Genomic DNA, 72089 nt, shown 5'->3' on the forward strand with positions numbered 1-72089 from the left:
AACACAAAATGTCATGACATTTTGCACACTGTTGCAGGTCCGCTGTAGTCAAGGAGATTGTCTTCTGAGAAGTGTTTACATCCTCAAAATGACTTTCCAGTGTAGAGGACCATTGGTGCACCTGCTTATCTGGCAATATGCATAAGGATTACTACCTATCTCACTAATATTTTATCTTCGTAAATAGTTTGTTCACAGTACATTGTAAATTGTTTTCACATCATGGGAGCTCTAAAAATTGAATTCTGTTCATCGCTTCTAAATGAGGCGCTTTTTGGCATTCTTCGACAATGCTTTCAAACTAATTTCTGCTACTGCGGTAGATGGATGGCACTCCGGAGAATATTGTGTTGATCGGTATAGCTCTATAAGCCGTGCGCGCCCCTGGTGACCCTCCCGCCCGACCCCAGGTCTGCCCAGTAGAACGGCGCTCACTTCATCCCTCTGTGAGGCAGAAGGTGAGTGTGAGTGCAGAGTGCGCAGAGTGTGAAGTAGTGAATGCAGAGTGAGTGTGCAGAGTGAGTGTGCAGTGTGCAGAGTAGTGAGTGCAGAGTAGTGAGTGCAGAGTAGTGAGTGCAGAGTAGTGAGTGCAGAGTAGTGAGTGTGCAGAGTAGTGAGTGTGCAGAGTAGTGAGTGTGCAGAGTAGTGAGTGCAGAGTAGTGAGTGTGCAGAGTAGTGAGTGTGCAGAGTAGTGAGTGTGCAGAGTAGTGAGTGTGCAGAGTAGTGAGTGTGCAGAGTACTGAGTGTGCACACTAGTGAGTGCAGAGTTGTGAGTGTGTAGAGTAGTGAGTGCAGAGAGTAGTGAGTGCAGAGAGTAGTGAGTGCAGAGAGTAGTGAGTGCGGAGTAGTGAGTGCGGAGTAGTGAGTGCGGAGTAGTGAGTGCGGAGTAGTGAGTGCGGAGTAGTGAGTGCAGAGTAGTGAGTGCAGAGTAGTGAGTGCAGAGAGTGCAGAGTAGTGAGTGCAGAGTAGTGAGTAGTGAGTAGTGAGTAGTGAGTAGTGAGTAGTGAGTAGTGAGTAGTGAGTGCAGAGTAGTGAGTAGTGAGTAGTGAGTAGTGAGTAGTGAGTGCAGAGTAGTGAGTAGTGAGTAGTGAGTAGTGAGTAGTGAGTAGTGAGTGCAGAGTTGTGAGTAGTGAGTGCAGAGTTGTGAGTAGTGAGTAGTGAGTGCAGAGTTGTGAGTAGTGAGTAGTGAGTGCAGAGTTGTGAGTAGTGAGTAGTGAGTGCAGAGTTGTGAGTAGTGAGTGCAGAGTTGTGAGTGCAGAGTGCAGAGTTGTGAGTGCAGAATGCAGAGTTGTGAGTGCAGAATGCAGAGTTGTGAGTGCAGAATGCAGAGTTGTGAGTGCAGAATGCAGAGTTGTGAGTGCAGAATGCAGAGTTGTGAGTGCAGAGTGCAGAGTTGTGAGTGCAGAGTGCAGAGTTGTGAGTGCAGAGTGCAGAGTTGTGAGTGCAGAGTGCAGAGTTGTGAGTGCAGAATGCAGAGTTGTGAGTGCAGAATGCAGAGTTGTGAGTGCAGAATGCAGAGTTGTGAGTGCAGAATGCAGAGTTGTGAGTGCAGAGTTGTGAGTGCAGAGTTGAGTGCAGAGTTGTGAGTGCAGAGTTGTGAGTGCAGAGTTGTGAGTGCAGAATGCAGAGTTGTGAGTGCAGAATGCAGAGTTGTGAGTGCAGAATGCAGAGTTGTGAGTGCAGAATGGAGAGTTGTGAGTGCAGAATGCAGAGTTGTGAGTGCAGAATGCAGAGTTGTGAGTGCAGAATGCAGAGTTGTGAGTGCAGAATGCAGAGTTGTGAGTGCAGAATGCAGAGTTGTGAGTGCAGAATGCAGAGCTGTGAGTGCAGAATGCAGAGCTGTGAGTGCAGAATGCAGAGTTGTGAGTGCAGAATGCAGAGCTGTGAGTGCAGAATGCAGAGCTGTAAGTGCAGAATGCAGAGCTGTAAGTGCAGAGTTGTGAGTGCAGAATGCAGAGCTGTAAGTGCAGAGTTGTGAGTGCAGAATGCAGAGCTGTAAGTGCAGAGTTGTGAGTGCAGAATGCCGAGCTGTAAGTGCAGAGTTGTGAGTGCAGAATGCAGAGCTGTAAGTGCAGAGTTGTGAGTGCAGAATGCAGAGCTGTAAGTGCAGAGTTGTGAGTGCAGAATGCAGAGCTGTAAGTGCAGAGTTGTGAGTGCAGAATGCAGAGCTGTAAGTGCAGAGTTGTGAGTGCAGAATGCAGAGCAGTAAGTGCAGGTGCAGAGTTGTGAGTGCAGAATGCAGAGCAGTAAGTGCAGGTGCAGAGTTGTGAGTGCAGAATGCAGAGCAGTAAGTGCAGGTGCAGAGTTGTGAGTGCAGAATGCAGAGCAGTAAGTGCAGGTGCAGAGTTGTGAGTGCAGAATACAGAGCAGTAAGTGCAGGTGCAGAGCGGTGTGTGCTGTTGAGTGCAGAGTGCTGTGTATTGGCAATGTAAATGACAATGTCATTTGTTTATGATTTAAAGAAAAAAAAAGAAATGTCATGAGCAATGCCAATAGCTCTTCCTTTAATGATGCCGAGACCATTGCATTGTAAATGCTTGTTATCCACATATCACCGACCCATTCTGTGGTATGCCCAGGCACCATGCCTGAGGTGGCGCTAACGGTAAATCGGATCCAATGAGCTTTGCCCTGGTCTGGTGTCATGTTGTCTGTTGTACAGGATGGAAATATATATCAGACATAGCTGACGCTGAACAGATTTCATTCAGCAATATCCTTTAGTAAACAAAAACCACACCTGGCATGTTCAGACCATACAATAACAGTTAGCTTTGTAAAAATGACAATTAGTCTTCTGAAATACATACTCATCCAAAAGTAATGAGGCAAAGTTACCCATGTTATAAGATGGCATGAATACCAAATGGCAGCCTATGCACAAATATACCTGTACACTTAATAGTACTGAGACAGAGTAGCATATGTGATGGCATGGCCCTACTCAATAAAGGCATGGCACATATTGTCACATAAGGTACTCCCTGTTGTGGTTCAAGGAGCATGTGAAAGGGTTGAAACATACATGGAGAGGGGCTAGCCATTCACCCTTCACATTGGCCTGTTGGACACTTCAACAAGCCTGACACATGGAAATACATGAAACCATACAACAGGCTCCAAGTACTGTAATTCCACCAAAACCATGTGGCCCTATACATCCTCTTGTGTCTGCTGCCACAAATCAGTGTGGATTGTGGGAGTGATGCGCATCACCTGAGCCCACTGCCATGTGATGAGTGGGTGCATGAATGCTCTACTTCTTATAGGTATCAGTGTCATGTGCTGTACCGTTCATGTATTTTCCTACAGATGTTCAAGGCAGACAATTGTCATGATGACACGGTATGGGTAACGGCACCAGTATTTTGACTGTGTATTGCTCTGTATGCTGACAACACAGCATGCCCATGTATGTGTTGGGACGCATTGTCCTCTCACTTACAACATCCTCTAAATAGTATGATCGCGTGTTGCTCAGCGGTCTTTGGGCAGAGAAGGACATGCGTCATGCCAGTCCTAGTATTACCCTTAGTGGACTGGTGACATGTGCTGTATCTAGTCATACTCAACCATTCTGCATTGAGGTATGAATCCTCACTTCCTGTGTGTCCCTGGCTCATATTATGACCATGAATGTCCATTTGTACGACCACAGAAGCAACATGCAACATACAAACAGATTGCATTTGAGCTGGCCAAACCCAGGGTCACATAGTCGTTCTATCACACATAACCAAACACACCAAGTAATGTTGGACACTCATCCTCTCCTTCTCATATTTCACTGAGAGGCAGATCACTGAGGACTACTCTGGTACCCATGATGCAGAATGACAGGTCACACAGATACGGATACTTGTGGTCTAGTGAGTGTTTCCAAAAACATGTATTCTAGGAGGAATCACACAAATCCTCACATAGTACAGAAAACATTCAGATGGCACTCACCGGAATGCTGCCACCTCTCCATCTGTCTGCGGCTCAGGTACACTTACAACACAAAAACATGGAACAATGTTCTGTGAAATTTGTTATGGTACACTGTGTACAAAAGAAGCTCAATACATGTATGTAACAATTGTCTCATCAAATCTGCACATAGGACATGAAGCATAAGGCAAAGTTCAAATAATTTAATGAGGTAATAAAGGTATAGCATTTTGTTAAGTCAATAGGCAAAACAGGGATATGATGTCTCAGCTGCACAGACTGCATACCAAGTACAAAAACATCACTCATTGTGTCATTTTGCAAGTTGGCCTGCCTTTTATGGCTTTGTAAACCAAATAAATTGACAGACCAGACTCAGCAGACAAACTATGTTGCTGACACTTTCTCAAAACAATACATGTCCTTTGCTATGCTACACATATCAGACAGCAGCCATTCGTGTTCTTGGCTCCAATTTGCTCATTACATCACTACTGCACAGTGAATGAGCACTGTACATCACGACCCTGTACAGGCACACTATGGATTATTACACATCAACAATTTTACTTGCATGTAAGATTGTTTGTGGTGCAAACCAGAACCTCTCCAACATGGATGATATGACATGTGAATGTGATCCCCTGCAACATACATGGAGGGTGGCGCACCCAGTTTGAAATCAGTCATGGCTTGCTAGGCCAGATGACTGTCCATGCACATTGCCGGACTGCAGTTTGGGCTACTGCTAGGCAACTGTGAGCAATGCTCTGTTGCATGTTTGACACTGACCAGTAGCCTGGCTTACTATGATCAAAGCATATCTGCCACTCGAGTCATGACATCAATGACATGTATCTGTCAAAGAGACATGTCTAATAGCTCTTGGTATATCTGGACTGTATTTTGCTGCGGTCCACCCCGAAAACACAGTGAAGATGAAACTTCATTTTGAACCACCACTCCTTACATTTGTGGGTAGGGTACCCCTGGATGACCCTACCACCTGAGGCTAATATGTTTGGCAGGTAGTGTTTTATGAGCCACAGTAGGCACACAAACTCATCTTATGACAGGTTATGTGGTCTGCCCCTCCCTGACATGACCCTCAACAAAATTAACAGCCTAAACTATCTAACACTACAAATACCCCCTACCCCTACAAGTATGAACCACTATTAGGACAAACACCTAACAATACACTACACAACACATACAAAATACAATCACAGTACAATAATGACATTTTGGGGATACAACAAAGACAGCACAAACACCACAAAGACCAAGAAACGCCTCCAAAATAACAAACCACCTAAAATCACCTCCAGCATTCAGCACAGACAAACACTATGAAAGACTGCAAGAGGAAAAGTGAAAGTAACTTCACACTTCCTGGTTTGCAGCATGGCAGAGCCATTGCATCACTTCCGTTGTGGATGCATCACGCTTTCAAAAAATGAGTAGTTTTTTCTTACACATCCTGACAGAATTCGCCCATGCGTGATTTACGCCCCACGCATGCCAATGCACAATGCTAAATTTTTGATGCATTGGCATGACTGCGGGTCTTCCATATGACATGACAGGTGCAATCTGTAACGCATTAGGCCAATGCACCAGTTTAGATTGACTCATTGGGCCAAATTAGTGTTTTAAAGTGTAGTGTAATGTGCAATTCCAGGGATCAGTGTTTTGCCTGTGAATATTTCTGGTGACATGCTTGAGGTCTTTCAATGTGTTGCATGTGCATGTTGAAAGTGTACATATGTGTGACATCTAGCATAACTGGGGGCCTCGAACACCTAGGGCACACTTACATTTATTTTCGCAACGGCACACTGTACAAGAGGTATACCATGCACAAACTGAGAAAGTGCACCCTATTGCACTTAATGTGCTTCCCCAAGACTGAGGCAACTTGTGCAGCCATGGGGGCAGCACATTCAAGTGTCAAACAAAGCAGCTTTTTTACAGCCAAGCCATCTTTTACTATTTAGTTAGCAAACTGTCTGCACTTTTATGGGGATTGCAGATCCACTTGCAGGTGGGTGCAGTGAGTAACTGCACCCAACTGCAAGGAGATGTCTTGGGTGGGGACATATGTCTCCATTTCACCCCTCCGGAGGGCTACCATCAGGGGGCACACTGACTTCTTCATTATCTCTATGGCTGTGTCTGTAACAGTGCAGAAGCAAAGGGATGCCCTCATTTGCATAAGGCCCTGACCCCCTGCAAATGAGGGAACAACCTCGCTGGTGCTATCAGTGCCCCTGTGCTATCAGTATTACATAAGGGTCTGCCAAAGTGTATGAAGCTCCTTCTGTGATTCAACTGTGTCCCAGGGGTGCACAAAGTGGATGCAAATGCCAATTGCACCCCTGCAGTACTTCCATATTATGGCCCCAGGCTTGAATATTGTGGCACTCAAAGTTGCAATTTAGTATTCCTTGCCATGTTACAGGTCCTCTAAACTACTCTTTGATGCAGCGCATGGCAGCAAGACAAGTTGATATGCTGCGTTGCGTGAAAGGCAGAGGGTAGAAGAGCCCCATATTCATGAAGATATGTGGCATTTTTGCTCTCTCCTTGCGCTGATGCACTTCAGGCTTCTTAACGTTAACACAGGCTCCCTTGCACCATGGTGCCAAGGTAATGGAATTGGGAGGAGAAATGTTTGTGTGCAGGATGGGATGCCTTCATTTAACAATAGCAGTCTGTCTCTCAAAAGCCTTTTTCCTCATTCTATGCCTGCTGTAGAATGCAGCACAAGTAGTTAGAGGAAATTACAAGGTCCTAAAGAAATTTCTCTTCTCGTTATGCCATACTCCGTCAGGCGTGCATAAATCACGCAGTCCCAGGTGTACATTGCGTTGCATATGTAGGATTGCATGAAATAAATGGGTGGATGCACAGGAACACCCATGTTCTCCCCATGGAAGGCCTTCTAGAAAGAAACTAACGCAATGCAGCACAAGCCACTGACTTGCATTCAAAATGGTTTCTCGCCCACACAAGGTGAGTGCAAATTGCCCCCTGCCTGGCTTTTTACTTCTCTACTAGTATTTTTGGTCATGGCTGTCCAAGAACAGTGATGCAAACATGATGCAAAATGGTTTAATATATGACCATGAGTGATCTGAAGTCGTTTACATTAGGAGATCATATACAGGGGTCCTGCTCCGATGGCAAGTCACTTTTTGAAAAATTCATGGGGCCCAGGACTTTCACTCATATTGAAGTTGAAATGCTAAGCCATCATGCATGGCTAGGTAAGACCTCATATTTGTTGAGGAGGGCAAGGCAGTGGCAAGCACTGTGTTGCTGTACTCTGAATCAAGAATATGTTGCATGGGCCTTGCAGTGGGTGTTCACATGCCACACCCAAGCATTTTGACACTGACTGAGATTATCACGTTCAGCAGGAGCAGCCCCAAAACATTTACACATCCCCAGTGGAGACGTAACTAGAAAACAATTGGCTGTTTCCTTGGGTCTTCCGTTTACATGTGTGCTGCATTCTTCAGCACAAAAAGAACACGCAAAAAAACACTCCATAGGTGGTATTTGTGCAGGAAGGTGCAGGGAGAACTATAATGCAACTTGATCTCAGATTGGATGAAGGCATAAGCCTTTTCCCCAGCACCAGGTTTGCAGCCATGAGTTAACGTGAATCATCCTGAATATCCATGGGTGGTACCTTGCAAAACCCTACAAGCACCCTGCAAAGCACACATGGCACAAAGTAATCCAAGGCAGCCAATTGAGGTGCCTTGATTTACTATAAAGCTATGAGGTCCAGATGAACATCAAAGGGTGACTTTGCGTGGCCTGATGGATATGTTTGAGAGCCTTGTGCCATATGAGGTCCATAAGTAATGAGACACCAGCAGCACCAGCCTGTGGTACAAAGGCCCATATCTGTCTACAGTGCTATCCTAGGATGTCTTGTGGATGCATTGCCCACTAAGGGCGTGACATGCACTGTTTGGTTCAGCCAATCTACGGTGTATGTTGCATCTGGGGGACACATTGACTGTCTAGATGTATAATGGATGTGACTAGGCATATATGGCACATGTTGATATGTGCAAACCAAAAGTTACCATAAAGTGATAAACAACAACCACCATATCATGTCATGGGACCATGCATCTACTGTATGAGCTTGGTTCCGAAAGAATATGTGTGGCACATGCACAGTGCCAATCAACATTAGTGTTTGCATCAAATCTTTGCCTATATTTTTGTGATCATGAGGCCAGCTTGGGTCGGCAAAATAAGTCTGAGTTATTCCATGGAGGTATATGTTTGCTATTGGCATGCATCACAATATGTTGTTATATTGAGGTGTTACTTGCTCTTATTATAGGACAATTACTATCATGTGTAATGTGAGGGTTTTGATGTTTACACTGATTATGAAGTAAGATTGCTTAGGCAATGGCAGTGTTCATACATTTTTTAGATTTTTAGGACACTGTTTTTGTGAAGTCCATATATTTGTGTGCATTGACGTGACTCATGCATATGGAAAACAATTCTGTATTATTTGGTCTCTCCGCTGTAACCCAGCAATTGTCTGTACATTGTGGAGTTGGTGCTCGTCTTCTTCATCATCATTCTACAGACCTGCATGGTCCTCATTTCCCTCATAGCCTGGGACATTGGTCTGCAAACATATGTTCTGCAAATGCAGCACACAAGTATGATTTTACATACCATGGGGGGGAGGGTGTAGAGCAATCTCCCCCAGACATGTTGAGGCAGCGAAAGTGTAACTTAAGGACTCCAAAAGTCGGCTTTACTGTGGACCAGGACCTGCAAAGTGCATGACTGACACTCCGCTGGTCTTTCGTCAGGGGCTGTGCATATTGGCTCATGACCCATGCCTGCAGACCATATCCTTGATCAGTTGGAAAGAAAGGAGGGTAACTATCAGTCAGTAGTCATGTCTGTTGATGGGCCCAAATCCAGGTACATCCTGTTATATGTCCTGAATAACTCATGCACTTTTCAGCCGGTATGGGCAGTGCACTGGCATTGTTTGGCATACACACTTGCTCATTTTTGGTATGACTGACATTGTACTACATGCACAAACAACCGTTGATGGACAGAATGCAGAACAATGTCATACATTCACCCCAGTACAGAGATCTGGGTTTAATCCATCGTTATTTTGCTCACCAAGCCACCCCAGTCCTGACATGGCCATATGCAAATCAGTCTTGATCCTGTGCCTCATGGGAACAGTCCAGCCCGAACTGCCAAGCCATGTCTTTCCTGGACCGGAATCAAGCATCGTAGGACCGGTTTCTGGCTATCAGCCGTCATCAGCCAGGATAGTTTGACTCCAGTGGTGTGGAGAGCATGGGACTCACGTCTGAGCATACTCATCCCACTCGTGGTGACAAATGCAAAAACAACAGTTGATGGACAGAATGCAGAGCAATGTCATACATCTGACTGGGGGTGAATGTTTTGCCATTGTGCAACATTCCGTCCATCATCTTGTGTGTTTTGCTGTTCACCCTATGTGGGAAGGGTATGCCCAGACGTGGGTCGCTTGATTATGTTCCAATAACAATGCATCCTTTTTACATCTGAGTTACCAATGCGCTAGGATTTTGTCAGTTCCAAGGCGAGTTGCAAAACTTCCTCTTGTGCCCTTCAGGGCAGTTGGGTTATGCCACGGGATGAGGAATTGGCAGCCTGCATTACATTCTCTGTTGTGTCAGTCTCCAAATGGTGGACAGGATGACATATAGTCATCTTGACTTATAATCTGGACTCTCTAATGCGTGTGGCCAACCATGAATAGAAAGGAGAGTTTCCCTCTGCAATTGTACAGTGACTTGAATTGGTCAGCAGAGCAAAGCTTTACCTGGGATCAAACATTTTGGTTGCAACCTAACTCCACCTTCCTGAATTTATCATTGTGTGATTCTTCACAACTTCTTATCAGTGCTAATATTTATTGTTTATGAAACCTATACAATAAAGTCCATCACTGGTGGTGCTCACTAATGCAAACAATGTAAGAGTTGTGTAGAAATGTAACTTACCAAAGTACGGATATTCAGCCACACAATAATTTACAGCAGTAACTTGATTACTTTTACAACCCTCTAAAAGGAATTCATAGAATCTAAAATATTTCAGCTTAATGAGTGTTCTGTTTTTATTATCTTGATCTATTAACATCATGTGCAATCAATGTGGGACCTTTGTCCTCTAGCAAAAATCAAGAGATCTTCCAATTAAAAATCAGTTCCTTGAACAAATATAATTTTTTCCAGTGCCAGCACTCTTCTCTTAATTCTAAGACAGCCTTGGAAAGATGTCAAATGAAAAAGAAAGTTGTCTACGTTGATATTTTAAATGGAGAGTGTAAGGTAGGTGGTTTATTATATGGTGCAGATGTGCAAAATCACCGTCTAATAAAGGCACTTATCCGTATTGGGCCCGGTCAGTATTTGGTCAAACCTGGGTAGCTTTGCCTCTGTGGAGTCAGACTTTGTCAAAAGACCAAGTTTAAAGCATTAATAAATACTGTCAGTTGAATAAGAAGAAACACAATACAATAAAAAACTGTCAGCAATTTATAAAAATAGGTTGTATTTTTATCTTTAAATAGACACCTCAATGACAAAGATCCACCGGAGGGTTCAGGAGATATGAATTAAAAAAAAAACAGCAAATCACAACTTGTCACTGAGTGCAATAAATCATTGTAATGGACTGCGATAGTGGTAAACTTTTCAAACTTTTATTAAGTTGTAAACAACTACTTTGGCACTCTTGCGATAACCAACTCTGGCAGGGAGCTAGTTACACGGACCAACAAAGTCCAGTTGAATTTTTCTCACAGTCAAGGCAGTATCTAGTCCAGTTCCAGAGTCTATGGCTAAACCATAACAAGACAAAAAGATGATGGATGAATTGCTAAACATTGTCAAGCATTCACCCACCCGCAGTCACAGATCTGGGTTAAATCCAGCTTTCTTTTGATCAGCACTCCACCACTGTTTGGACCCTGCAATATGCAAATCAGTCTTGACCCTGCTCCCCATGGGAACAGCCTTGCCTGAACTGCCATGCCAGGTTCTCCCTGGATCATAAAACAAGCATCCTGGGACTGGTTTCAGTGTATCACCCCTCATCAGCCAGGCTAGCTTGAATCCAGTGGCATAGCGAGCACGGGACCCATGTCGGGGCATACCCTTGGCACTAAGGGCGAGTTATAGCAGCACAAAAAGATGATGGATGGAATGCTGAACATTGTCAAGCATTCACTCCCAATCCCAGATCTGGTTTAAATCCATCGTTCTTTTGCGCTCCACGCCACCCCAGACTTTAATGGAATGGTCCTGATGCAAGAGATATAGGATGCTGAAGGTGTCCAGGATGCTGAGCCGGTGATGGGGGTTGTCTTGGGGCTCTAGGTCCACAAACATGGTGGGGCAGCTTTGGTCACAGGGGTCTATGTCCCTCGAAGTCTGGATTAAAAAAAAAACAGTTGCCACTGGTCTACGGTGAAAACAACGGTTCCATTTAACTGATAGTAACTTGCTTGCTGGGTGACCAACTGCACTCCGATAACTCTCCTGGGTCCAACAGACTTGTGCGGGTCAGGACTCAGTCTTGCAGGAGACACTTTGGCTTACATTCCTGGCAAATGAATAATTGTGTTTTCACAAAACTGATTTGCTGTTAATAAGAACAAAACCATTAGGAAACATCCTCAATTCTGTATTATTCTTGATGTAGTGGGGACATTATAGCAAAATCTGCCTGAATATGGCTTTGTGTTACAGTAACAAAGGCATTACTCTCATCTCAAGCAAATATATTTTGTTCAATCTTCGACCAGGTAAAAAAAAAAAAAGCAATTTGCAGTTGCGGCCATTTGAAACAGACTTCTGGAATCTAAACGCCTCATCAACTCTCCATCTCGCTACAAATCTCATTTTTAAAGCATGCCTTCCTCTCTCCCCTGTGCATCAATTGCTCTTCCGCGGCTGGCCTGAGCACTGTAATGTATGCAGCATACACCTCAGTCCCTCCTTTATTCCACATGAATGACTACGTTATTTAATTGTGTATAGAGTTTTGTGACGCTGCTCAACTAAAAAAAACACTGTATAAAACAATTAGGCTGCATAAAGCGCTGAAAGCCTTCGGAATATAAATGATGGTGTTATTGGCGGACTCGCGTAGCACGGGAGGATGACGTTCTGGCTTAGAAGAGAGCAACAATGGAGGGTCGGCCTTGGGTGTGTACCACAGCTGGAGGATGTGACTATGTCACACTCTTTTAACTCTCTAGTGGCTCAGTCTCCCATTCTAGAGTGATGAATCTGCTGACATACTTGTATGACAGAGGCACGCAGGGCTAAATCATGATTGCCTCTACAACGCAGCCCTACTAACCAATGCGTCCACGGGCTGCTCTAGGCTCATGGCGGCCCTGGGCAGGGAGCAAAGGTAGGGGGCCCCGGAAGAGAGGGGGACTGGGCAGGGCGGAGGCCCCCCCCCCCCCCCCCCGAAGCTCATGAACCAGGAGGAACGCAGGCGCGGAGGCTAGTGAAGAGGGGGGGACCGGGGTCAGGGTGTTTGGAAGTGGAACAGAGCCGGAGGCCGCCAAATCCCTGCCAGGGGCCGCCACACAAATATGTATCCATCCTCAGAGGATTATTATATTAAGGATATATATTGGCGTGGGGACCCCTGGGGTTTGGTGGCCCTGTGCAGGTGCAAAGCTTGCACATGCCTAAGGCCGCCCCTGATGCGTCTGAACAAAGCATTCCTTTACCACTCATCTTTTTACCACTCAATTTGTGGTAAAAGCATGATTAGTAAGCTGATGTGTGGTAAATATCATACCCCAGCCCCTCCACCCTGAGCACTAAAACACTGGCCCCTGCCCTATAAACAACCCAAACCCCCTGAGCCCTGAAAACTACCTCCACCCCTAAAACCTAAAACTACCCTGCCCCCCTGCCCTGAGTCCTAAAATCCAGCCCCTGCCCTATAAACAACCGTTAGCCCTAACAACTACCCATCCCTGAAACTAGCCCCCACCCTCCCGAAATCCAGCCCCAGACCCTCTTACCTGTAAACGTCGAGCTTTCTGTCCCAATTCTTCCTGTTCCTGTTCGGACATCTAGACTTTGCACTGACTTAACAACGCATATGCGTGGTTAAGGCATATAAATGGTTAAGGCAAGCATGGTTGCGCTTGCGGGGAAACGGCATGTGTGGCCCTGCCCATGTTGTAAAGGCTGTTTCTTCATTGACATATATGGCAGAGTTAACTCTATTCAATCAATCAATCAATCAATCAGTCAGGGAGTTGTGAAGCACGCTACTCACCGTGAGGGTTTCAAGGCACGGGGGTGTAGCTCCAGGTCAGCCAAAGAGCCAGGTCTTGAGGCTCTTCCTGAAGGTGTGCAGTTTGGGGCGCATCTGATGTTGATAGGGAGCTCGTTCCAGGTCTTTACCACAATGTAGGTGAAGGTTCTTTCACCCGTTCTGGTTCTGCGGATGTGCAGGGTTTCGGCTAGGGTGAGGTCGGCAGATCGGAGGTTTCTCTTGGGTACGTGGAAGGAGATTCTTTCATTGAGATATTGGAGTCCAGTGTTGTGGAGGCATTTGTAGGTGTGGGTGAATATCTTGAAGGTTACTCTCTTGGGGGCGCTAGGTGGCGCTCGAGCAGAATGATCGCCGTGAGGTGAGGCTCCCACTGACCAGCTACATAATCCTTCACTTATCCTGCTCTTCACCTGCATGTTGAGCAATAACTTGCAGGGTGTGAATTCTGCCGACTTCGGGATCCCAGCGATGCAGTTATCAGAGCTGCGGGAGGACATGGTGCGAGCTGGTGAGCAGGCGTAGTGGCTGGTGAGCTATCCTCTCGCTGCTCCTGGAGCTGCTGGACAGTGTACTCAGCCACTGGAGGTCCCGGCTCGCCACGAGGTGACTAGGCCGGGATGCGGGAAAGCGACAGATCTGCAGTGGAGGCTGGCACTAAGACTAATGACTGTAGCTGCGCATTGTGCGGAGACTCACTGGTGGGTATCTCAGAGTTATGGATAATAAGTGGCTGTCCCCGGGTATCTGAGGGTGATGAATCGGCCTTCTCCAGTAAGTGCGACACAGCCATTTCAGTGGTGTTCACTGCGGTCCATGATTACGCTGATGCCTAGTCTCCGTAATGCTTGTAATGCCTCCCGCTACTGCCTGTGATATCTGACTGCAGCGAGGGCTAATTCTGGGTGACGGCCGCGGCTCTTGGGAGATTGCTTGGTGGCTGCTGAAGTGGACTAGGTGGCGGAGGTGGATGAGTTACGGAGGCGCCGCCATTTCCCCCTACCCATGGTGAAGTCTGTAGGTGTGAAACGCTGCACTACTCCCAAGGTGCATCAGCTGCGGTGAGGAGTGCGAAGGGGACACGGTACCTGGCGGTGCAACAGAAGCTGGGACCTGACACCAGGTGTACCCTACCTGAGACTAAAGGATGGGAGGTGAGCAGCATTGAAGGCGTACTGCCCCAGTGGAGAGTGACACGGAGGCCTCGTGCACTGTGCATCACCCAGGGTGCGTAGGGTTAAGTGCTGCAGGACATGTTGGAGGGTGCAGGTGGCTGGGGGACTGTCTGCACTGCCGGTTGCCTGTAGACCCTTTAAATATGGACACTGAGGTAGGTGAAGCTACCAAGCGTGACTTATAGTTAGCAGTGGTAACAGAAGGAAGAATCATCTACTAGTGGGGGCGCGATTGAGCACTAGGGCGAGAGGTGCCACGAAGTGTTGACCCTGGGTCCCTGGGTCGACACAACAGATTGCAGCTGCGAGTGACCAATGCCGGAGGGTTGTGCGGGGTTGCAACCCTGACCATCTTTGTTATAGGTGCTGCTGGATACCGGTGAGTGGCTTCCTGGACCCGCGTGTCCGTTGGGGGATTGGTGTTGTGACAGTGACGTGCGCCTTGCTGCAGACAGAGCGGGATCCAGATAATTTGGGTTTGCGGCTGGGCCAGGAGTTAAGATGGGGCAGCTAGATGCTCGTCAGCTGAAGCTTACATTTGAGACTAAAAGGGCTAATAAACACCAGACTGCAGAAGAGGGTGCTGGAGCAGAAGCTTCTCAGCAGGATTCCCTACAAACATCGAGTGAAGATCTAAATTTGCTTCTCACAGAAGTCAGGCAAGGGTTTGCGACCATAGCGGACAAAATCGATACGGTCTCTACCAGAATGGATGCCATAGTGCGCACAATAGAGGTGCATGAGACGCGTATTAAGGAGGCGGAACAAGGAGTCTCAGATGTAGAGGACACCACTGCCCAGCTCAAAAAGGCGACGACGCAGATGGACAGGCTGCTCAAGATAATAGCGTCAAAAAATGAGGACATAGAGGCCCGTAGTCGTAGAAGCAACATTTGTGTCCTTGGAATTCCAGAGGGTACAGGCAACGGGTGAATGGAGGAGTATATTGAAAAATTGCTCAAGGCTGTGGGGGTACAGATCTGTTGTCTCCTCAATTTGTGGTGGAAAGGGCGCATCGGTCGCTGGGGTCTAAACCCCCCCTGGTACCCCTCCTAGGCCTATCATTGCTCGCCTATTAAATTATCGGGACAGAGACGTTGCTTTAAGAATTGCTAGGGAGAAAAAACAGTTAACGTATGATGATATATCTTTCACAATGTACCCGGATTTTACAATTCATGTGCAAGAGGAACGCCGCAAATGTTTGGGAGTAACACTAAAAGCTCAGGCAAGCTCAGATAGACTATGCTTTACTATACCCTGCTCGCCTTCGTGTTACTCATAAGGGGACACAACATTTTTTCACTAATACACAACAAGTAGAGGATTACTTGAAACAACTAAAGAAGCAGAAACGATCACAGCGGGAACTTGAGGACTATCCTAGATCGCAGTACCCGGACGAGGAATAAGGCTCTTGAAGCATGGCTTTGTTGCACTGTATAGAGACATTTCATGCCTTGCTGATATGGTTAGTAGCCTGAACGATAATAGAATCGTGGGTTGAGATAACTTGCACATCCGCTATGTAGAAATTGAGTTGTAGAGATTGCAGAGGGTGTGAGAGACAATTGAATTACCGGTCACCCCCGGGTTGGACCTTGAAAGTCGCGATTCATCGACGTGGCTTCTGGGCTAACATGAGGTGTCAGTGGGCTACCTAGGTGCGTTTCCCACCAGGGAGTACCCTACTTTTGTTGCTACCTTAATGATGTATCTCAGTGTTCCCTTAAGTTTCTGGGGGATGACCTGGGCCCAGTTGGCCTACCTGAGAAGAAGTTGGGTAACTGGGAGGGTGGCGGGCTGTGTACTACTGGCATGATTGGGATGCTTCAGTGGAAGGGGGTGGGGGGGTTGGATGGGGGAGCAGTTTGTTGTTACGATGATACTAATATGCTAGCCACTGGAGCCATCTATTGTTTGCTATATGTACGACTAATGAGGAGTTCACATGAGCTGCAGGTCGACCAGGTATTGAATTCCTTGTTTGATGACTCAGGTGGGGGACGGCACTCTTAGAGTGATCTCATGGAATGTACGGGGCCTCAGGGATCGGAGAATGCGGAGACAGGTGCTGGCCTATCTTGACAGGCAACAGATTCATATAGCACTTCTGTAGGAAACCCACATTGAAGCTCAGGAACCAGGAGGAACGCAGGCGCGGAGGCCAGTGAAGAGGGGGGGGGGGGGGACCGGGGTCAGGGTGTTTGGAAGTGGAACAGAGCCGGAGGCCGCCAAATCCCTGCCAGGGGCCGCCACACAAATATGTATCCATCCTCAGAGGATTATTATATTAAGGATATATATTGGCGTGGGGACCCCTGGGGTTTGGTGGCCCTGTGCAGGTGCAAAGCTTGCACATGCCTAAGGCCGCCCCTGATGCGTCTGAACAAAGCATTCCTTTACCACTCATGCCTTTACCACTCAATTTGTGGTAAAAGCATGATTAGTAAGCTGATGTGTGGTAAATATCATACCCCAGCCCCTCCACCCTGAGCACTAAAACTCTTGCCCTTGCCCTATAAACAACCCAAACCCCCTGAGCCCTGAAAACTACCTCCACCCCTAAAACCTAAAACTACCCTGCCCCCCTGCCCTGAGCCCTAAAATCCAGCTCCTGCCCTATAAACAACCCTTAGCCCTAAAAACGACCCATCCCTGAAACTAGCCCCCACCCTCCCGAAATCCAGCCCCAGCCCCTCTTACCTGTAAACGTCGAGCTTTCTGTCCCAATTCTTCCTGTTCCTGTTCGGACATCTAGACTTTGCACTGACTTAACTACGCATATGCGTGGTTAAGGCATACAAATGGTTAAGGCAAGCATGGTTGCGCTTGCCGGGAAACGGCATGTGTGGCCCTGCCCATGTTGTAAAGGCTGTTTCTTCATTGACATATATGGCAGAGTTAACTCTATTCAATCAATCAATCAATCAGTCAGGGAGTTGTGAAGCACGCTACTCACCGTGAGGGTTTCAAGGCACGGGGGTGTAGCTCTGGGTCAGCCAAAGAGCCAGGTCTTGAGGCTCTTCCTGAAGGTGTGCAGTTTGGGGGCGCGTCTGATGTTGATAGGGAGCTCGTTCCAGGTCTTTACCACAATGTAGGTGAAGGTTCTTTCACCCGTTCTGGTTCTGCGGATGTGCAGGGTTTCAGCTAGGGCGAGGTCGGCAGATCGGAGGTTTCTCTTGCGTACGTGGAAGGAGATTCTTTCATTGAGATATTGGAGTCCGGTGTTGTGAAGGCATTTGTAGGTGTGGGTGAATATCTTGAAGGTTACTCTCTTGTGGGCGCTAGGTGGCGCACGAGCAGAATGATCGCCGTGAGGTGAGGCTCCCGCTGACCAGCTACATAATCCTTCACTTATCCTGCTCTTCACCTGCATGTTGAGCAATAACTTGCCGGGTGTGAATTCTGCCGACTTCAGGATCCCAGCGATGCAGTTATCAGAGCTGCTGGAGGACATGGTGCGAGCAGGTGAGCAGGCGTAGTGGCTGGTGAGCTATCCTCTCGCTGCTCCTGGAGCTGCTGGACAGTGTACTCAGCCACGGGAGGTACCGGCTCGCCACGAGGTGACTAGGCCGGGGTGCGGGAGAGCGACAGATCTGCAGTGGAGGCCGGCACTAAGACTGATGACAGTCGCTGCGCATTGTGCGGAGACTCACTGGTGGGTATCTCAGAGTTATGGATAATAAGTGGCTGTCCCCGGGTATCTGAGGGTGATGAATCGGCCTTCTCCAGCAAGTGCGACACAGCCATTTCAGTGGTGTTCACTGCGGTCCATGATTACGCTGATGCCTAGTCTCCGTAATGCTTGTAATGCCTCCCGCTACTGCCTGTGATATCTGACTGCAGCGAGGGCTAATTCTGGGTGACGGCCGCGGCTCTTGGGAGATTGCTTGGTGGCTGCTGAAGTGGACTAGGTGGCGGAGGTGGATGAGTTACGGAGGCGCCACCATTTCCCCCTACCCATGGTGAAGTCTGTAGGTGTGAAATGCTACACTACTCCCAAGGTGCATCAGCTGCGGTGAGGAGTGCGAAGGGGACACGGTACCTGGCGGTGCAACAGAAGCTGGGACCTGACACCAGGTGTACCCTCCCTGGGACTAAAGGACGGAAGGTGAGCAGCATTGAAGGCGTACTGCCCCAGTGGAGAGTGACACGGAGGCCTCTTGCACTGTGCATCACCCAGGGTGCATAGGGTTAAGTGCTGCAGGACATGTTGGAGGGTGCAGGTGGCTGGGGGACTGTCTGCACTGCCGGTTGCCTGTAGACCCTTTAAACATGGACACTGGGGTAGGTGAAGCTACCAGGCGTGACTTATAGTTAGCAGTGGTAACAGAAGGAAGAATCATCTACTACTGGGGGCGCGATAGAGCACTAGGGCAAGAGGTGCCACGAAGTGTTGACCCTGGGTCGACACAACGGATTGCAGCTGCGAGTGACCATTGCCGGATGGGTGTGCGGGGTTGCAACCCTGACCATCTTTGTTATAGGTGCTGCTGGATACCGGTGAGAAGCTTCCTGGACCCGCGTGTCCGTTGGGGGATTGGTGTTGTGACAGTGACGTGCGCCTTGCTGCAGACAGAGCGGGATCCAGATAATTTGGGTTTGAGGCTGGGCCCGGAGTTAAGATGGGGCAGCTAGATGCTCGTCAGCTGAAGTTTACATTTGAGACTAAAAGGGCTAATAAACACCAGACTGCAGAAGAGGGTGCTGGAGCAGAAGCTTCTCAGCATGATTCCCTACAAACATCGAGTGAAGATCTAAAGTCGCTTCTCACAGAAGTCAGGCAAGGGTTTGCGACCATAGCGGACAAAATCGATACGGTCTCTACCAGAATGGATGCCATAGTGCGCACAATAGAGGTGCATGAGACGCGTATTAAGGAGGCGGACCAAGGAGTCTCAGATGTAGAGGACACCACTGCCCAGCTCAAAAAGGAGACGACGCAGATGGACAGGCTGCTCAAGATAATAGCGTCAAAAAATGAGGACATAGAGGCCCGTAGTCGTAGAAGCAACATTTGTGTCCTTGGAATTCCAGAGGGTACAGGCACAGGGTGAATGGAGGAGTATATTGAAAAATTGCTCAAGGCTGTGGGGGGTACCGATCTGTTGTCTCCTCAATTTGTGGTGGAAAGGGCGCATCGGTCGCTGGGGTCGAGACCCCCCTGGTACCCCTCCTAGGCCTATCATTGCTCGCCTATTAAATTATTGGGACAGAGACGTTGCTTTAAGAATTGCTAGGGAGAAAAATAGTTAACGTATGATGGTATATCTTTCACAATGTACCCGGATTTTACAATTCATGTGCAAGAGGAACGCCGCAAATGTTTGGGAGTAAAACAAAAGCTCAGGCAAGCTCAGATAGACTATGCTTTACTATACCCTGCTCGCCTTCGTGTTACTCATAAGGGGACACAACATTTTTTCACTAATCCACAACAAGTAGAGGATTACTTGAAACAACTAAAGAAGCAGAAACGATCGCAGCGGGAACTGGAGGACTATCCTAGATCGCAGTCCCTGGACGAGGAATGAGGCTCTTGAAGCATGGCTTTGTTGCACTGTATAGGGACATGTCATGCCTTGCTGATATGGTTAGTAGCCTGAATGATAATAGAATGGTGGGTTGAGATAACTTGCACATCCGCTATGTAGAAATAGATTTGTAGAGATTGCAGAGGGTGTGAGAGACAATTGAATTACCGGTCACCCCCGGGTTGGACCTTGAAAGTCGCGATTCATCGATGTGGCTTCTGGGCTAACAAGAGGTGTCAGTGGGCTACCTAGGTGCGTTTCCCACCAGGGAGTCCCCACTTTTGTTGCTACCTTAATGATGTATCTCAGTGTTCCCTTAAGTTTCTGGGGGGATGACCTGGGGCCCAGTTGGCCTACCTGAGAAGAAGTTGGGTAACTGGGAGGGGGCGGGCTGTGTACTACTGGCATGATTGGGATGCTTCAGTGGAAGGGGGTGGGGGGGGGTTGGATGGGGGAGCAGTTTGTTGTTACGATGATACTAATATGCTAGCCACTGGATCCATCTATTGTTTGCTATATGTATGACTAATGAGGAGTTCACATGAGCTGCAGGTCGACCAGATGTTGAATCCCTTGTTTGATGACTCAGGTGGGGGACGACACTCTTAGAGTGATCTCATGGAATGTACGGGGCCTCAGGGATCCGAGAAAGCGGAGACAGGTGCTGGCCTATCTTGACAGGCAACAGATTCATATAGCACTCCTGTAGGAAACCCACATTGTACCACGTGTGGTGAATTCATTTGCTAGCCGATGGGCGGGCTGTCGGGTGTTTTCCTCCTATTCCTCCTATGCCCGGGGCACAGCAATACTTTGCAGTAAACTTATACACTTTGAAAGGATTGGGGAGGTGGCGAATTCACAGGGCAGATATGTCATCCTTTGGGGGTGACTGGGTAGAGATACTGTAACAATAGCTAACTGTTATGGCCCTACTTCAGACTGCCGAGAATTTTTTACTGATTTATATTCTAGCAATTGGGTCAACTCATGTTATTTGGGGGGTGATTTTATTGTGGCACTAAACCCACAACTAGATAGGTCCAATGCGGGTTTGCAGTATTATACTAGGGCACAGGAGGTTCTGCAGGGCATAATACTGGAAGGGGGGTTGATCGACATCTGGAGATATCTGCTTGCCACACATCGTGAGGGTACACACTTTACGCCCTATAGGGGAACCTGGGTGCGCATAGACTATTGTTTGGTTACAAGGGGTGTTGGGTCGGCCATTGGGAATGTGACACATTTGGCCCGAACGTTCTCTGATCATTGATCGGTTAAGATCTCGTCTCTCCCGGGGTATGATAGACCCCAACCGAGCTGGTAGCTCCAGCCAACGACACTGCTAGATTCAGCTTTTAGGGCAGAACTGGGTGAGGAGATCAAAGACTTTTTTGTCCGGAACAAAGGCTCTGTAGAAAGCGTAGAGATGATATGGGAGGCGTTTAACGTGACGATCTGAGGGCACTGCATGTCTAAGAATTTTGGAGTGTTGAGGGATATTCAGAATACAATACGTAAACTGGAGCCAGATCTAAAGGGGTTGGAGAGACGGATGGGGCGGGGTGATGTGGGGCAGGTACAAAATGATTATTGCACACTTTTAACTGAATACGAGGATGCTGTGCACAGAGAGGTGAAGTTCAAGGGGAAGTATTGGACAGCGCGCAAATATGGGGAGGGTGACAGGCCAGGGAACGTGCTAGCTGCACTAGCGAGGGGCCCTCGTTTTAACACCATTGTGCTGGAAATACAGGAACCGGGACGGCGACACATAGGGATTCGCTATAAATACTGGAGGCATTTATCAAGCATTACACAACACTGTATACTTCTCAGAGAAGGGATGCCATTGATCTGGAGGACTTCACGAAGGATGTTGCACTAGGTTGGCTTGGGGATACACAGCAGAAGTTCCTTAGCATCCCTTTGAGATAGACGAAATTAAGGAGGCTATTATGCAGCTTCAGAATGGGAAGGAACTGGGTTCAGAAGGTCTTCCGGCTGAATTCTACAAGGCCAATATTGACATCATGGCACCAGTATTGAAGGAAGTTTATGAAGAGTCCCTAGAGGTATGAATACTCCCGGCTTCAATGATAGAGGTGATAGTTACATCGTTATTGAAACCGGGAGAGCCACCAGAGTCCTGCGACTCCTATATGACATTGTGACTGATGAACTGTGATACTAAAATAATGGCGAAAGTGTTGGCTAATAGATTGTCCCTCCTACTAGATAAGCTGGTACTACCTGATCAATCTGGCTTCGTGCCTGGTAGGGCAACCTCCCATAACCTTAGGACTTCTTTCTCATTGCTCCAGAATGTAGCGCCAGATTTCCCACTCGCCGCAGTTTTTTTAGATGCCACTAAAGCGTTTGACTAGGTGGAGTGTGATTACTTATTTGGAGTGCTACGGAGAATGGGTTTCCCTCAGGTATACCTTTCCTGGATGGCGCTGTCATATCATCGCCCCACGGCTCGAATGCTGGTTAATGGCCATTTATCACAACCCCTTACTGTCTCTAGAGGCACTCGCAGGGGTGTCCGTTATCGTCGCTCCTTTTTGTCCTAGCGGTGGAACCCTTGGCTTGTAGGCTGCGGCAGCTGCATCAAGACAAGGCATTTCAATGCTGCCTATGACAAATTCTAGTCTCGCTGTATGCAGTTGACATTACACTTTATATTAGAGATCTGCAATAGAATATTAACCCCATTGTACGAGAGTTCATAAAATTTGGTCGGTTGTCGGCATCAGCATTAACTGGGGGAAGTCACAGGTTTTCCCTCTTACCCCGGCAGTAAAGCAATTCCCACTGGATTTTCCGATAGAGTGGTGTGACTCGGAGCTACGGTATCTCGGAATACAGGTAACCCAAGATAAGGACGAAACTATACGTGCAAATTATAGTATGACCATCGCATGGCTTAATGCCAATGTTACCTGCTGGATATCAGTGCCTCTTTCGCTCGCCGGGAGAGCTTCCCTTATTAAAATGATTGTATTACCTCAGTTTCTTTACCTATTTCTTAATATCCCTTACAACCCCGGGCGTTTTTTCTTTAAAACATTGCTCACTGAATTGCTTAGGCTCTTATGGGAGGGGGGAGGCAGGTGAGACTTAGTTGGTCGACACCAACGAGGCCATATGAGCAAGGGGGATTTGATAATCCGGATTTTGAGATTTATTTTTTAAGTGCGCGGGCGCTCTATGCTTATTACTGGATCTACCCTCCTCGTTACATGCCACAGGTAGCTGTAGAAGATTGGCTTACTGCTCCAATACCATTAACTGGCATGATATATGGGCCTGCCAGCACATCGGCAACATCACCTACGACTGTCACTGGCACGGTGGACGCCTGGCATCAGGTTGCTACGCTGCTTGACGTGCCTCTCCTCTATCCCCCCCGACTCCCATTGTCTTATCATCCTGGGTTATTGCTATTACACGAGAAAGGCTTTCAAACCTATGTGCACGTGCACATGTAACCACCTGGGGGCCTCTTTTTCACGATGGGGTGTTTCGTTCCTTGGATCATCTCTTGTCGGGGATGCAACCTACGCCCTTGGATACATTCCGATATATTTGGCTTAGACAGGGGATGCAGGCTATTTTTCCTGATTTCCCACAAGAACCAGCATGCCTTCTCCCCTTACACCACATGTTGGGCTCCTCAGATGGGAAACATCTTGTGTCAAGGTTATACAACAGCATCCGTACACATAGGGCAGGAATAGAGAGTCAGTCCCGAATACATTGGGGTGAAGAGTTACAGCGGGAGATTACTGACAAGCAATGGCGATACTGTTGTGTGCAGATGGCGCAAATTTCATCTAGCTGCAGATTGCGAGTTATACATGATAAATATCTGCATAGATTGTATTATACACTGGCAAAGAAAGTGCGGTTCAGAATGGCAGATACCGATAGGTGCCTACGGTGTAAGCAGCCAGGAGCCGGATTTCTTCATTTAGCGTCGTAGTGTCCGTCTATACGGGAATACTGGGAGAAAGTCCTAGCAGTTTTGGGTTCAATGATTGGCCAAGTCTTGGAACGGGATCCGCTGATAGCATTGCTGGGGTATACAGCACAGATACCTACACAGTATAGAAAACTTGTTGCTCTCTCACTGTTACTAGCCAAACGGAGGATGGCCTGCAGATGGGGCAGGGGTTGTGCCCCGAAATTTAAGGAGTGGATAGCGGACTTAATTTATTGTCAAGAACAAAATACCACATATGCTGAATTACTGCCACTGGCCTCCAAGCCCAAAGATATTTGGGGGCGGTTGCAGGATTATCTCCAGTTACAGGATGTTGCGGAAACAGAATGCGAATTCTGCGATGATTAATGAGTTTCATCTATATGAAGGAGTAGAATACTGGCCCTGGCCTCTGATCAAGTGTGAGTCACATATTATTTACTGCTTAGTGTTGTGTTCCTCATTGGGAGCACTATAGAGACATGACTGTACATCTCCATTACATGTTATCTGGTTGACATATTAAGCATGCAAAATTGTTTGAAGAACAGCTTTGTGGAGGCTGGGTATTGTATCGTTGTGACACTGTTCAATATAATATATTGTGAAATTAGCTTGAAAACTTGAAAATAAAGTTTAAAAAAAAGGTTACTCTCTCCTCGACGGGAAGTCAGTGGAGGTCTCGCAGGTGTTGGGTGCTGTGTTCATGTCGAGGGATGCCGAGGACAAGTCTGGCTGCAGTGTTCTGTATGGTCTCGAGCTTGCGAAGCAGTGATTTGTTGATTCCAGCGTAGAGGGCGTTTCCATAGTCCAGTCGGCTGGTTATGAGTGCGTGGGTGATGGTCTTTCTAGATTCGGGGTGATCCATTTGAGGGTCTTGAGAAGGATGCAGAGAGTGTTGAAGCAGGTGGAGGCGACGGCGTTGATCTGTCGGGTCATGGTGAGGAAGGAGTTGAGTATAATGCCGAAATTCTGGGCGTGGCCTGTGGGAGTGCTGCTGAGGGCAGTGGGCCAGCAGGTGTTGTCCCATGCAGAGGGGGAGGGTCCGAGTATGAGGACTTCTGCCTTCTCCGTGTTGAGCTTCAGGCATCTGCTGCTCATCCAGGATGCAACGTCTTACATTCCTTCCTGGAAGCTGATTCTGGTGGTGTGGGGGTCCTTGGTGAGGGAAAGGATGAGGTGGGTGTCATTGGTGTAGGACACTATGCTGAGTCCATGCTGTCTGACAATGGTGGCGAAGGAGGCCATGTAGATGGTGAAGAGCATGGGGCTGAGCGACGATCCCTGGGGCACTCCGCAGATGAACTCTGTGGGTTCGGAGAGTAAGGGCTTGAGTCTGATTCTTTGGGTTTTGCCGGTGAGGACCCAAAGAATCAGAATCAATTAGCCAGGGAAATGGTTTGGGGTTTTTGGGAAAGGGTAATGTGCTGTCCTGAGCATGCTGGGATCCACCACCCATCTTGTTAGTGAGTGCTCCTATGGATCTGGAGTTCAACTCTATATGCAGCATACTTTCAACTACCACCTTAGTAGAGGCCATAAGTCCACCAATAAGACTGAAAGAAAATCTAACAATCAAACTATGTCTTTAACGTGGAAAAAACACAGCAGTGGATTGTTTGGCGAAATCAAACATATCTATTCCACCTACCACCGGCCACTGCCTCTTCTTCATCCGTTCTCTGTCCTTTTTTCACTGGAAGCACACAGCCTCCCAGAATCCCCAGACCAATCACAACACTGCCTTAGCAGCGTTGTCATTGGTCTGAGCACCGTGGTTCGGCGCTCGGACAGGGGACGGCAGACTGTGCATGTTCTCCACGCAGGCTGTAATACAGCCTGTGTAGAGAACATGCAGAGTGTGCATGATGGTTTGGACGGCCCGAGATGTCAGGCTAAACCATCATGCGCACTTTAGGTGCTGCCACCACTCCTCCCCCTGTGATGCAGAGAGCCCAGCCCCGCCCCCTGGCTGCAGCTGCAAGCTGAATACAGAAAAAAATATATAATAACAAACGTTATTTTCATTTTATTTTTTGTAGTCAGCTTGCAGTTTAAGCAGTTTGGCGACATTCCTCCACCTTAGCGGAGGACCCGCCATTGCAAGATTATCCACCAAAACCCCACCAGGCCCTCTCTCAACACACAAAGTCAGTATACTGCATAAGCTAGAAGTGGCCTTGAGGATAAGGGAGGTTGGCGATGAGAGGTAGAGAGAAGTATTTCCAATCAACCTCGATTCTTGAGTCTTCCCTGGAGGATTCCTTCTCTTGGGTTCTATTGGGGTGTGGCCCTTTCTTGTAAAAACACTTTTGCTATAATGGGAAAGCACAAACATTAATTAAAGCCTGCCGCAGATTATGCCAACTCTTTGGGGGATATTCTCAAGAACGTGTAATAAGTATCACGAAATTAGCGTAACGCAACTTTCAACATCGCAGACCACCGTGGGAAAATAACGCTGTGTTAATGTGGAATTCTCAACATGGCGGTACAATGCGATAGTCTCATGATAATGCATCAAACAACTGCATTAAAAACAATGCGATGCCTCAAAAATGCGAAATACGAATGCAAAAATGTGGCAATGTCCCAAATCGCGATACAAAAATCAGCGATAACCAGCGAAAGGTCTGCAATTCCCACGTGTCATGCAGGAAAATGCGCCATAAAAGCAGAGAAAAAAAACGACGCAATGACAATGTATGAGTACAACCCCACATCCGTGATGTAGAACAAATGTCCATTGTCCCGCATCAAATAGGCATCTCCTTACAAACAGTCACAATGTACATTGACATGCAGTCTGCATGTAAACTGCACCAATGCAGAAACATACATGGAACACACTGTGAAACCGCATCTCCCCTTCACATTGCAGAGGGACAATCAACACCTCCTGCACACAGACGTGTCATGATCAATCAATTATGAAAGCAAGGACAAATGTAGAGGCAGTGACTCCCCCTTACGTACATGTTGCTCATGTTGTGGGACTTGAGTCACAGGGTGCATCCCTGCATCACAGTGGTACATATTTGACCCCAAAAGAAGCTCTGTTGTCACTTGTAGGTCATAAATGACAGCCTATATGTAATGATTTGGGACACATGTGAAACGGTGAAGAGGGGGATTCCGTACTATCTGTGACACACAGAACTGGCAGTTCGAATATGTGACACCCTAAACAGCCTCTCTGTACAGACGTGACACACCCACCATTTATTATCAAGATGAGTGACATGCACTCAGGGAATGTGTCTTTGAATGCATTTATTTGCACATGCTGTGCCGTGCTCATTTTGTACTGTTCCATGATTGCTAAGGACTGTCACAATGTGACGTGCTCATGTGAAGAAATTGTCAATGATGGTGGTCCTACGGCTATTCCTGCTGGGGCTGCAGTCTTCCTCATCATCGTCCAGTGCAACTGGCACTTCTATCCATGGGGCATTGGTGCTTACACATATGTTGTGCAACACACAACATGCAACTATCATCTTTCACACGATGTCTGGGCTGTACAAGAGTCTTCCACCTGTGATGTCCAGGCACCTGAAACGTGACTTCAACATGCCAAATGTGCGTTCCACGATGCCCCTGGTGCATTTGTGGGCCGCATTGTACTGCCTCTGGGCCTGTGTGTTTGGGGTTCGGAGGGGTGTCATCATCCAAGTGCAGAGTGTATATCCTTGTTCACCTGTGACAGTGCAGAGAGACATGAGTCAATAGTTCATTCTGCATAATGTGTTCGCAGGATCACTGGTACATTGGTGTGTGATATGTGTGACTTTGTGATTTCTATTTGACATGTACTGCTCGTAGCAAATGAGCAGCATCAATGTGTATTACGTAGCCTCACTGCTGCTCCTCCCTCCCCCTGAACCTATTCACTAGCGTACGCAGCGTGGTTGCATCACTTGCACTCCTACGGCACACCATTGTCATGCCTGTCTGCACATGTCCACAAGCCTGACAATGACACAGTGATGTTGTGCGCTGAAGGTGGGTGAACATGTGTGTGCAGGCCTATGGTAAGGATAGAGCAGACACAGATATAGAGTTCATGGCTGGCTGAACTCGCCATGTGGTTGAGGGTAGACCTTTGGCTTATGCTGCGGTAATAGTGTCACATACAACAGTTGGCATGTATGAACCCTGAGCCCGAGTGGGCTTGCGCTCTCTCATTTACCCCTTCGGCTGAGCCCGGACTCCAGGGGCATGCTACATAGAAACATTGTCCATTGCGGGACGGGTGGCGCAGACACTAAAACAGAGACACACGCATTAGTTACTTCCTTGGCAAGGCATAAACTTAACCACGCCCAGAGCCACGGGTTGATTAACCAAACCCCTCTGCTAGACTGTTGTATGCAAGTCCACTTCTCTGATGCTCACTGGAGGATATGACACAGCTGCATGGCCCAGGTCTACCCCACTGCCTGAGGTGACATGGTTGCATTCGCTGTTAGATAGTTTGTGGGACCTGCTACGGGCATGTGACCCGGCCACTTTTATTGCAAGGGTCACATGTTCAGTGACGCCTGTGCTGGAAGGGTGTGGAGTGAGTGTAAGCCACCCCTCAGGGGCTTGTTGTTGCTGGCAACAACTACAACAGTGATCAGACAATCAGAAGTTCAAAGTTGAAACAGCAAGGGCCCATGACTTGAGCTGCACAGAGTTAGTGGTCCCGGATGCTCTGCGGCTGACACAGGCACACCGCCACGGGACAGTGACTTGCAGTGCACTAAGGTAGGGCCACGAGAGCTGAGCGGGTCCTCATAGATGTCGAAGGAGAATGTCGCGGAGGGTTGTGGGGGTCAGTGGAAGGTGTGCTTCCAGGGCATGATGAACAGGGCAGAAGCCGGCAGAAACAGGCAAATTGAGGAGTGGAATGCTACAGCCTCATTTTTACCACCAAGTCAGTATCACCTACATGATGATGAAGACAACCCCCAGGCCATAGACTCAGATGCCACCAAAGTTCAACCAGAGAGTGTCCCTGAATGTTGGGGCACAGATTAGTGGCACCGAAGCTGAAAGGGTATGCAGTCTGCAATGAGGCCTGTACAATGATATAAACTCTGCCACAAAAAATCAAGATTCAGTTCCAAATGTGTGACCTACTCGACCACAGGGTAGGCCATAGGTAGCGGACAGCAGGAGCACACAGCCCTGTGTTGTTGGCTTGTGATGAGTTAGTAACACCAGAGCAGTTGTTGGTAGTGTTCGATCACCTCCGTAACAATGATCCTTTTTTCCTCTGGACTGAAACGCGTCTTCCTCTTACTCCTCTCCTTGCGTACAATTATTTAAACTCTGCCATAAATAAATCAAGGGTCAGTTCCAAATGTGTGACCTACTGGACCACAGTGTGAGCCGAAGGCAGTAGTCAGCAAAGGACCACAGACATGTGTGGTTGGAATGCTATGCACAGAGTTGGTGACACCACATACAAGGAAGAACAGTGATATCAAACGTCCCATGAACATATGAACTCGGCCATCAGGATATCAAGACTCAGTTCCAAATGTGTGGCCTACTTGACCGTAGTGTAGGACGGAGGCAGCAGTGGAGTAAGTCAACGAGAAAGAAGTACTGCGGGCCTGTGTTGTGAAGGCCGTGATGGTCTGAGGAGGTTGCCAAGGTCATGGGCCTCGGGTTTGGAGCTTGCACCGGCACATGGTGGGCCCTCTTTGACACACGCCGGTGTCGGCAGTGAGCAGTGAGGCCTGGGTGTGCAGGGGCGGCCAAGACCGGTCTGGAGACCAGCAACCAGGCTGTGACAGGTGCACAGGATCGCAGGCACGACCGCTCACGGCATCAGCCTCATGGCAGGGTGAGAGGCACCGCCCTGGCAGACACGTTGGCCATTCCGAAAGAGAACAACGCCCAGAGCTACGTACTTTTTATTCACACCCCTACGCTAGCCTGGCTTACGCCAGGCCAGCCCACTCTGCACACGCTTACAGGGGGGACGTAACAAGCTACATTTCCGTGATCTTCCCCACTGGCTGGGGTAACACTGTGGCGTCCACTGTCCACTACACTCCAAACACCAGCAGTGTATGTTGACATGGATATGTCTGTGGTCTGCATACTGCAGTCTGGCCAGTACATCCACACCACGCTTGGCATTGTGTACATTCTCATTCATGGATCACTTGCCTCCTTCTCACACGCCTGATTCCCACCTTTCCCCACATTCTGCTATTGTGTGGCTGAAGTGCCATGCCGTTGATAGCTCATGTACATGGCTAGCACAGGTTACCACAGTAAGTTTTGCTGTCTTGTATGGTGGGTGGGCATGTTGTTTGGCATGTTATATGTGAGTTTGTAATGTGTGCATTCCCAGAGTTGTGAGTTTCATGATTGTGGAGTTGAGGTGTGTGGTGTGTACATACCAACGAACAGAGCATTTCCGTAGGTACCATCCTGGAAGGGCCGGTTGATGATGGACTGGAAGATGTAGGAATCATACACACTGCCTGGGTAGTTTGGCGACGACATTGGTGAAGAGTCCCCAGTGGTCCACTATTGCCTGCACATTGATAGAATGCATGTGCTTTCTGTTGCAGTAATTGTGTGCAGTGTCCGCAGGGGGCACAAGTAGGACATGTGTGCAGTCAATTTGCCCCAACCCGTGCGGAAATTCAGCTATGGTATAGAAGCCTTGCTTGGTCTCCAGCTCTTCCTGTGCAGTGTGGAGGAAGTGAAGGTACTGGGGTACCAAGCTGATGATGGCATCCAAGACAGTTGTGAGGAACTTTGATAGGGCTGGCTGTGAGACTCCTCCGACTCTGGCAGTTGTTGGTTGGTAGGTACCAGAGGCCGACAGGTGCAGCACAGCCAGCAGTTTTGTCTGCAGAGGGATGTTGGTTGTCCGCTGTGTTGGTACCATCAGCCTGTGAGCTATGATGTTCAGGATGAGGATGGTGGTTGTCCTATTGAGCCTGTAGTGGGCAATGACATCCTCTGGTGTTAGGTCTGTGTGGTTGGTGTGTTTTCTGAAGTTCCACTGTCTGTGTCTGCACTGCCTCTGTAGTGGTACGGGGGGATGCAGGGTGGTCCGCGGTGACGTTGTGAGCCTGGGGGTGGTGGCGGTGGGTGTTGTGGCCCTGCAGAGGCTCCGAGCTGCATGATCAGTAGCTCCATGGCATCTGTTGTTCTTCTGTTGTGGCTCTGGGCTGGGCTCCCTTTTATGGTGCAGGTTGTAGTCCGACTTTACACCAGGTAAGAGCAGGTGTTAAATCCCTGCTGCTAACTCGCCTTATCGCCTGTTCTTATAGCTGATATGGCTGGTCGTTGAGAATGTTGCGAAGTGGTGTTTTTGCGGCTTTTTGCACGGGAACGCCTACTCTGCATCTCATTAGCGGTAGTTGCCGTAGTCATGTGTGGCTTTAAATAACAAAAACGGGTCTTGACTCAAAACTCAGCAAGGCTGAGTCAACGATAACTGAGAAAACAGTACACCTGCCTGTGCTGAGAGACTATTTCTTAGGACACAACCGTTAATAAAGCATACATGAAAAAATAGCATGAACACTTGCTTTTAGAATTGCAACTTTTACTTTAATTCTTAGCTGAAGACTGTTATTATTTTTAGTCTTTTGTTTTTTGTTTTTTAGTGCATGAGAATACAAACAACATGAATAATATTATACATTTAGATACAAACAAGAAACACAAATTGGTATGTACATAGTTCCAACAAACTCACACTCAACACATTCTTGGCCATCCAATCATACAAAAACATTCATACTGGTCCCAATGTCAAGAAAGCAATTGTGTAAAATGAAAAACAGTCCAGTTTGATGATTTTTACACATAAATCAAAATTTTTCAAATTTTTGAAAAAAGCGATATTTCAATCAATTAGTGCATTCCATGTAGAACAAATGACAAGGGACCGGGTCAGGTCGACGCGTTTCGAACCCTACAATTCTGGGGGTTCTCTTCAGGACCACAGTCTAACTTGACAAGTGGGACGAGTCTCCACAGAAAACGAGAGGAAATAAATGTATTCCCAATGAAAAGGGAGCGAGAGGTGCTTTGCGTAGCGCGTGTGTGCTCAAAAAGATGCTTCACAGTCTAAACGTTCGCGATCCGAGGGATCGGATGCAGCGTCACTTGTTTGATGCTCAGTATCAGGAAATAGATGGTACTCGCTCCTCACCCTGCAGACTGCATGGTGCAGGGTGAGGAGCGAGTACTTATAAGTCCTTGAGAATATGCCCCTCTGTTTCTCAAAAGTGCCAACTATCAGCACTTGAATACAATGCCTTTTTACCTTGCGGCAGATTTTTTAACTGTTACTACCCTCTTGGTATTTCCCTCTTTCCAGGGCAAAAACCTTTCTTTTCTAAATACACCTGAAAAGAGCAATATAACCAGTCAGACAATCAGTTCATAGTTCCTTGTTCCGGGCCTCTCAATTACATTCAAAAACCTACCTTTCATACTTTTAAATAACTCTTAAACAGAATCATCAAAGTGGTAAGAGTTTCTCTTTTCAGTTCAAAATCTAGGTCCAAGGTTTTCTAAAAATCCTTTCCCCCAAAAACAGAATCTATTCTCTTGTCTCAATCATCATTAGTGCAATACCCTTTTAACTTCAGGTCCTCTTGGTGTAGGGCATGGCACAGTCATGACTTCCTACCGGTTCTCCTTTGCTTTTTAATATTATCCTTTCGCTTTCTTTGTTGAAGATTGAGGCCTGAACAAGAGCTTGGAACAGGATGCCAGGAACACAGTGTAGATCGAACAAGCCCGGAAGAGGGACTTGACAAAGAGCGACAACAGGTAAAAACAGGTAAGTCCAACAAGAAGCTCCTCTCTCAACGGATCCTGAAAGGAAAGGCTCAGCAGTTCTGGGTGTGGTATTTATAGTTCTGTGCCCATAATGGCTGCCATTCCCAATTCTCCAACCAGCACTCTGATGTACCTTGTGCTGTCACTTGAAAGATCTCTTGTAAACAAAACACATCATTACTTACCATTGGTTGGCATTGACAGCACTCTCATTTCCTTGCTTTTCTTTGGTCAACGCTTCCTGCCTTCACTTTCTCTTCCAGTGTTTGCCTGTTCTGTAGTGCATGGACCAAGTACAGCTTCCTGCCTGCAGCCAGTCTCCTTGCACTGTTCTCATACTTCTAGAGATACTTTTTCTATTTTATTTGTTGCCCTCCATAAGAGTGAGTGTGTTTGCAGCCTATCTCCCCTGCTAAGCCTCCTTGCTTGCCCTGACACCCCCACACCTTCCTCCCTCTAAATGTGGTGTGACTTGATCACCTCCCCTTGTTGACTCTTGCCCGGTCTAGCCCCACTCTCTTCCCACAGTCAGTGCTGTAACTTGCACCCTCCCTCTTCCTACCGCCTGTGGTGTCGCTTGTTCCATGCCTCCCTCTTTCCACTCTCTGTGATTTTGCTTGCTCCTACCATCATGTTGCCTGCCTTTCCTACCCTTCTCCAGTTCTGTCCTGGGTTTCTCGCCACCTCCGTCACGCCGCTCCTCCTCTTGCTGTTGCCTATTTAGCTGGCCCTCATCCCACCGCTTTCGCCCTCCTTCCCCACATTGCCCTACCCTCCCATCCTAGCACACCACAAACAAAAAGCATTGACAAAGCCAACTAGCTCTCGCATGAGCAAATGCTGTTTGGCTTTGTTAATGTTTTTTTTGCCATGTTGTACAGCAGAGCAGCTGTGCAACATTGCAGAAAGTAAAGTAAATATGATGCGGCCAACATTGACCACATTATAGCACTTTCTTTTTCGCTTTCATCCATGTTGTAGAGAGGCTGTGTTGCTGTACAACAACGAAATGTATTTTTGTTTTTTTGGCAAAGCCGTTAGATCTTGCAAAGATGAGATCTAGTGGTTTTGCCAATGCTTGTTTTAATTAGTGGTTAAAGTACATGGGGAACTGAAGCAAAGTAAATTTCAGAGGTTATATTACCTATGCATTGCGTGACCCACCTACAGGGAATTGCCTGGGGTCGGCGGGGACACATACGCCTTCTTCCAAGGATCACCTGACAATGTCCTGATTGTGCACCACCTCTTAGATGGCTCTTGGTGTGGTGTTGTGATTGGCTAGTTTTCCCCATCTGGGGATCTCATTTGACAAGGTTCCAGCCTTTTTCCTCACATTCCCCATGCCGTACCACCCCTCAGGCATCCTTTGTTTAAGGTTTTCTGAGGTAAAGGGTGTCTTCCTTTGGTCACTCCACTATTTGGACTCGTTAGGACCTGGAATGTCCTTGAGCCAGAATCCCTATTCCTGGATGACAAGTCACACCTCTCGTTGAAAGGTCCATCATTTTGAAAACCTGCAGGAGGCAATCCGCTTTTTCGTTTTAAATGTACAACAACCTTTCAACAAAGTTCCTGCTTATGCTCCATCTATTTACATAATTTTGTTTTCTTTTTGCTCCTCCTGTCTCTCTCCAGGTCTCTTTTTTTTCTTCTCTGTGTCTCATTCTCTCTCTCTCTCTCTCTCCTTGTCTCTTCACCTTTCATTTTACTTTTCTCTGTCTTTCTCCCCATCCCTTGCTCAAACCACATGAAATCGTTCCTCCAGTGCAGTCTGGGCCTTCCCCTCTCTTGTTGCCCCGTCCTCAAATGTATTTATTATTCACTGCTCACAGCAAAGAGTGCCCCATAATCATAATGCCCTAAAGCTTTTTTCAGGCACATAATTTCTTGCTTGTGGTGCCCCAGAAGAGACAGAGTTGCCAACAAACATGTTAATGTTATGGTGGGCTGCAAGGAGAGCAGGAGTCAACCCAACAATATTTTTTGAAACACTGTAAATTTCAGGGATCATTAAATCCATGACCCCAGCAGAGCTTACCATATTTTTTATAAATACTCTGAGCTGGAGCCAGATGCTCTTCAGCTGGAATCCATGGAACCCTTGTGGTGGCTTCCAAGGCTGCACTTTGTAGCTTCAAAAATGTTAAAGAGAGACTCAAAGACATAATGATGCTTTTATTTTTTAAATAAAACTTTGTTACATTTTTTAAGGCAATCATTTTTATTAAAAATTGCTCATCACAATTATTGGTCAATTGATGAAGTCAGTAGGTCTTGTTACTTAAATGTCACCCAGGCCCTGTACCCAACCCTCCACTGTGCATGGTTTGTGCGCCAGGCTCTGTGGCCAACCCCATGGCCAATCCTGTGCCAAGTACGCTATCAGGCCCTTCAGCCAACCCCATGGTGTGCACGGCCAAAGGCTCTGTGCCGTGTAAGGTTGGTTGCCTGCAAGGGGCGTAAATGATGGCCAGACCCTGCAGCCAACCCCATTCCAAAGGCTGTGTGCAGTGTGGAATGGGCATTACATATGGTCATAAAATATCAATTTATAGTAAAAAAAACCTAAAAATTCACCAAACAAAACAACAGTTAAAGCGATGTTATAGTTAGGTATAATAATAATATCTTACTAAGAATTACAAAGAACCTTAGAAATTCACTGAAAAATCAAAGGTTTAAGGGACATTGTAATTAGGTGAAAATGTCAGTTAAAGCTTTCCGTTTTCATGGAACAAAAGCACTGAAATTCACCAGTTATAATTATCTTGAGTATCTATAACGAGTGCCCCAAAGTAACTATAAGACCTCACACATTACATCACTCATGAGATGTTCTATGACTTCATTGATAATATGACTGCAACATCTGAAATGACATCATTGATGACAAGACAATACCTTTTCTCTACTCTCACGGCCTAAGGGGGCATGGTATTACTACCCTGCCCCCACTATATGTTTTTTTAAACAATGTTTCCAGGACAAGGGAGTGAGTCTCCAAGTCCTAAAATGGCTGCCACAACATCTTTGTTGATGTGGTGTCAGACAATCAGGTCTCATCTTTAGATCAGTCAGATCTGTGGCTCCTCCATAGCCTGATATATACGGACATTTTACACTTACATTTTTTGAAACCTAATCAACATCTTTACACTAAATCACAAAAAGGATGCTTTCTGCACCAAAATTTAGTTTTCTGTCAAGTTTGACATAATTCTTTGGAGCCATTTTGGGGTATCTCTACGTAGGGAAAATTATTTTGGGACCCCCCCACCCCCTTTCTTTAGCCCCTGCATGATGGATCACCCAGAAACTTTTCCAGGAAGGAGCTGAGGTGAATGAGAGACTTTTTTGGATTGTTTTCTTGAACATTTGTCAAATGTGCCCAAGTTATTGGAAAACATTTTTTTTAATGGAAACGTGGTCCTAAATATATCTACCGAGTGGTGACCGTAACAAAGAAATATATATTTATTTGTTTATGTGTGCGTGCGTGTGGGTTTCTATTTGTATATACTTTTGAATAAAAGAACCCTTCATCAAATATCTTTAGGAATTAGTATAAATAACATTTACATTTTGTTTCCCACTGCCATAGCTCAAGGCCATGGGCTTTAACATAAGCAACAGAAATATAGTGCTACTCAATTAGCAGTTTGATATGATTGAAAATGGTTGCATTAAACATTGACTGCTAGTACCTATGTTTCCTTAGTAAACATCACAAGGGTTCTTTAATTATCAAGATATTTATTGAAAGTTGCAATATTCATCATCATATTCCACAATTATCATATTTAGTTATCCTATAGAAAACCAGCACTATTCATTAGCGTTGCAAAACTGTATATGTACATTTGTTTGATGAAACTATACTCCTCACCTTTGCATCTGACTCAAAAGGGTCATCCAGATTAATAATTAAACATGTATCTTCACTGCCTTGTATGGGGCAGGGATTTGGGGCTTTGCTGACACGTATCCAATGCAGATGGTGGAAAATACCTTTTTAAAACTTTTATTGAGTGTTCCGAATAGTACATCCTCATATGTGTGCCACGCGGAGCTGGGCCTGCCTTACATTTCTGATCTTATTAACACAGGGCCGATCCTACTGTGGCATAAAATCTGGACAAAAGTAGAGACACAGTAAAATAGGGACATCCTAATGGGCAGTTTGAAATTGGAAGGGGCTTTAAAGGTCCCATTGGTTAGATACGTCAGGGACTTTATGCGTGACCTAGGTCACATAGAGTATTTTACTGACCGGATTACAATGCAGACGATCTCGAGAAAGGAGCTAAAAAAGGAGGCTCTACTGTTGTTGGGCACATCGAAAATGTCAGCAGAGATCATTAATCCCACTGTCCAGTATAACCAGCAGATTTTAACCACTTTTAGTATTTAGCCAAATTTAACTTTTATACTGGGGGGCCATGATTGATTTTTATTGACCAGTATTAGGCTGGGGATTTTCCACAGACTTGTTAGCTTCCCAGGTATGAATGACTGGGCCCGAGAATTACAACTGTGTCCCTGTGATAATCTTGCTGAACAATCTACGATGCATGTTGTTTTATTTTGCAAATTTTATATAGAATTAAGAAAAGTATGTATCATACCAATTTTAAAATCAATGGGGACCAGACAATTTCGCGTGCGTTCATTTTATTACAATTTTTGGATAATGAACGTGGAGGATAGCAATGTTTTTAAAGAAGGTATGCAGTTTAAGGAAATGTATTGTGATCTAAGTACTTCAATCTCAAATGCAGCTTTTGACCATTATTATTGATTTTAAATACTTTTTGGGAATTTTATTGTTTTATTTTCTGTATATGGAATTGCTATTTTTATGAACTTTTATGATTGGTTTACTTGCAATCGATTAAAGATATTTTTTGATTCTGATTCTGGGTCATCTAGTACATTTTTAAAGAGATTCAGCTTTGTTAGAGTCTTCTAACTGTTGCTTCTTACTCCAGAAGGTCATCTAGTAATGTTTTTGTACTTTGGTTTTAATGTAATGGTTTTTGAGTAACCAAACAATAAATCTATTCATTCAGTCATTCATTAATGACTTGAGGTACTGTTACTATGTGAATGGCCAGACCGACTGGCTTTGCCAGTGCTTGTTTACCATTGGAAGCAAAAGCGGAGTCGTCTGCCAGAAGCCAACTGAATCATAAATAGTAATGAATGGCTCTCGCAGACAATGTAAACCAGAAGTATCTGTAGGCAGCTGAAAAATCCCCAGTGCAGGCAGGAGGGTGGTTGATGAGGGTAAAGAGACAGAACAAGCCCGGGGCCTGGCATCCACTGGCACAGCTCATTAGGCACTAGCCTGCCAGTCAGCGTTAGCTATCTGCATGCAGTCCAAGTTGCTGGTTCACTGCATGCAGAGTGCTCATTATTATTAGCACCTGATCTGACAGCGTCTGCTCAGACAGTGGGAAAGCGTGGTCTGCAATGCAGTCAGACAGGCAGCAGGAAGGAGCCTCATACATGACCAGGGACCTGTGTCAAGGTCCCCACACATGCGAGCCATGTTTCAACATGCTAAAAAGTGGTAACCCCTTCTCCAATATTTAGAGTAAAGAAGGTCGAAAATAAACTTTCTACTTGCGGGTCTTTTAGCCCTGCCTTGACATTTCACTTTAAAAAAAAAAATTGTTTTCTAAGAAGCATATTCGATCATTAAAATGAATGCAGCAATATACATTTGAATGTAATGCTGTGTTATAAGCATTTACATAGCACTTTTGTAACATTATGCGCCATATTTGTCAAAAGTTTAGGCAGTTCAATGCAGCAAGCCATCTATCTGTGCTGTGTTAAAGGTAAAGGAAGAAATGAACTGTATTTACCATTAAACAGCACATTTCTGCCCTTTCCTAGCAATGGCGCACTTTGGGCTGCCTAGCGCCAAACCAGGCACCCTTGCAAAATGATGCAAGGGTGCCTGCATTGCAGGCAGGATTGATTTTGTGCACAGCGGGACACAAAAACAATCCTCTGAGGCTTTTTCCTCTTTCTATGTGTGCTGCAGAATGCAACACTACGATCAATCTGGCCCTATGTATGTAGATGCAGGACTTTTAGAGTCTGGGTGCTCTTTTCATTTAGTTCTTGAATTCTATAGAGGGAATTCTAGAACAAAATGAAATCATATCATGAGGGCACTAGGTGGCGCACGACCAAGATGGCCGCACACCAGTGAGGCTCCAGCCCTGCCGAGCGGGGAAATATCCTTCAACCCCATCCTGAATTAAAACTGTGAACACCCGACCTCACCGCAAGAAACCCATTCACTGCTGCTGCCAGAGATACCAATTTTGTGAGCCTAGCCCGGAGCGCATAAGCGACAGCGACTGCCGGAGCTGGGCACGGGCCGTCGGGATCCGGACCTGGTACTGAAGTGCGGATAAGATAGCTGGGAAAGACCAAAGCCGTGGGCCTGGAGGTCGGAGAGTCGGAAGACGGCCTGCAACGATGTGCCTCCGATGCTTTTTTTTAATTTAAATAATTTTTATTAATAAGTTGCAAAGCAGGGCAAATATACAGACAGTTGAAATCATTACTGTCCACGATTAAGTCAAAGGCTTTAATATAACACCTTACAGGCTTACAGTGACATTCTATAACAGTATTAAGACAATTATATCCACAACATCCCATATTCGTCCCTCCCCCATCAACACCCTTCTACTACATAGAAACATCTTCTGCAGCAATGTCCGGTGGCTCACAGATGTCCCCTCTAAACCTGTTCCAGGCCCCCCACACCCTTTCCCACTTCCGAGGACACCCACAGTGAACAAAGACTGCTCTCTCCGCCACCATTGCCTCATCCATGTCTTTGCACCACTTCTGGATGTTGGTAAAGCTTCAGCCCCGCATAACATAGCAATATTATTTTTCGCCAGTACCATTCCCATTATAACTCAGTCTTGTTGCTGATGATTGAAGTCATTTGACTCCCATATATTCAGTAGACAGCGTTGCGGTTCCGGCAGTACCAAGATTTCTATTGCTTGTGAGATTGTGCGCATTATTTTAATCCAGTATACCGTGATGTGTGTACAGTCCCAAATAGTGTGGTAAAACATGCCCTCCTCCCCGCACTTACGTAAACAATATTTATGTGGGGCCGCCTGCATCTCAAAAAGCGTTGATCTGGTGTAATAAGTGCGATGGAGTATCTTGAGTTGTACCAATCGAAACCTGGAGGGTATCGCCGTCTTGCGGGGGGACGACAGAGCCTCCTGCCATTCAGATTCATCGAGGTCACCCACATCCTGCTTTAATTTGGACATTGGGTCTGGTAAATTATTGATTAGTTTTCGGTATGTCAAGGACGCTGCCCTACTCGTCATGTGTTTTGTCAGAAGTCTATCCTCCAGTGGGGTGGACTCCGGCAAGGTGGTGCCCGGAGGAATGACCGCCCGGAGCGCATGCCTAACCTGCATGTATCTAAAGTGTTCAGTCTGTGCCATACCATACTGTGTTCGCAGCTGTGTAAACTCGACCACCTCCTTCTTCCTCCAAAGATCACCCACCACAGAGAGACCTATATTATCCCAGTTTGGAGCCCTTTGCTCTTGCCAAGGCAGCCCAACCGCTGCGAGTCCCATAACGGTGTCATTTGCGTAATAGTTCCTACACACTTAATGCGGGCCTGCGCTTGGTACCAAATACGTATTGTATGCTCCGTTGGGCCAAGCAAGTCTGTGGGTCTGCGGCGACTGTATAGATTTCCCATCAGTCCCCTATCTTCTAAATTTTGCCTGTCTGCGTGATATGCCGGCTCAGTCTGCGAGGTGTGCAACCAAAAATTTATGAGTTTAAGATGTGCCGCCCAGTAATAAAGCTCCACATTTGGGAGCGCTATCCCTCCGTCATACCAGCTGCGCGTTAGTTTATGCTGGGCAATCAATGCCGGTTTGCTTCCCCACATAAGACCAGACACCTCCGCTGCTATAGCCTTGAAATAACCTGGTGGCACCGGGAATGGCATGTTCTCAAACACATACAAAAATCGCGGGAGTGCCATAATTTTGTATAAGGCTACCTTTCCCAGCATCGTGAGGAGGAGGTTCTGCCACACCCGCACATCACGCTTAAAACGGTCTAGTTGAGGTTTCAAATCTCCCGTATAGAAATCACCTGGTTCTGGTGTAACGTAGATGCCCAAATATTTAAAAGCTTCATCAGTGATCCGCAGTGGACAATCCGCTGGCAGCAGCTGGGGGGCAGTCAGCACATATAGAATTAATTTAGCCCAATTTATCCGATATCCAGACACTCTACCAAACTTATCAAAGATATTCAATAATTCCATAATCGATTTCTTAGGTGAGGTTAGATACAACAATACATCATCAGCATACAATGATATCCGGTCCTCCCAGATATCCGTCCACCGGAGTCCTCGAATGGAGGTCTCCCACCTGATCCATGCCGCGAGAGGCTCTAAAATTAATGTGAATAACAGAGGGGACAGCGGGCATCCCTGCCGCGTTCCCCGAGCAAGTGGGAAGTCCCTGGAGATGTGCCCATTTGTCGCCACGTGCGCTAGCGGCTTATTGTAGAGCAGCTGGATCCAGGCACAGAATTTGGGGCCGAAGCCCAAATGCTGCAGTACCGCGAACAGGTATGGCCATTTCACTGTATCAAACGCCATACTGGTGTCCAAGGAGAGGATGACTGCGGGCTCCTGTACATAGGATTTCCGGGCCAACACTGCATGCAAACGTCGCAGATTAAGTGCAGTGCTACGCTGGGGCATAAACCCGGACTGGTCCTGGCCTATCAGGGATGATAGGCGCGGAGTCAGCCGCAGTGCCAATAATTTGGCGAGTATCTTTGGTTGCGCGTTAATTAAGGATATGGGGCGGTAAGAACTACAGTCCTCTGGGGGCTTGCCTGGTTTGTGTATTGCTATGATTGTGGCCAGCCACTGATCGCGCGGCAACTCACCAGTCTGAAGACTGTCTTGGAAATGTCTAAGAGGTAAGGGGCCAGCGTCTGCGCAGACCTCTTATACAATTCAATTGGGAGTCTGTTAGGTCCCACCGCCTTACCTGACGCAAGGGAGCAAATGGCCGTCTGAATTTCGTCGACCGTTATATCAGCCTCCAGAAGGAGGGCCTCCTCAGATGTGCGGCACGGCATGGCTATGTCCTTTATATACGCGTGTGCCTCCTCAACCGAGAACGCGGTGCGAGGGGCATATACCTGTTCAAAATGATCTGCCAGGGTGTGCACTATATCGGCGGGGAATGTTACCATGGACCCCGCAGTCGTACGTAGTTGTGCAATCACTCTATTCGCTTTTTCTTTCCTGTCTAGCCAGGCTAAAATTTTTCCGGCCTTGTCCCCAAGCTCATATACCCTGTGACGCATGGCTTGGAGGCTGTTTATGGCCATCTCCCTCTCGTAAGCTACAAATGCACTTTGTTTAAGATGTACGTTTTGTGCAAGGTGGGGCGTCGGGTGAGCTGCGTGTTGCGCCGTTACTTCATCCAGTTCAGGCTCAAGTCTGTCCATTTCAGCCCTTTTTTCCCGCTTATGTCCTGTGATCGACACTATTGCTTGCGCTCGTATAATTGCTTTGTATGCCTCCCACAGTATCCTGCCTGAGTCAGTCGAACCTGTATTTTCGTGAAAGAAGTGTTTCGTAGTGTCCATAAGACCCTTTATTACTGCAGGGATGTGTAAATAGTTAGGATGCTCAGGGAATATTCGACGTCTAAGGGCCCGGTGTCGCGTGTACTGCAGTAGGACCGGTGAATGTTCGGAGATCCCCCTAGGGCGTATATCTACCTCGGCTATCCCCTCCAAAGCTCCCGCCGAGACCAGGAAGTAGTCAATGCGAGTGAGACAGTTATGTACCCCGGAATGGAAAGTGTATTGCCTGGTACTGGGATGTTTGTATCTCCAGGCGTCTGTGAGTCCTAGGGCCTCTATAAGACCAGGCAGTCGGTGCCCACGAGGAGGTATAGGTTTTGTCGGGTGCCTGTCTAACATACCATCTACTATGTCGTTGAAGTCGCCCCCAATCAACAGTGCCACATTCGGCAATGCAAGCAAGAATGTAGTGAGGGCGGGGTGTGCCTGCGCATGTAGGGATGGTGGAATGTACACCGAAACTAAATTAAATAGTTGTCCCTCCCATTGGCATGTGACTGCTGCAAAGCGACCCTGGTCGTCCACCCGCGTGTGCTGCACTATGAGCGGGAAGTTCTTTCTAATCAGCACCCCCAGCCCTCCCACATTCCAGGCCATGACAGTCAGTGGTGCCCCCGGGGCCAGGCAGGTCAGTTGTGTATTAGTGCTCTGCTGGTTGTATGAATACATATGTGCGAAAGTTACGTGGTAACGTGGCAAAGCCATATCCAGTCATACAACCTCTGTGAATCATAGCCATGTTCTGCAATAATCGTGCCCTTAAAAACTGCGAACATGTAACAAAATGGAACTGTACGAAAACCCCGTTCCCCAAACCCCGTACCCCCCTCCCTTCCTCCCTGCCCAGCAGATCTAGAACTACCTGCCACCCCAACTGAGCAGAGTGCTTAAAGTCCCAAACAGTCCACATCACTCATGGAGAAAGTGGGGGGGGGGGGTGAGTCTTCTGTTACCAGTACATGGTCCCCCTACCTGATAGTCTATGCTCTGTGCCGCTGCTAAAAGAGCAGTAGTTTGCTACTTGTGCGGGACATTTTCCCAAAATCAGACAGTTTTACCTCAAAGGTCTGGGGCCCAGACTTTATGGACGTAATGTTCCAGTTCTTCGGTGCTGCTGTGCAGAAGCGTACATCAGGGTTATCAACACAGGAGCAACATCACGAGTGCATGGTCGCTGACACCTTATTCTCCCATTTCGGTCCCCGGGAGAGTCTAACAATTCGTGGTTTCTGAAGTTTCATCATTTTGTGCATCCTTAGCGCTCATCAATGACCTTTCTGTGTAGCAGCTCGGTTCCTAGGTCCTCTGGCCGGCTTCCATCCTTCCATCCAGTCTCGCGCCTCACCCGGTGTGTCAAAGAACCATGTTTTTCCTTCTGATTCAATTCGAAGTCGCGCTGGAAAAAGCATAGAATATTTCACTTCTCTAGCACGCAGTTCCTTCTTAACTTACAGAAAGGTACGCCTCTGTTGTTGAACTGCTGTCGTATAATCAGGGTAGAAGGCAATTTCAGCCTTGTCGACCTTAAGCGGCGGGGCGACACGAGCTGCCTGCAAAATGGCGTTGCGATCTCTGAAGTTGAAAATGTGTGCCAGGATTGGCCGCGGTGGCGCTCCCGGCCGCGGCTTACCACCAGGCACCCGATGGGTCCTCTCCAATGAAAAGTAATTGGAGAGTCCCAGCGGCTGCAGTTGGTTCTGAATGAGGTCCTCCACGAAAAGATCTAGTGCTCGCTCACTTGTATTTTCCGGTACACCAACCAGGCGCACATTGCTGCGCCGGGAGCGCCCTTCCTGGTCATCTAACTTGGCCTTCATCAACTTATTATCCTCCTCCAACTTCTTCATCTGTTGCTGCAGTGCTGCAGTGTCTGCGGACAGTCCCTCAGTCGTTTTTTCAAACTCCACCAGGCGATCGCCCATTTTAGAAAAGTCCGCTTGCAGAAGCGAGATATCCGTGGAGATGGTGCCCATGGATGACTGTAGTGTGCGGAGGGCCGCCATCACATCTAGGAGGGTCACTTCCTCCGCACCTTCAGGCGTGGTGTTCGGCTGAGCCAATGTTTGCGCTCCTTTTCCCTTGGGGGCATTTGGGGGGTCTTTACTAAAGGCAAACTTGTCCAGTCTGGGGGGCTGCTGTACCCTGCCTCCCTTGCAACTCATTGTGCACCACAGGAAGCGTTCAATGCCAGGCACTGTTTGTTATGGTCAGCAGTACAATTGGCTTTCTCCATGAGCACCCCCAAGCAGTCCCTTTCTTTCTCCTTGGACACCAGCGTTCCAGGACCGGCAGCCCCTGCTATCATGATCCCAAATGTCCCAGTAGGGTCTACCATTCGTAATTGGAAATGGGACCACTGTTCTGAGACCGCCGGATAGACGGGCGGTTAGTGCGCCAGAATTAGCGTGTGTCCCTTGTGTCTGGAGCCGTTCCCCCGCTGCCTCCCCAGTGCAGCATATATGGGGCGGTATGTGCATGCGTTCCGTTCCCCCATCAGCGCCAGGGTGGTCTTAAATTATGGATCAGCCCACCTCTATCAGGTACTCCTGCCAGGATCAGCACCTCCGCTCGCTTCTCCTCCAATGCGCCCGATAACTCTGTGTGGGCCGTGATGTTTCTCCCCAGTGCGGGCCGACGTTTATCTCCTCCCTCCGTAGGGCAGGGCCCTTGGAGTCCGCGGCAGGGTAGCAGTACTCTCGCTGAGGCCTCAGCGGTCAGCCTTCGTCGGCACCTCCTGCGGCGGCGGCCGCCGCAGCGCGACGTCGATCTGCCCACCACAGGGTTCAGGATCTACTGGAGTCCCGGCTACCGGAAGCTCATTAGGCCGCAGCTTCGCCCGCGGCAGAACTCGGCGATATCTGCGCCGTCAGCAAACTGGAATGGGTCAAAGGTCGTCGGAACTTCCTCTGCTTCGGTAAGCAAGGAGCAGCACCTTCTGCAGACAGGAGAAATGACCGGTTTAATGACTGAAAGCCTCGCCTGGCACGGAGCTCACTTAAGCTGCGGCCATCTTACCACGTCGCTATCCACGCCCCCCGCCTCCAATGCTTTTTGACAAATAGCTGCACGAGGTAAGCGCCTGCACCTGTGGGCGAGTGGCCGCTAGCGCTGCAGCAGACCGATTAGTACCACATTAGTGCCTTCTAGAAATAACGCCGTGACATAGAGGCACGCCACACTCCGGAGCAGGCAGCTAACAGGACAACTCAGTCACGGGAGGCGGTTGGGAGTTGGTGATAAGGAGAGCCCAGACTCGCTATACATCGCGTAAGCCCCAGCCCGCCAATTCTACTTGTACTCTGCAGACAAGGTTTATGAACCGGTACCTCTACCTGGCCATAACTGCCAAGTGGAGCTGTCACCATTTTAGTTCGCTGTGGAGGTTTCATCTGCGGTAGGAGCGAATAAACTTCAGCGCTAATCGCAGCTACACACTGCCCGAAGAGCCTGCCACTCAGCCGCTCCCTGCTTACATGGACCTACAAAATGCAACGCATAGCTGTCGCACTTTGCCATTAGCGCGCTACGAACATTGCCACAGGCGGCCATTTTAGGTTGGTTGGACAGAAACCGTAGGTACTGGCTGGTCTGGGGGAGACTTTACTCCTATGATGTGACATTTGCCAACTATTATGGCCCCAACACCGATGAACCTCATGCTCTACTCCAGTTACGGAGTAAAATTCAGGCGATAGGCACTACCTACGTTTTTCAGGGTGGGGACTTCAACGCAACGATACAACCCCAAATGGATAGGCCTGAGTTTCCCCAATACACTATATGGCCATGCAAAGAACACTGAAAGACATTATAGATGACAATTACTTACTTGACTCTTGGAGGCACAAACACCCTACGCTGCTAGAGGGTACACATTACTCTGCAGTCCACTCATCTTGGGCTATGCTAGACTACCTGATTATATCTGTAGGAATGACGCACTGGCTGAGGCACGTAACCCATCTAGCCTGCACGTATTCATACCATTCCCCGGTTGTCGTAGAAATGCATACCCCCTTAAAACACTCCCCATACAATAACTGGTGCCTAAACCCCTTACACCTTCAGGACACTGTATTCAAGGCTGAAATAGAACAAGATATTTTGGACTTTTTTGAGCACAATGTGAAATCTGTTTCGAGCATCACAACTGTATGGGAGGCATTCAAAGTCACAGCCCGGGGCTGGTGTATATCCAAAGGTGGGGGTATCCTCAAAACGCTGCGTAATGACCTATCCAAATTGGAAAGGGAACTCAAAGAATTAGAAGGTGACTTCAACACCAGTCCCGACGGGAATGCACTCAGGGCCACCATGCGCTGCAAGCTAACAGAATATGAAGTTCTCTCTGACTTGGAATGCAAATTTCAGGGGAAACCACAAATGGCAAGGATTTATGGTGAAGGCGATCGCCCGGGGAAAGCTCTGGCAACTGCAACCAGGCCCCCCAAGTTCTCCAACTATATAACGGAGATAAAAGACGCACAGGGTAACACACATTAACACACATTAACTTTCTGATCAACTGAACACCTTCAGAGACTACTATAGCAATCTGTACTCTTCCCAAAGAGGCACCCCGCTTGACTTGCCTAACTATTTTGAGGACACAGCACTAGCCAGGTTGGGGGATACCCAGCGGAAATTCCTGACCTTAGATATAGAGCTAGACGAAATCACAGAAGCTATCATGCAGATGAAGTCTGGAAGGACTCCAGGGTCTGACGGGCTACCAATAGAATTTTATAATATATACGCTGCAATTTTAGCTCCCATCCTGAAAGAGGTGCTCTATGTGGCATTGGAAAAGGGATGTTTGCCAAGGACAATGCCCAAGGCGCTAATAACCTCATTGTTAAAACCAGGGAAATCTCCACTTTACTGTGATTCGTATCGGCCCCTCTGTTAAATTGTGATACTAAAATACTAGCAAAAGTCCTGGCAACCCGACTCAATCTGCTGATGCAACGACTGGTGTTACCTGACCAGGTGGGGTTCACTCCAAACCGTGCCACATTGCACAATCTCAGAACCCTAGCCGCTGTACTACAAGATATTGACCCTAACTGTTCAGCGGTGGCGGTATTCCTTGACGCTACCAAAGCGTTTGATTCCCTAGAATGGGACTACCTGCTGGGTACTTTAGGATACATGGGAATGCCCATTTCCTTCCTCCACTGGGTACAACTGTTATATAGCCAACAGGTGGTGTCAGTGCTTCTGAATGAAGCCAAGTCCTCCCCCTTTACTATCTCCAGGGGTACACAACAAGGCTGCCCATTATCCCCAATTTTATTTGCCCTGGCCATTGAACCCTTAGCTGCTAAGCTTCGGCAACACCATAATGATAAAGCACTGATTTACCCAACTGGACAACTACTTATTTCCCTATATGCAGATGATATGACACTGTACGTTAAAAAAAACAAGACAACCTCAACCCAGTACTACGGGAGATAACTAAATTCGGTGCCCTATCCGGAGTACAAATAAATTGGTAAAAATCGGAGATTTTCCCCCTTACAGATAATACCCCGTCACACCAGCTGGACTACCCGCTAGTTTGGAAACTGACGAACTAAAATACCTGGGCATACGTGTCACCAGAGACAGGGGCGTGCTAATGAGAATAAATTATGGCACAGCCATAGATAAGATAACTGACACTATCACCAAGTGGTGGCGGCTTCCACTCTCCATGGCGGGGAGGATCTCCCTAATCAAGATGGTATTGATGCCAAAACTTCTGTACCTTTTCATTAATATACCATACCACCCAGGGAGTTTCTTCTTTAGTACACGCAGATCTCAACTTACGAGGCTCATACGGGGGGAAACAGGCATGACTTAACCTGACTACGCTGATGCTGCCATACCACCACCAGTATGATGTCCCTAATTTTGAATTTTTTATATTATTGTGCACAGGTCCACTTCACAACATATTGGTTCCACCCGCCACCCTTTATGCCTCATTTGGCGGTCGAAGATGGTTACATGGCTCCAACACCCCCGATAAGCTATCTTTTTACGGCAGTGAAGGAGCGTGAACGTGACCAGTCCACTGTAGACTGTACCATTATGGCATGGCAACGGATAGATCGCAAGCTAGAGAACACCATATTATATTCTCCTAAGATGCCCCTTTTACGGAATCACCTGCTACAAGTTACATTTGAGGGGATATGTTGGAAGATGCTAGATGGACTCAAGTACTATACCTGGGGGGCCCTTTAAAAGGGGACAATTCCGCTCCAAGGAACAATTTTTTGGGGCACGCACGGCGATGACAATGGACATATTTATATAGACCCATCTCCGACTAAGTGTGAAGGCTGTTACCACTGCCTTTCCAGAAGAGCCAAATACACTTGCTCCTTTGCATGCCTTACTTCAAGTAGATGCCCCCCTTCATGTCATATCCCTTCTGCATAAACATACACAGAATGCACCATCCTCTCATCCTGTTTGAGCCAGGCTAGAATGGGATAACGATCTGAATGCTCCATTAACAGATGTCCAATGGGAACTTAGCTGCATGCAGACAGAGGCCATTACTGGCAACAGTAGGCTACGCCTCATTCATTTAAAATGTTTGCACTGGCTGTATCACACTCACAGATTCCGTCTCAGAGACAATGGTAAGTCTACGAGATGTGGACGGGAAAGAGCGGACTTCCTACATCTGGCGTGGAACTGCCCCCAAGTGGCAGACTTCTGGACACAGACGTTCGAAGGGCTATCAAACATGATAGGTGTCCAGATAACACCATGGCCACTTGTAGCCCTTTTGGGCTTGTCCCAGGAAATCAATACAGTGCACAAAAAGTTCTTGGCAATGGGGTTGCTATTAGTGAAACAACAGTTAGCGTGTGGGTGGGGAAGAGGCTGTGCTCCCAAGTTCAAAGACTGGATCCACACTATGTCTACTTGGCAAGATCACATGCACTACTATGCAGAACTGCTACCCACTAAGTCACGCCTGAAAGACATTTGGGGCCCGCTCACCTCCTATCTTCTTACGCAAGAAGCGAATCGTGGGGAAGATTTGGGGAGAGAAGATCTGGAAGCAGAGTGCGAAGCTGGGCCTATCATATGGGTTATAATTCTGTAAAGTGATAGTAATGTGGGAATATAGCTATAGATCTGATACGATAAGGTCCTCCTTGTTGTAATCACTATGGCTGGAGTTGGGGCTATAGGCTTGAAGCTTAAATATATTTGTGATGCATTTGTAATATGTATCGCCACAACCTTGTTTATATTGCGTTGTGTTGTTGCTTTCTTAATATGCCGATATGCTGTACTGTTAAAAACTGGACTGTATTTAAAGATTTCTTGACCTGCGTTAAAGTTACTTTTTTTATTTTTTTTATAGTTTCATTTAAGGTTTTTAGAAAAAAAAAAACATCCAGCGATACATACAGCAATAATACATTGCAGAGTACAGAGTACAGAGGTACACATAAGCACATCCTGAAATAGGTGCAGTTCCCTCACATAAGCATCTTGGCATAAAATATCAGATACTGTATAGGCATATCGTTAAACCATTACATAAGCATACAGGATTCCATCAGTCAGACGATTGAGCTATAACATACGCAGTAAATGGACCCCAGATGTCCTTTGGTCTGGAAGCTCTAATCAGTTCCTCTCAATAACACAAGAGCTGGTCACGACAAAAGGCAACATCTTTCAGCCATTGCTGAAATCTAGGCGCAGGCCTACCATCCCAGTGTAACGATACCCTGCGCTTGGCCAACAACAGTGCCAAGGCCACTAGCCTGCGATTACACGGTTTGAGATGCAGTACATTGCGCAGAAGGCAGATAGGCATGGTACAAAGCACAGGCTCTCCCACCATAGCTGTTAAGGCTTCAGTTACTGTCCCAGAACTCCGCTATCCCGCCACAACTCCATGCCAATTGTTGAAAATCGGCTGCCTCTGCCCCGCATCGCCTACAATTATCAGAATCTCTTATTCAACTCTCATATTTAAAAAGTCAAAAGTCAAAAGTCGCGCAGCCGTGTAATATATTTGATGAATATATTTATAATGAATCAGGCGCAAATTTCTGTTGGTAGTGAATTGGCCCGTCAATCTACAACAGGCGCCCCAGTCCTCCTCTGTCAGCGCCTGCGGCAGAATAGTGTTCCATTTGTCCAACGGGCCCACACTCACATCTACTTCATCAGCTTGCGAAGCATTATTTAAACAGGTGATCATTTTAGCCCTAGTTTGTGTAACGTAGATGTGCTGCAGCCCCGTAAGAGTAGGGGGCTCAGCTGGATAACTGGGATACAAGGCTTTAATCGCAGACCGTAGCCTACTATATATAAAGGTGGCCATGACGAGCCTCCCCCTTCCCCCAAGAAGGCCTGCAATCCAATAAACTCTCCACCTGAGAACATATCTCCCATAGTACACTTATAAATAGACTGCAAAATTTTCACCGCCCCTATTTCACACGTCACATACAGCCTGATTCATGAAGCTAAATTTTGCACCGCAATAGCTGCGAAAATGCTATCGCGGGCGCAATTCCTCAAATCGGTATTCACCACGAAAATAGCGATTTCGCAAACACAGAATTGCGAAATCGCTAAAAGATTCGCAGAATCCTGGCAGTAGACCAATTGCGAATCGGAAATAGCGAGAACCCACGGAGACTGCGAATAAAATAGAGAATTCGCAATATCCTCGCAATCGGGATTCATGAAAAATCGCAATTAGAGAAAAACCCCAAAATCGCACTTTGCGAGGCGCAAATTAAGGACAACCCAAAGCAGGTGGTAACCATCAAAGCCATAGAAAATTTTCTGAAAAACCGTTGGCCAATCAGTAACTGGTGCACGCCTGACCAAACACATTTAAGGAAAAGCAGCATCAGCATAAGGAGTGACAAAATGCCAGGAATGTACATGGTGGTCAGGCGGCGAAGGCTACAGCGAGCAGCAAGGAGGAGACGCAGAATCCAGGAAAGGATATTCCGCCAGCGGGTCACCCTGCTGGGCCAAACCAGAGAGCAAATCTACGCCAAGTACCGACTGAATGGGGCTATGATTATCAAGCTCATACAGGACCTTGACCCCCTGATGCAGCACCCAACAAGGCGGACCAATGCCGTCCCAACACATGTCCAGGTATTGTGTAGCCTGCACCTCCTGGCCTCTGGGAGCTTCCAGGGGATAGTTGCGGTAGCTGGGGGGATATCCCAGCCCACCATGTCCCGCTGCCTACGTAGTTTCCTGGACGTAATGCTGACCCAGCTACACCAGCGCATCAAATTTCCCACCAGCCAACAGGAATTGGATGAGACCAAGCTACAATTCTACAATGTCGCCCGTTTCCCACACGTGATAGGATGCATTGACTGTACCCACGTCCACATTTGCCCACCTGCTGGAACGGAGTACATGTACCGCAATCGCAAGTCCTATCACTCCCTCAACATCCAGATGGTCTGCAATGCAAAGACATACATCACGGACATAGTGGCACAGTACCCGGGGAGTACACATGACTCATTCATATTCCGGCACAGCGGCCTCCACACACGACTGGTCAGGGGAGACTTCGGGGAAGGACACCTACTTGGTAAGTACACTTTGCCCACAATGTCACATTGCGATTAAGTAGCTGCGCTGCACAGGCACTCATCCTCTGCTCCTCTCATTCAGGTGACAGTGGCTACGCCCTGCGTGAATACCTTCTCACCCCATACCTCAACCCTGCTACACCACAGCAACGGGGTTACAATGTATCACACATACGCACAAGGAATTGCATTGAGAGAACTTTTGGCCTACTGAAGAGCAGATTCCGCATACTTCACAAGACAGGTGGGGCCATGTACTACTGTCCTGAAGTGTGCTGCCGCATTGTGGCTGTGTGTGCTATCCTACACAACATTGCTACCAAGCGCCGGATACCTGTCGACATCTCTGGCAGTGAATTGGAAGGGGACGACCGGCCACCTGCACATCCGCGCCATGCACGCGGGGAGAACCCAGCTGAAGGCCACAGACGTGGCAACCACATCACACTGAACAGTTTCTAGTGCACCCTCTACCCTCACCCCACAAATCACAATTGCATGCAAAATGTAATACAATGTGTGATGCTAAATTAAATATTATTGTTTCATTCACAATAATGGTAACAGTTTCAATCTTGCCATTGCTAACAGTATTTCAGCATACTGCTGTGTCAAAGGACAGGGCAGGCTTATACTCAGCCTGTGCCTGTACAAGTCCTATGAAGTCATGTGCGCCTCCGGCGCGAACCACCCAAGCGCCTCTGCGGCTCTTCCTCATCCAAGGCACGTGTTCCTGCAGTGGGCCTGGTGCTGCGTCTGAGTGCCCCAACGTGTGAGGCAGAGTGGCTGCTCACACTCGATGTCCCCTCACTGGCATCATCACCCCCAACAGTGGCAGGTAGAGCAGGGTGAAGTGCTGTCACGGCAGTGGTCAGGTGCTCAAGCACCCTGGCCACATCCTCGCAGCACTGGATGAGCTGCTGCTGCTGCGCAAGGGACCGGTGCGATAACTGCAAGGTGGCATTGCCTATTACATAATTGGACCGGGTGTAGGCCGTCAGCCGGGTCAGTAGCTGACGGTGGCGGCGGCGGGCTGCGTTGCGCTGCGATGTCATTGCAGCAGTGTTGGCCTCCATGGCTGCAGTCATGCGGGCCATTCCCTCCCCCACACCTGCCATGGCTGCCGTCATGCGGTCCATCCGATCCCCCACACCGGCCACATTGCGGCCAATGTTGTATAGCTGAAGCGGTATGGCACCTTGCCGGCGTGCCTGCAGCGGATGAATACGGAGCATGCGTCGTTCCACACTCATTCTCGCCAGCCGCTGTCCATTCCCCCTCCTGGTGATAGGTGCATTGTTCTGATGGCGAGACCTGCCACGCCTGCTCTGCTGGCCTGACACAGTGGGTGGCCGCTGTGTTCCCGCTGTCGCGGGCCCTGATGTTGAAGCACCAGCTGCTGGTGGTGTCACGGTAGGCGTTGCTGGTGCGGCAGGGGCTGGAGGCACACTGGTAGTGGGCCTAGCTGCGGGAGTAGTTGCTGCGGCAGAGGCTGGGGGCACACTAGTAGTGGGCCTGGCTGTGGGAGTAGTTGCTGCGCCAGACGCAGGAGGCACACTGGTGGTGGACCTGGCTGCGGGAGTAGTTGCTGCGCCAGACGCAGGAGGCTCACTCGTGGTGGACCTGGCTGCAGGAGTTGCTGCTGCGGCAGGGGCTGGAGGCTGTGTATGTGACGGCACCTCCTCCTCATCCTGTGCTTCCTCATCTATTTGCAGCCTCTCGCTGTCGCTGCTGTCTGCCCACCTGTGAGGGGAAGTGGACGTTCATTAGTTGCATGTATCTGTCACACGTGCAGTTGCTACATGCATGCTGGGTGACATTCCCTGACTGCCTATGGCTTTGCGTACTTTGGAACCTGTCTGGCTGCATTGTGGTACTTCTACATTGTGGCCACACTACGTGTCCCACAATGCTTTAGGGCATTACCTGATGTGCAACAATGGCATGACTATGGAACATAATTGGAGGCTATATGGTCATGGCCATTCATAGGGGACAGGGTCGCAGTCCCATGCCACTTACCTTGGATGTCTTGGGTGGGGCGGGATGAGTCCAGACGGGTCACTCCGATGCACGCCTCAGTCTCCAGGGTGTCTTCTACTTGATCCTCCAAGGGGGTGTTTGGGGGAACTGTAGGCCCTCCCCCTCCAGTGCCCAGGGACTCTCCAAGCCTCTCAGCTACCTTCTCTTTGGCACGACCTCGGAGGTCGTACCAGCGTTTCTTAAGTTCGTCCAGTGACCTATCGGCCACACCCACAGAGTTCACCATGGACGCAATGCCCAGCCAGATCCTGCGTTTTTCCTGCTCGGGCACCCTCCTTGAGTCCTTCCCAAACAGTTTGGAGTGGTTCGCCACCACCCCTTCTCTTAAGTGCTCCAGCTCCTGCTCGGAGAACTTTAACTTTCTCTTCCGCCCTGTGGTGTTGCTGGGCCCAGGAACTGCCTCCTCAGACGTAGCTGCAGTGTAGTTTGACAGTAGTAATCCAAGCAGAATTGCAGGAGCTCTCCCAGTTGCTGACTCGAGGTCTGCCTCACTGTGGTGAATGGGGGTGGGAACTGGCTGCTTCCTGGTTGTGATGTCATCACTGTGCTCGAAATGCGACTTCCCATTTTCCCGATCTCGCGATTTTGCAATCTCGCTTTTTGCGATCACGCAATTAGCGATATCGCTATTTGCAATGGATGTAGCCGAAAATTGCGATTTTTCTGCAATTATCGATAATCGCAAAAGGCTTTTGCGGGCGCGTGCGAATCGCTTTTTTTATCGCAAAACATCATGAATTCCGTTCTGCGATTTCTCAATTGCGATTTGCAGTTAATCGCTAATTTAGAATCGCAGATTCCGGTTTTCATGAATCAGGCTGATAAATCTGCCCATGGTGGAGCAGCGCATAGCTGGAGCATACAGGGGCAACCTCAGGGGCAACCTCCCAGCTTGTCTCCCAAGTTCCCTCCACACATGTTGTGTGCAGTGTACTGTGTCAATATCATCTTTCTCGAAGACCGTGGCGTCATTGACCACCATTGCTTCAACAGACTCGGGTGGCCAGCACCCGCTTCAACCGCCACATGTGGTGTGAGGGACGGTGCATTCTGCCAAGACGACGCATATTGCGCCTGCACGCACAAATAATACAGCCTCATGTCTGGCAGACGAAACCCACCCTTTTCGTACGGCAGCATCAGAACCTCCCACTTAAGACACAGCTTTTTCCCTCCCCAGACCAAAGTACTCAATATACCACGCAATACATAAAAAAATGCTGTCTTAAAATAATGGGTATGTTGACAAATAAATACAGAAATTTCGGGAGAACCACAATTTTTATCAGCACCACCCTGTCTGCAAATGTTAATGGGAGTTGTATCCACCTAGCAACTTTGTCCTCAAGCTTAATTATGGCGGTCCCATCATTTTCGCGCACAACAATCTGTGGATCTTTGTGCACCCAGACACCCAGGTATTTGACAGGCTCATCACTCTATATCACGGGGGATTCTAACTGTACTCTCTTTGTACATTCTGTTAACGCAAAAACCACAGACTTGTCTCAATTTATCCCTAACCCTGAATACCATTGAATTCTAATGTATTCCCCTATCAGTTTCTCGAGGTTCTACCATTGACACGAACAGGAGCCACTGGAGCCGTGTACAATGGACTAATCCAATTAGTGAATATAAATAGCACCCCCATACGATGGAGCACTACCAGCATGTACCACCAGGATATAGAATCGAAGGCTTTGGCGGCATTCAGCAGGACTGCCGCCACAGGTAGTGTGGGCTTCAAAAGGTGCATGACTGTAAACAGCGTCCGTAAATTGGGCGCCATGGAGCGGGTCAAAGCCCGACTGGTCCGCAGGACCATCACTGGTAATAACATTTCTAATCTGGTAGCAAGGACCTTAGCAAGAACTATAACATCCGTGTTCATTAATGATAACGGCCTATATGATTACCACCGGTTTACGAAGAGTCACAATTAACGCTTCACGAAGCGTGAAGGGTAATCTTTGTTGTTCATACGCCTCTTCAAACATAGCCTGAAGATGTGGCACCAAGATATCCAAATACCCTTTGTAAAACTCCGCTGGGAGTCCATCCGTGCCCCTTGCCTTGCCATTCTGCAGTGCAGTGACAGCATCGCGTAACTCATCCAAAGTCAATGGATGCATTAAAAAATCCTGCTGCCCCTTTAACAACCACATCAGGGCTACGTCAGCTAAATATTCCTCAGGCTCCTCAGCAGTTTGCCTACATCTGTACATACCCTCATAATACCCAACAAAAGAGGCCAGAATGCCCTCACTATCACAATGCCTGATCCCATTCACACAAATTGAACTGACTGTGTTGTTTTTTGCCCAGCATTCAGTAATTTTTGCCGCCAGCGCTCTACCCGGCCGTCCCCCTCTCCATAATACCTAGCCGTCCACCTTTGTGTCATATGCTTCACTTCCAGGTCTGCCAAGTCATACCATCTGTGCGTGTGATGGTATGTGCATGTATTTGAGTGTCTTTGTATTAGAGCATGGGATTGTATGTGTGCTTGTGCGTGTGGATGTTTCTGTATGCGTACTTGTATGCGCCCTCTGTTCGCGTATGAGATTGTGTACGCACATTTGTGTGTGCTTGTGCATGTCTGTGCGTGTGATGGTGTGTGTGTGTGTGTGCATGTATTTGTGTGTACGTCCTTGGGTATTTTTGTTCTGGAGCATGTGATTGTATGTGCGCCTGTGTTTTTGTGTGTGTGCGCTTCTGTGTGTATGATGGTGTGAGCGCATTTGTGTGTGCTTGTGCATGTCTGTGCATGTGTCGATGTTTGCGTGTGCATGTATTTGGGTGTTTTTGTATTAGAGCATGGGATTTTACGTGTGCTTGTGCTCTTGCATGTTTTCTATCTCTGTGCTTGGGTGTGTGCGTCAGTGCGCATATCAGAGTGTTTGCTCACATTTGTGTGTGCTTATGCATGTCTATGCGTGTGATGGTGTGTGCACATTGGATTTGTTATTCTCTGGCGGCCGCTGTCCTGGATATTGACTTTAACTGCCAGATGCCTGACCTTAGGATGGCCACCAGTGTACCAGTGTACGGTACAGTCCCCTGCCTGACCCCAAGATGGCTTCCATAGTGGCCCCCTACATGTTGTTTTACTTCCCTGGGACTACATTGGACATTGACCAGACCTTGAACCTATCCCATAACCTGCCTAAACATCAAGACTTGGAACCTGTGGAACTTACCCCAGACTGTGGAGACCTAGCGATTTGGCTGATGCCCGGTGGAGCTACCATATAGTTAAAGAGGAGATGGGTTGTGGACCCCCCACCCACTACCGTCACCTATCCAGCCGGACCTTGGGCAGATTTTCCCCTCGTCTCTACACCCTATCTTCCTCCTACCCCTTTACCCTATCCCCTTACCCTTCCTTGCTCCATTCACCTTACGCCCTATGTTCTTTAAATGCCTTTCTTGATACTTATGTATATTTTTAACTGATGTAAATTGTAACATTATTATTCCTCATGTAAGGCGCTGATTCCTTTGGGTCTAGCCAGCGCTATATAATAACTCATTCATTATATTTGTTCCCCCATTTAGTACTCTTTCTCTACCTCCCTAGCTCCTATCCCCTCTCCCCTGAATCTCTCTTCTTGCTTGCTAGTCTGCCTAGCCCCCTGTCCTTTGTGCCCTTTGACTAAGTACTCCTTCTCCCCTTTTTGGGGAAAGATCCAATATTTATACTCTGGAGTCTCAGCGAACCAGCTGAGAGCTGAGAGAGTCCACCGCGCCAAGGATCCACTCACAGCTGAGGTATGGTATGGCACCCCTTGCCAAAGCACTCCCTCTCCCCTTTTAGGGGTAGGATCCAGTATGTAGGCCTTGGAGTCTCAGAGACCCCTCTGAGAGATTCCACTGCGTAAAGGGAGCCTCCAGCAACTGAGATAGGGAAGTGATACCACTTCCCCTGGGATATCTGCTTACTGGACTTTGGACGTTGCTTTGACTCATCTACCGGTTTGTGTCCCCGTCGCCCTTCCCCTACTCTTTCCATGCAGTGCCTTTCACCCTCCCCTCCTCTTTCCCGCCTTCATTACCTGTCTACTTCCCCAGCTCCTTCGTCCTCCGCTGAATTTTTCCCCCTGCCTGCTTTTCCTCTTCGTATTTGTGCTTATTGTTTAGCTTGACCTTACAAGTAACTATGTTGCCATGCTCTAATAACTGTGTAACCTTTGTAACGATGTAACCTGTAACTACAATCTGATGCTCATGCAAAGCGCTTTGATACCTCCGGGTCTAACCAGCGCTAAATAAAACCTTTAAATTAAATAAATAAATTAATTATACTCAGTGGTCCTTGATCTAATAGTCGTTAGTGTGGCGACATCTGACTCACTGTTATACTGTCTTTCAAGTTCACGGAGCTCCAATTCAAGTGCCCCATAGATCCCCAAAGTGACTTCAGAACCCCAGCTTGGAGTCCAATACACACCCCGCGGATCGTCACTTTTAACGCCTCCCACAAAGTGTCTAGACCTTCCACCGTGCCTGAATTATGTTCAAAGTACTGAGTGATAGCTTCCCTGACACTCTCCCTAAAACACTTGATCTTGCAGAGCTGAGGGTTGCAATTGCCACTGAAACAGTGGCGTGTATACCTAGGAATGAGCATAGTGAAAAGCGAAGGGGAATGATCAGAAAGTGCCTTGGGAAAATGGGTAACGTGTGTAACCTGCGAGTTTATGTCACTAGTGGTCAGCCAATAATCCAGGTGGGACCAAGGCTGATGTGCATAAGAGTGGCAAGTACCCTCCCGTGACCCAGGGTGTCTCAGCCGCCAAATATCTATGAGGGACAAGTTGTGTATCCCAGTCTGAACCACCTGCGCGGCTTTCTTAACCGTTGGATCAGATTTAGTGTGCCTGTTCAGCTCAGGGTTTAAGATTACATTAAAATCGCCACCACAGATAATGGCGGTTGGCTGCAGCCTGTAGACCTTGTTCCACAAGACATCATAAAAGGCAGAGTCATCCACATTAGGACCGTACACATTAATAATGGTGATCATCAGTCCACACAATTTCCCATGCACTATTATGTATCGACCATGCGTATCGGCTTCCACATGTAACGGTTCAAACACCAGATTTTTCTTAATTAAGATCATGACCCCCCCTCGCATATGAGGAATATGATGACACAAATTTGACACCCGCCCATCTAGTGGCAACGTTATTTGCTGCTTGTTTGGTTAAGTGAGTTTCCTGCAATAGTGCGACTTGCACATTGTGTCGATCTAAAAAAGCAAGAACCTGCCTGGTTTTCTTTATATTGTTCAATCCCCTGATATTCCACGTTATGCATGTTACCTTACCACCATTCAACAGTATCTATAGCATTTAGAATCATGACAAGAGCCGCAACTCCAGCACCCGCATTACACACATTACAGCCAACCCACCTCTGCACTTCGCTCCGCAAAAAACAACCCTGGATCAAATCCCCAACAAAGCCCCCACCCATTTAAGCATCCCAATTATGCTAAGACTCCCCAATACCAAAAATGCAAAAACAAATCCCCCCTCCCCACCCATCGAGAGAAGCTAGTCCTCTCACCGCCTACACCCATGCCTAAAATTTTTTGGGGGGTAATTCCCTCCTGGGGTACACCAGCCGCCCTCCGATCCCATGGTGGTACCTAGGGGGGTTGGCGGCAAGTTTGCGCTACCTTTCCAGCACATCCCACAGTCATGGTATCGACAGTAATATACGAAACATGAATGGAATCAAATACACAGTCGAAGGCACAAAAACCTCCCTCTACAGATAAACAGCAGAATGTGGCTCGCAGCAGTCCCTCCCCTACGTGCTAGTAGTCAGAGAGATGTGGACAATGCACAAAATAAAGTAACACAACATTGCAAAGCTAAGCGTCCCACCTCCCCCAACCATAGCCGAATACCACATCAAGGGCATTGTATTGATACTTAGCGGCCCCACCAAAAATCCCAGCAGGACAAAACATTTTCCATCCGAACAATACATATACAAGTGCATCCCAAAATGTCCAGCGCTCCCAACTCCCCTGCACTCAGAGTTCTTATCATGTTTTGTAACGGTTCCCAGTTCAGCTCTCGACCATAGTCCCAGCTAAGGATCATAAAGACTGTGGAAAAAAGAAATCAGTAACAGCAATAGTTAGATGGACAACTAACCACAATATTGGAGGAACATACGACCCGCAACAACATCCTAATCTTCCTTGTCCGCATCGACACCAGCCTGTTTGGTTGGAGCACGCCTTTCCAACTGCTTAATGTACTGCGGGGTCATGCAGATCCGAGGCTTGTTCCCATACATGATCTTGAGCCGAGCGGGATACAACATGGCATACTGTAGTTCCATATCCTGTAACTTCTTTTTGACTTGCTGAAACTCCCGCAGGGCCTGTTGAAGCGCAACTGTAAAGTCTGGAAACAATGCCACCTCCAGCCCTTGATAGCTAGTGGTGCCCAATTCTCTTGCACGCCGAAGAGCTACATCCCTGTCGTGATAACTTAAAGGTCTCGCAATGATAGGAAGCGGCGGCGCCCCTGGCACCGGACTTGGCGCAAGAGACCAGTGTGCTTTCTTCACCACAAGAATATTTGAGAAATGCTGCGCCCCCAGCATGGTTTTTAGCATGCCCTCCACACAAAGCTCCAACTTGCCTGTATTGGTGGATTCAGGCACTCCCGTGATGCACAAGTTGTTTCGGTGTGATCTCGCCTCTAAATCTTCCTTCTTGGCCCTTATAACTTCAAATATCTTGTCCATCTTAGAGCAGGACTTCATGACACATTCCACCATGTCCTCGACCGTCGAGATACGCTGTTCCGCTTCCGTCAGACGCACACCGTGTTTGTCTAACTTTGCTGTGTTGGTGTCCATACGCAAGTTTAGATTGTCTATCTTTCCATCTATAGTTTGAAGACTCTGCTGCATTGCCAGTAACACCTTTTCCAGCTTGGATCTGCTCCCAGATTCCATATCCGGTTCTGTGTCAGACGCTGCCTGCTTTTGCGTTTTCTTCAGGTGCTTATATTAGAATGAAAGCGTAGATTGCAAGTGCTTATCCGGCTTACCCATCGTGCCAGTGGAACACTCAATTGGTGGTCAGTGCACTGCAGCCACCAAGCTATCCGCAAGGTCAGGGCCACACGCCCGTGGTGTTGGTCGCCATCGGTGCATTCAAATACACTCTCAGTCCGAAAACAGGCCGCAGAGAGCAATCCCCCCCCAAAAAATGCTGTCACAGCTCCTGTGCAATATCAGCGCAGTTATACGTAACACCAGGAAGCCGCGGGCATATAGGCAAAAACGACAATCCACCATGCGGCACCACAGCAGGATCGCAGTTGAATTCCCCAGCAAACGTCACACCAAGCAATGAGGACCAGGCTTGCTCCGGAACGAATACCACGCCAGCTGCCTTCACTAGCAGTGTAGGTGCAACTTGAACAATCCAACCTCAGCGTTCGCAGTCCCCACCAATCTGCACAGCGTTGTCCAAGTGGGTAACTGGAAGAGCTATATGTGCCCCACAATCACTCTGACATAGTAGATGCCGTCATGAATATCAGCCAGAAAAAGGCGGATTGCCAGTCACTCTAGGAGCAGTAGTGCCCAGTAGCTCCTTGACACATCCCACCCTGTTATAAACCACAAAGTCCACAGTCCAAGTATCCCAAGGGGGCCCCCCGGTTCACAACATGCTCACCAACCAAGAGATACTCCAGCTCTCCGCTCGCAAAACTGCGTGACTCACCACCGCTCCGCTGACAGTAAACCCGACTCCAGCCAGGGTCACAGATCAATGCATCAGCCCCAGCCAGCGCCACCTCCAGTACCCGTAGCGGCCGCAAGACAACAGGCCTCTCTTCGATACCGGGGCTCGCAGTAGTAGTGACAGGGCCATGCTGCAACAGTCTTTCAGGCCGCCGCACTGCTCACCGCTAACAGAGTGCCTGACACCCTCAATCCTCCACAGTTGGGGCCACTCTCCCCAGTCAGCGCCGCCTCATATGTCTGCAAGGCCGACAGGACGTCCAGCCCTATTCCGGCACCGGGAGTTTCACATTAAGAGCAAAGCCCTGCCCCCTCGAGAGGTCCGGCCTCCGCACGCCTCCCCGCTGGCAAGCAACAGCTCGTGCTCCGGCCCCCACTGTCTCCAACGCCCACCTTTCAGCAGAGTGCTCCGTGCTGCGTCGGCTCAAAGTCGCAGGCCCCCTCTGTGCCTTCTCCAGCCACCACACTACAGACTACACTCCACTAGCAGTGGCGGCTCCAGGAAAGCCAGGTCTTGTCGGCGCCCGCCTCAACTCCAAACGGCCGTCATTTTACACGCCAAGCACCGGGGGCTGCGTATTAGCTTTCCCGCAGAGGCAGCAGCCGCATAAGTCACCACATCCTATGCAGCAAAGAATGTAGATTCCAACACGCTAATACTCCACCGCAGATGTCTGGGAGAAGTAGAGGATAATATACAGATTATGGACCTGAACAGCAGAGCTGCACTAACGTGTAGCCATCTTGTTTCGGGCTCACTAGCGCCCCCAGCGTTAAAGTTACTTGGGGGGAATTTAATGTTGCACACATGCTGGTACGGGAGGTTGTTATACACATGTTAAATACTGTGGCATTTGATCCGTGACTTCTATTACACTGATGTACCGTACAATTTCTCAATAAAGGTTTTTGAAACTTTAAAAAAGAAAACGTTTTATAAAAATGAAATCATATAAAATTATTGAGTTTTTTTAGTGAAATGTCCCAGTTTAATATTTTCACATATTCGCTGTTGTTTGTTCGGAGCACCGGTTGAGTACTACTCCTGCAGACATCTATCAGAAGGACTATGTCTACTTTATTGCATTTTTTGAGTCTGCCTACTTGACAATGTGTGACCACAGCAATCCTGTGAGGTATTCAAAAACGAGGGTTTCTGTCAATATGATGTCACTGAAAGTACCGTTATAAATGCGTCACTGAAAGTACTGTGAAAAATAATTTGCAGACAACTTTCTGTGGGTCCTGCTGCTGAAAGAACCTGCAAAGCACCTGGTTGTTTGTGCCGGGAAAGGGAGGAATCCCAACAGCCACTCAGAACCCTCCCAGAAAGCACCAACTCTTTTAGAAAAAAGACGTTCATGGAAAGTGAGAGAATGTCCAAGCAAGACAGGAAATGAGGACTTCTATGGCTACAGCCCCACCACTTAGGGAGAGGATGTGGTGTTACTAGAGCTGCTAACCTTTGAAATGGAGAGCAAGATTTGAGTATCAGCAACACTCAACATTCTGTGATTCTGGGCAAATCACTTAATCTCTATCAGCCAGATTCATGAAGGTGAATTGCGCTCGCAAAGGGCCAGATTCTCAGAATCTGGTCCTTTGCAAGCGCAATTTTTGCATTTGGGATTCATCATCCCAAATGCAAAAATCGGTAGTAGCGATTTCGCTATTTTGCGAGGAATTACATTTAAGGAATCCCTATTTGAGATTCCTTAAATGCAATTCATCATCCATTTTACAATTGCGAATTCGCAATTTCGGCCCGCTATTTACCGCAAGGTCAAACCTCGTGGTAAATAGCGAAAACTTAGAAAAATGCTTTTAAAAGCATTTTTCTAAGTTTCATGTTGCACACACACATGTCCTTTGGACATGCGTGTGCGCAACACCTGTTTAAATTTGCATTTAAGGGGTGCTACAGGGTGTCCTTTGGACACCCCTGGCACCCTTTAAATCGCTATTTTATTTGCGATTAGCTAATTGCTAATCGCAAATAAGGAATACTCCCCATTCATTCCTATGGGCCTTTTGGCCCATAGGAATGAATGGGGAGTTATTCCTTATTTGCGATTAGCAATTTGCTAATCGCAAATAAGGAATTTGTAGGAATCGCATTTTATTTTGCGATTCCTACATGAATCCCGTTTTGCGAGTCTGTAATAGCGATTCCTTATGAATCGCTATTAAAGACTCGCAAAAAGGGTCTTTGATGAATCAGGCTGTAAGTGCTTAAAACATATTTGAAAACATCTGACCTTGTGTAATGTAATTGGGACGCATGTAAAGTGCTCCAATGCCCTTAGGCAGAGCTTGCACAAAATTAAACTGCAATTATACATTTTTTAAAATTTAGTAGGGGGTCTGAATTACTCCCTCTCTAAAAGCGCCCTGTAGATTTAACTACATGTCTGCTACACCTTTGGTTTGTATATTCACCCCGTCCACACGGAGGGCATTTTGGAGTTGGGCAGTGCAGCAAGGCACCTTGCTGTGCTAACCTATGCCAACAAGAAAGAGCAGGAATATACCATATTTAAGCAATATGGAGGGCGCCTGTCCTTTCTGCCAGTGCTGGCGGCATTTCAGCAGCCTAGCAACAAAGTAGGCACTCTTGCACAATAGTGAGTGCAAGGATGTCTCTTGTGCAGACAGGATTGTTTTTGCGTTGGAAGTGGCACCTTCCTGCACAAAAACAAAGCTAATACACGTTTTTCTCTTCCCATGTGTGCTGCAGAATGGCGTACACGTAGAAAGAGGAAAAATACGAGGAGGTGTTAACATTTGGTGCTTCCCCATGTTTACATGCCTTTGTAAATATGGGGCAACGTCAAATTCAATGGGTTTTGTGTAGGAAAACCCACCTCAACGCCCATGGAACGCCTACCGGGGGCAAGGCAGGGTGGCTTTGCGTGGCTTCCTAAATCTTTATGAGAGCCCTGAATCATGCAGGTACCAATTTGCATGGTGCAAAAGTGACGCTTGGCTCTCATAAATAAGCCCTGGAGACTCTTTGTGCTTGCCCATGTTTTCTAATTGACACTGCCGGCCCTCTTGTGACTGCAATGATGAATCCTTTACACTTGCGCCATTGACATTACCTAAGAACCATGGGCAAGCATGCAGCCAATCTGCAATACCAGAGTGCACAGAAAGTGCCAGATCTAGCGCTAGTTCCTGCGGATGTCCCTTCAAACGTTTGTACCTTGAAGAAGAAAATATATATATATTTATATATATATTCACTGAAAAAAAACCAAAGGTTACCGGGACGTTATAATTAGGTTCAGATTTAATTTGTGCAAAACCCGTGAAATTCAGCAGTTATAGTTACCTGACCTAACTATAACTTATGCCCCTGCAATGCACTGCTTATGATCTCAGATATTACATCACTCATGACATGGTCAGTGACATTGCCACATTTTAAAACTCATAAGAGTTCCCTCGGACACCCCTACTATGCACCCATAGGGTCAGGGTATCTCTACCCTGCCCCTTTCCGAACTATTTAGTCTCAAAACTCATCCCTGAGACAATGGGTGCTGCAACTTTCTTCACCAGATGCGGTAAGCCAATCACAGAACTTCTGGCACGAGGGGTCGGAAAGCTCTGCTTATGCATTGCGGAGGGTCAGCGCTTCTAGATATCTAATTTTGGATTTCCTTTAATATCTCCAAAACTGCTGAATTGATTTACACCAATTTACAATAAGGTCACTTTATGTACCAACAGCAACCGTTCTGCCAAATTTGGTGTAATTCTGTTTAGCGATTCAGGCTGCACTCATGCTCAAAATTCCTATGGGATTTAACATGGAAAATGCTAATTTTTTGACCCCCCCCCCTTTTTCTTAGCCCCGCTTTACGGATGACCCCAAAACATTCTAGGCACAACAAGAATCACAGGTACACTTTTTTGGGGTAAAGATATTGGCAAGTCATAAAACGCTTTTCCTATAGAAACAAGGTCCTAACTATAACTACCTACTGGCGAATGCCAGGAGGTTATATATATATAAATATCTATCAACAAGGTACATATGTGGAGTTAGGTAAAGAAAATCTATACATTCCCACCTATCATTATGTTGGTCCAGATATTTTTGTCACAATATTGCTGCCACTCGATATTCTGGATCTACACCATCTGGAGCTTACTGTTCCTCTCGGACACATGCTGCTGATTCATTAAATTACAGGAATACCCGTTCCAAGAATAACAAAAAAAACAGGACTGCTGGCATAGGCTGACCAAGAGCTGTGCCTAGGAAGTCAATGGCGCAGCTCTGCCAGCGCAGCTCTCTGCCATATGTGATGTAGACTCCATTAATCTTTCATCAAGGACAAATGGCTCAAATATTTCTCAAGGTTATTCCAACATCCTGCATTTATGATAATCTCTCTGCTGCTTATATAAACCTGAAAATTCTTTTGCTTACAAAAACAAGCTGTATTCTCACTAAGTAAAATGACAAGGCCAGGATTATAGAATAGTTTTTGGTGGGAGATTTGATAACCCTGTGACCTTCACCACCTTCTCCCCAACCACAAAGTATTTTTCAAGAGCATATGGATTCTTTCCTCCCCAAAAATAATTCATAGATTAATACAATGTAAAAATCACTTTAACTGATTGATCGGTGTTATACCCCAAATATATTTTCAAAATGATTAACCCCTTGCATGCTGATGACGGCCCCCATCCGTCATTGACTACGGCGCTCGTGTGCTGATGACGGCTGGGGGCCGTCATAAACCCGCCCACTCGCAATTTTGCCGCACAGGCGCGGAATCGCGGCAGCATGCAAGGGTTCAAAGGTAAATGGTGCATTTTAAAACACACTAGGCTAGTACCTCTAGTTAAAAATTGTAGTTCAAAGGAAGTAGCTATATTTAAGGGTTCTTGTGAGAAACATAATTATTAATTGGGATGGGTGGTATTCCACCAAAAGTAATAAGGTCACTAATCCTAGTAGCTGTGGTGCAGAGCAAACAGGCTTATCTTAAGAAAATGTTTAACGCATTTAGTAGAACCAATTAAAATTCCACTCTAATTTATCAATATAAAGAATAAAGATTAATTTAACAAGCAAAATAATAGCTAAACAACAAAAATACAAAGAGAACCAGAGACATGAATTTTGTCCCGGTTGGAGGTTTCACCCTTGGCTTTTTTCCCTGGAAGTCAAAATCGTTCAGCGTTGCACGGCAGCAGTCTGTATCCAAAGAGGGCTAAATGACATGATATTGGTGTTGGGCAAGGTCCAGGTAAAGTTTTTGGTTTCAGCGGGAAAAGCTCACAGCGGGAATAATTCTGATTTTGCGCCCATTTAAGTCCTCTTGCAGGCCAGATACTTTTGCCGCCTTCACCTGGTCAAGAATTCTACTTTTGGCCTTAGGGGGGCATTTACTTAAATTCATGCAATCTAAGTTGCTGCGCTGCGTTGAGTGAAAGGGAGACAGCAGAAAGCACCGTATCAACTAATATATGGCACATTTCTGCTGTTTCCTTGTACATTCGCACTGTGTGCTGCCTAGCGCCAATGCAGGAACCCCTGCACCATGGTGCAAGGGTGTCTGCGCTACAGGCAGATAAAGAGGGAGTAACAAGGTGAAAACATGATATTTCTCTTTGATGCAACTGGTTCAGGGAGGCAAAGCATTTTGACGCATTCCCTGGGTCACTTACCGCAGTAAATCTAGGAATGCGGCAAACTCCATGGGTGGTTGCTTGGGAACACCCATGTTCCACCCATGGAATGTCTCTCTGACGTCATGTAATGCAAGAAAGCGCCATGCTAGCTGGCTTTGCATGGGTTAGTGGATCTCTAAAATGATTTTTCGTCAGGGTTACGCCACAAGAGTGGCGCAACCCTGATGCAAGACCTTAATAAATCTGCCCCTAGTCTCTTTTTCAGAGCTCGGAACCCTCCAGCGGGGCAAGGCTGTTTGCTGTAGCCAAAGAGGACTCAGTGAGGCCAGATACCTTCCTGATGAGGTATCGCTGAATTGGATTCTTTGCTGCAGAAAAGCTTAGAGTGGGAGAAACATGCTTCTTCTGTTGAGCGGCAATGCACCTCAAACAGATTAGCTTGGGAGGTCGGTCCCGTACTTCTGGGGGTCTGGCGTCCAAAAATGTTGTTAGTACAGGTGTGTCAGAGATGTTAGGGGAAGTACACTTTAACAGTGCCTCAGAGAAAGCACTGGGGGGGGGGGGGTCAAGACTTACTCCAACAGAGGACACTAGAAGGGTCCAGGTCAGGTGCTGTTGAAATGTCAGGTAGGCTTTTCAGGAAAAATACATATTGCAGCTTGTTGTGGCTCTGTGTCTTTCACAAAAGGTCAGTCAACTAAACCTTGGAATCCACTTCTTTGTACAGGGTACAACTCTGAGCAGGCCCCACACCTCAGGAGATCTCACAGGTATCAAATGGCAGGTTTAGTCCTTCTGGTGTTCATCCACATGTCCAGGGTGTGCTGAAGAGGGTCCCAGGGAATGCCACATTTATGTCTGGCACTAGCGAATGGCTGAGGGTGACTCTCAGCCACTCTCTATAAATAGGGAAAAAGTTCCCAGGGCAAATCCTACACACCTTTGCAGCAGTTTCTGCAATCTCTAGTGCAAACAATCCAACAGTGACCCTCTCTGCCTAAATCCAAGATGATGAAATCCTGCTCCCCTTGTGCAGAACCGGTCTACCCACCCCAGACATGTGGCCTCGGAAATGAGAAATGCCTCCACTATGGTCACTTCAAACCAGTTCTGGGGAGAGCTCCCTCCCTTTGATAATTAGAGACTGCCTGACTGGGAATCTAAGACCGGATCTTTAGAGCAGACTGATGAAGGGTTTTTAGTGTCCAAGGAGAGCTAGGCGCTCTGCTAGTTAACTCATGTCTGTGTAACAAGAGTATAAGTATGGTTGTAATAGGTGAGGGGATAAGCCTTATAACCCCTCAATTGTGTGTGGGAAAATCACTCACATTTTACAAATTAAATCCAAATCCTAGGTACACATAGCGGTATTCAAAACAGTATGTAAATTGTTACAAGGTCTCAAACATAGAATAAACAATTAAAATTCTTGTTGTAAGTCGGATGTTGTTTATTTCTTATTTGTTTCATGGAGCCAAAGAGAAAAACAGGAAAACCAGCCGACACGTGTTTCGTCGCATATGGAAAATATTTCTGCAACTTCCTCAGGACTGGGAAGGACACAAAGGGTATGGGTGACACATATATTAGGGATAACATAAATTGAAAATCAAACGTGGTAACACTGTAATAGTTTCTTGTGACATCATCCAACTCATAGTGGAAACCCTCAACACCGTAAAAACGAGTGAGCATAAACACAAGATTCAAAAATTAAAATAGCACCCTGTAACTATGTGTCTATGGCTAAAAATTATGTATATATTCGGACAAGATGGAAGTCCTCATCCTCGGCCCATCCATCTCCGCCTGGGATGACTCCTGGTGGCCCCCTGCCCTGGGCCCCCCACCCAAGCCCACGGACCACGCACGCAACCTGGGCTTCATCCTTGACTCCTCCCTCACGATGGCCAGACAAGTCAACACTGTGACTTCCTCCTGCTTCAACACCCTCCGCATGCTCCAAAAAATCTTCCGCTGGATCCCCACCAGAACCAGGAAAATGGTCTCCCAGGCACTGGTCACCAGCCGTCTGGACTACGGGAACACCCTCTACGCTGGGACCACTGCCAAACTTCAGAAAAGACTCCAACGCATCCAGAACGCATCAGCACGACTCGTCCTGGACATCCCCCGACACAGCCACATCTCCACCCACCTGAGAGACCTGCACTGGCTCCCAGTCAGCAAGAGGATCACGTTCAGACTCCTCACCCACTCACACAAGGCTCTCCACGACTTAGGCCCCGAATAACTCAACAACCCCCTCTCGTTCTACACGCCAACCCGCCAGCTCCGCTCCACCAGCCTCGCCCTCGCCACCATCCCACGGACCTGCAGAGCCACCACCGGAGGAAGATTCTTCTCCTACCTGGCGGCAAAGACTTGGAACGCCCTCCCCACCCACCTGCGACTCACCCAGGACCATCTCTCCTTCAGGAAGCACCTTAAGACCTGGCTTTTCGAGTAGTAGCGCCCCCCACCCCCTTCCCAGCGCCTTGAGACCCAAGCGGGTGAGTAGCGTGCTCTATAAATGTTATTGATTGATTGATTGATATAGTGTGCGGCACACCGGAATATTGGTTAAACGTTTACTGGATAAGCTCTGATTGGCTGTTTCTGGGTGCCTCCGGGTGATATCCCCTCTGACCATGGGGGGGTCATAAATTGTGAACACACCAAAAATTTCAGATTGTACATTAATCCGCTGATGAAGGGCATGGGTCCCGAAATGCATGGGGATATATACATCGCAATTTGAGTTGGAATCAAATGATAGAGCGATTGTTATATGTTATTGAAAATTGATGAAATCAATCTGCAACGTGACAGCTTTGAACATTACAAAGAAATGACCTAAACAAAGTTTGGAATAAAGAAGTTATTGCATTGATCTACAACGAGTAGTTGAGAATTATTACACTCATGAAAACGGATTACATTGCTATTAACCACAGAGACAACGTCTCATAAGGAGTGCCTGTGGGTACAGTGCCATTTGGTTGGTGTTGCATTTTCGGTGTGTTCTATGTCTAAAAATACAGACCCATAAGAAGACTTTTCGAGCACCTAATAAAGTTAATTTATACTAATAAAAGCTTGGCGAGGATATTGCAGTGGGTGTGAACGTACTTTTGAGATTTGACGAATACAGGACACCTAACTAGCAAATACTGATCTACCTGTATACGGAGGATAACCAACTATGTCGTCTGTATACAAAAGGCAGAAAGAGAGGAGGGGGACAAAGAAACAACTTTAAGAATAGAGACTCATGGTGAGTTGAGAGAGTTGGGTTACACTCTAAGATTTCCAAAGAGGAAATTAAAAGAAGAAGGGGGAGATAAAAAGTCAATCGAGCGCTTACCGCTCAGCCGATGATAATTCCAACTCGGCTGGGCTATACAATTTCAGCAGTGTTCGTTGACTCTAGCAATGCCTAGGGATGAAGAGTGAAAATATATTTTCAAATGAACTGCATGTGCAGTCAAGTGGAACGTTCGGAAGTATAAGGATTAGGTGTAAGGCTGGAAAACGCTTATGGTAACGAAGAGCGCTCACCAATGTGCCTGTGACCATAATCATCGAAGTCCTTGAATACTGGACAAGAGTAATTTGTAACCTGTATTGAAACAATACAGAATAGTGCAGGGGAGTAAATAACTCAAAAGAGCTGAGTTAGTCGCAAAGTAATTAGGGTCAGAAACGTAATAAAAGGTCAAAGGAAAGTTACTATGGTATTGGTTACTTTCCACATTGTCGGTGCCGTGAGGGAAGATCCATGTGTTCAGGAAGTTTCTTGGTGCAGTAAAAAGATCTGAAATCCGATCGTCTCATGTTAGCATCAAGTTAAGTGTACGGTGTACGAGCAAATGTTTTAAAATTGGGGGCGCCGCCGGTCTTACTTGAAGCGTGTATGCTAGAACGCCTCACTGCTTTCCGGGTTGTTGACACGTGATCACTAGGCCAGAAGCGGTATTCAAGCTGCCGGTGAGGACCCCTGAAAAAGCTAGAACTTCTCTCTAATTGTTGTCCTACCTCTGTTTGCAGAAGCGAAATGAGGTATCAAGCCAGCCGATAGGAGTAGTGTGAATCTCACTTTTGTGTCAAAACAACAACTTTATTGATGTGTTTGGGTAAAGCAAAGAGACCACAAAATTGATTGTCTCTTAATTCTAAGTCGCTATCTAAAGTCTTATGAAAAATTAAGTTGACGGTTTGGAAAGAAAAGCAACAGTAAATTAAGAGGTAAGAAAGGAGGGAATCATTTTTTGTGTTTTATGTCAATAACGAAAGGTTTGTTTGAAAATATTGTCTATGAATGTGAAATTTGTACAGATAATAAAATGCGCTTGTCATCAAAACCAATGTATACCAAAGTAGGGGGTCCCACAAAACCATTGGGTTTGTATTACAGCTTGTGTATTGCGAGTATGAGGTGTACGAGTATCAGCGCCAAGACACCTCTGGGTAATCGTGT

Source organism: Lissotriton vulgaris, chromosome 10 (genome assembly GCF_964263255.1).
Source record: "Lissotriton vulgaris chromosome 10, aLisVul1.2, whole genome shotgun sequence".
NCBI classification, from domain to species: Eukaryota; Metazoa; Chordata; class Amphibia; order Caudata; family Salamandridae; genus Lissotriton; species Lissotriton vulgaris.